Here is a 60,948-nt window from a genome sequence, read left to right as displayed (position 1 = left end):
ATTATTGAATCAATATTTGTTTAGTACTTACTATCTTTCAAGTACTATTATAACTGATTTGTAATATTATCTTTTTCCTCACTGATATCCACATGCAGTAGTTGCTATTATCCTCTTTTTATAGATGAGAAAGCTGAGGCACAGAGAAGCTGATCTAATTTTTCATTGTTATACTGTTAAGGGAATGGCAGCATGAAGGTTTGAGTCCACTTCCCGTAATTGTTAACCTCTGTACAATGTCCTGCATAATTTGGTTCACTCTCTTGGGATCTATACCCTTATCTGTAGAAGGTCAGGATATATTGGATATGTCTAAATATCTCATTGAATATTGAATATGTGCTGAGCACTTTCATATATTTATCTACTCCTAATCACAATAACTTGGACAAGAAATCATAGATTTTTTATTAGAACAAAGAAACACAGAAATTTTGCAACGTGCACAAGTTCATATAGCAACAACAAGAGTCAGAATGATTTGAACTAAGCTGGTTTGGTTCCACTCAGCCACTCTTCCTTGATACCTATCCTCAAAATATCTTCCAACTCCACATATTTTGGCTACAAGTTCACTGAGAACATCTGCTTGATCTGAGCTGAAAACCTCCATGTAAACCAGCTGGAAGAAAGCTGGAAAAAGCTACAGTGCATGCAGTTCCATGGGACAGAGAAAAATCACGAGTGAAGATACTCAACAGTGGACACTGCAAACTTCAAATTTGGCCAGCAGGCCAAATTAGCCAACAAGTGCAATAGTGGCACGTCTGTTATGGAGGAAACAAACCACTCTAATTAGACTGGAAGCCCACTCCATGGGAGGGAATACATCATTTATACTGAAAACCTACAACAGGGTAGTCATGAGCCCTAGGAGTATAACGTCTGTTTGTATCTGGATAAATGTATATACTATGTTCACCAAACTGCCTAGTAAGCACTTTTCTTAATGTTCATACCCATATATTAATGCTACTCTCACTTTTGTTAGAGAAGCTTCTCTTTTCAGATGGTACTGACCTTGGGATGATGCAGAAAGCATCATGGTGCTGGAAAGAAGTAACAGGAATGCTCAGTACTGCAATATCTGTATCACACCCTCCAAGGCTCAGGGTCTATTGCAGAAGAGATGTCGGAAAGAATGTAAGAGCCAAAGGAAGGGTAGGACTTCTTACAACGTGCTCCTCCAGACACAAAATGGCCTGGATATCCATGAACTCACAGTGCCTGACACTACCTACACAAGACCATCATAATAGGAGGAAGAGATGATGACATCAAAATAAGAGAGACTGATTAAAAGAGGGAGGGGATATGATAGAGAATTGAGTCTCAAAGGGGAAAGGGGGAGGAGGGAGGGAATTACCATGGATTATTGTCTACAATTAAAAAAGTTGTCAATAAAAAATAAATAAATTAAAAAAATTTCCAATGTTAATCTTACATAAAGTGATTAATTAATTAATTCATTCATCAACTATATGTTCTCACCCTCTGTGTATCAGGTCCTCTGGATGCTGAGGGGACAGAGGGTGATTTGGACATAAGGGCAGTGTTTGTTATCTGCACGTGTTTCTGCTCTCTTCATGATAGAGTGACATACAGGACAGAAGCATCTCTGAGCCGGACAGGCAGGGCTTTGGGCAAGTGTGATGGGGCTCCCAGGAAGGAAGAGTATCTGTCTGAGGGTTGTTCATGGAGGGCGTCACTGAGAATGTGGCACTCCCTGTAGCCCATGCCTGCCTTCCTCACTTGAGATGATACCTGCCCAGCATTTGTCCTTTGGTGTTCTTGTCAGGGTGGGGATGATGATGGAGCTCTTTGGAAAGAAGAGGCAGACCAATAGGTCTGCTCCTGATGCCAAAATGGCAAAGACCTCAACAGCCACCATTTCTGCCTCAGACACTCATGTGGGCAGGTATGAGGGAGGGACACCCAGACACAGGAGCAGACCAGCATGCCAACAGTGATGTATTTGGCTTCATTGAAGGTGTCAGGCATTTTGCAGACAGGAAAGGCCACCAGCAAGCTGACCAGACCTAGCAGAGCCCTGGCTCTGTGGAGTTCATGCCCGTAGGGGACATATGGTCACCCAGAGGATGCACAGGGCTGCCTGGACCAGGGAACAGACACTGGGGATGGTGCTGGGGTAGAGCAGCCCTGCCCACTTCCTGATGTGGGTGCCTGGCCTGGGGGTCCGAAATGCTGCCACCACCATGATGGCCATGGACAGCACAGTGGACACACACACTGAAGATGACCCCAAAGGCTGCCTGACGCACAGCACAGGTGATGGGGCCTGGGTGGCTGGTGACCAAGAAGGGGCAGAGGAAACAGAGTGCCAAGCACCTAACTAAGCTGGCAGTTATTGGCTCAGATTGTAGGGGTGTGGTGGTGCTGGATGAAGATGCCCAAGATGGCCAGGGCAAGCAGGAAGAGCAGAGCTGTGCAGATGTGCCAAGCTTTGTCCAGCGCTATGCAGGGGCTCGTGGTAGGACAGGATGTCAAGGGTTTTGGGGACACACTGGGTCTTCCTCATGTTGGGCCACTTGTCTCCAGGACACTTCTGACATGTTGTATTGTCTGCAGGGAGAAACTGGGTCAGAGAAGAGAGCAGGGAAGCTCTGGAGCCTTTCCCGGGGTTGAGCAGTTATAAGATGAGTGATGGCTTTTCCAGGCAGCTTGGGCTCACTGCAGCAGATCTTCCTGCTTGCCTGATGTCCTCAGGACCAGGTCCAAGGACACAGATGGCAGAATTCCCAATGGCAGCCCATTGCCATGCACTGGGTCATCATGAAATGACATTGAGCACCCTACCGAAGCTCTGACTCCTATGTGGGCCTCATCCCTTTGAACTGAGCAACCATTGTGGAAACGTCATCACAGACAGAGGCATTTAACTTGTACAGCTCTCAATCCACCACCCTGTTTAGTTTCATGAATGCTTGTGAAGTCTCTGTTTTTTTTTTTTTTTTTTTTTTTTTTTTTTTTTTTTTAGGTAGGGTCTCACTCTGGTCCAGGCTGACCTGGAATTCACTCTGCAGTCTCAGTGTGGTCTTGAACTCATGGTGATCCTCCTACCTCTGCGTCCCAAGTGCTGGTCTTAAAACTGTGCACCACTACACCTGGCCTGTAGTTTTCCTTTTTATTCAGCTTTGACATATAGCCCATGTATTGGAGCTGCCCACATTTATCAAGGATCTTCTCATCTCAATTAAACTAATTTAGGGCTGGAGAAATGGCTTAGTGGTTTAGGCATTTGCCTGAGAAGCCAAAGGACCCAGGCTCAATTCCCCAGGATCCACGTTAGCCAGATGTGCAAGGGGGCGCATGTATCTGGAGTTCATTTGCAGTGGCTAGAGGCCCTGGCCTGTCTATTCTCTCTCTGTCTGTCTCTCTTCTATCTGCCTCTCTGCTTGCAAATAAATAAAGAAAATTTCAATTATACTAATTTAGAAACTCCCTCAAAGACATGTTTGTTTCCATGGTGTTTCTAAATCCAATCAAGCTGATAAGCAGGATTAGCCATCATAGGAGACAAGAGCTATACTAGCAGTATAAGGAGAATATCATTGTTTTTCTTTAATCCATCATGGGCTGTAAGGGTCAAGGACTATGTACCCAAAACAGAGGGAGTGTATACAAGGTGCCAGTTAACATCAATGGAATGAATGACATCTTGGCAAAATACCAAATTAAGTCATTAAGGACATTTGTTCATCAAGACTTATGGGATGCTAGCCATGTACTGGATGTTAAACCAGGGACAAGACAAGTTCATGGTGAGTGGAAAAGAATGAGTGTCATGACCTCTTGCGGTTCCAGGGCAGCAGGTGAGAAGGCACATGGGCAGTTTTGTTCACATGTTCCCAAGAGTTTTTCTCAAGGTGAGCACATGCTTCATCTGAAGTACACCATGCTGCTGACTGACAACCCTCTGACCAAGTCATCCTTCCTCCTTACCTGGGGACATAGCAATTTCACCTCTGGGCCAGGGAGGGCCTTTGTAGTAACATTTAGATGTCTCATATATTTCCTGGTTCCCACAGAACATTTTTTTTTTTTTCATTGCAGATTGAGGAAGGAGCCTGTGCAGCAGAGGAGAGGGAACTGGGGAAACTTCAGGGGAGACTAAGCAGTGTCAATGGCCAGGTTTTGGGAATTAGGCCTATTATTCCCACTTATTGACTCCTTCCTCTTTTCTTCTTTGTTCATTCCTTCCTTTTAAAAAAAGTGAACACTTCCTTTCCCATTTCCACTCCCCTCCATTTCTTCTCCAAAACCTGTCAATGTGTTTTATGAATCATGTTATATACGGGGTATTAAGGGATACTCCAATAACCCCATGAAGAGGACCCTCAGTAGAATGGGGGCAGGGGAGAGGGGATATAAAAGTATAACTTTTTAAATTAAAAAAATCAGTCAATCTTTAACATTCATGGAGGGCTCAAAGTTTCTGGATTTAGTGACATTTATACTGTGATGCAACAATTGAGGGAGGATAACATTGTGGGTAACATTTATTTTCTTTCTTTCTTTTGTTTATTAGTTATGTACATAGTGTGTATACAGCCATGTTGGTACCATTGTTAACTTCCTCCCTGCCCTCCCCTCTCCAAAGGGACCCCCCATTCTTGTGGAATGTGGGTTGTGCATTTTGGGGTTAGCCAGAAATTATGGAGACCAGGAAATGTCTCTGTGCATAATGTCCCAACATGTGGCTCTGACAATCTTTCTGTCCCCTCTTCCGTGAATGTCTCTGAGCCATGTTGGGTTCGTTTTAGGTCTACTTCAGTTACTAGGTCTTGGGAGCTTCTATGTCTCTGGATATCTGGTTTGGTAGGAGTTGAGTGTTCTCTGTGTCTATGTCTTTCACCCTTGTGCTGGTATCAGGTTCACTAAGAAAGCAGAACTCTTGGTCATTTCCTCAGTTACTCTAAGGTTTCAGCTGGGGCCCTGGAGAGGTACAATAGGCTGATTCTCTCCTCATGTTGTGCATCCATATAAAAAAGATAAGTAAATTCTCCAATGGAGAGTGAAGTCAGCACCAGATAAATGGGATAACCATTATTATTTTGTAGAGAATTTAATAGGTGTAGGCCCTTTTGTAGCCCATGATTGGTGGGACGTTGATATTGAAGAACAGTTCTCATTTCAGAACTTCATGGTTCTGACTTGCTTCCCAGTTCCAGCTATGGGTTCCATTCCACTGACCATATCTGTTAGCCAAATCAAGAGCAGTTGGTTACACATCATGGCTGTGTGCCACTATTGTACTTGTGTGAGCATCACATTAATTTGTTTGCTGCTTAAATAATCACTCAACCATTGGGATCTCATGAAGCTGAAAAGTTTCTTCACAGAGAAAAAAACAAAACAAAACAAAACACAACAAAACAATAAGCAGAGCCAATAGATTATCCACAGAATGGGAGAAAATATTTGCTGGCTATACAACTGGCAGAGGCCTAATTTCTAGAATCTACAAAGAACTCAAAAACCTAAACAACAAAAAGCCAAACAACGCACTCACAAAATGTACAGGATTTTCTCAGAGGAAGAACTACAAATGGCAAACACACACTTAAGAAAATGTTCATCATCCCTAATCATCAGTAAAATGTAAATTAAAACAACTATGAGATTCCACTTTACCCCAGTAAGGATAGCAAACATTAAAAAATCTAATGAAAATAAATGCTGGTGAGGATGTGGAGAAATAGGAATCCTCATTCACTGTTGGTGGGAATGTAAGATGGTACACCAATATGGAAAGCAATATGGACACTCCTAAGAAGGTTGACTATAAAGTTACCAACAGACCCAGTTATTCCCTTACTGGGCATTTACCCTAAAAGCTCCATGCTTCAGTTCAGAGAGATCTGCTCAAGCATGTTTATAGCTGCTCAATTCATAATATCTCAGAGCTAGAATCAAACCAGATATCCATCATTAGATGAATGGATAACCAAGATGTGGTATATCTACATGGTAGAATTCTACACAGCAGTAAGGAAAGATGACACAATGAAATTTGAAGAGAAATGTTCATACCTGGGACAGATCATTCTCAGTGAACTCACCCAGTCACAGAAAGATAATCATCTCATGATCTCACAGATCAGTGGCTCCTAATCTGAATCTGCCTGAGATGCTGACATACCTAATAAGCATCTGGGTGGGAAGGGATGTCAATGGTGGGGAAGGGGGACATAAAATTGGACCCAAATGGCAATGGTACCATAAAATTCTATATCCTAACAGGCAGAGTAAAAGGTTGAACCTTCATCAGGTCCTTAGAAGGAACACCTGAATCACAGGGACCCTGGAGAGGGCATGATGAACACTAACCTTAATCTTCTCCTATTTCTCTGTCTCTGTCTGCCTCTTCTCTCTTTCTACTTTATATTATCTATTTTTTTCCTCCTTCCTTTTCCCTTGGTGCTGGCATGTAACTCCCAGTAACAGCATGTGGTTAACATCCACAATATGTTGTTGATCAGAGAGACCTACAATGTTTTCCAAAAGAAGACAGATTTCTGTCAGAGTATATGATGACCCACCAATGGGTAATGGTAAGACCCTACTTCTGAAGACACCATATGCTGTTGGTATGGAACATGTAGTGACCTGTCTAGAATCTGGAAGAGAGTCAGTCCCCAGACAGTTAGCTCATGTAGTGCCAGAAGGTGCTACATGAGCAACTGGGGGAAAATGACCAACATCTGTCCAAGCAACTCATGGTCTAAGCTACTCAGCAGCAAACATTCACTTTCTGGAGAACCTCAGGCTTATGTAAGTAAAAATCCATCCATCTGATCAAGTCACATCAACAAGCAGCTTGGGATATGTGAGGGGCTCTCAGAACTCATCTTTAGGCACAGACTCTGAGTATAGTCACTGCCTACTAAAGCAGAGATCCAGAGGCTCCTAAGAGCTCATCACTGAAGTAGACCTAAAACTCACCATGGCTCAGGGAATTTTGCAGAACAGGGAGCAGAAAGATTGTAAGAGTCACAGGTCAAGACATCAAACCCAGAGGCATTCTCCCCACCCTAAATAACTGACTGCTGCTCCCACATCATATAAACCACAACCCCATGGGGAATACCTGCAACCCCACTGAGAAGCGTCCCCAATTGAATGGGGGAAGGTACAAGGGAAAAGGAGGTACCATTACATAATGTATCCATATGAAACATATTGTTAATCATCATCATCATCATCATCATTAAAAAAAGAATAGGAGGAGGTTGGATAGGGTGATTTATTCACTTAATGACTATGCTATGTTTCAACTCTGGGCTATCAGAGAGTGTAAATAGAATTTGGGGCTTTGGTTAAAGGGAGGAGAAAAGGGGCATTCAGTTGGATAGTGTAGTAGTTTGAATCTTTGGCCCTTAACAGACTCAGGTGTTATTTAAATTTGGTTTGTAGCTTCTTCACCTAGCTGGCAAGCAGGCAGACTCCTACTGCAGGGAAGGAAAGGGTGGTTGTATCAGTGGGGTAGATATGAATTCCAGACTAGCCTGAGGTATGCAGAGTGAGTTCTGCTTTGGTTTCCTGCTATTCTGTTGGTTTTTTGCTTGTTTTTGGTGGTGCTCCTGGTGGTTTTTCCCTCTGTGTGGCTGTGAAAGGGAGCCAGCTTCTTCCATAATTATGGAACTTCCCCTGTATCTCTAATCCTGAAACAAATTCCATACCTCTCATAAACTGTCTGGTCTAGAGATTCATCTTAGCAGTGTGGAGCTGACTATGAAAGATAGATAACCGGATTTGAGTAATTTGTCCTATTGACCCTAGAAGAGAAATAGATGTCAAGAAGAGTGTAACTGTCTAGTCAAGGTGACATTTGAAGACAACAAGAATTAACTTTATCACAGTAGTGAGATTTCCAATGGTCATAAGCCCTATGTATATGGTTGTCCTAAAGAAAAGAATGGAAATAAAATCCAGAATTGAAGACTTTTGCTTTTCAGTGTGAGATGTTAGGTGAATACTTCAGCTGTTCTCTGCTATTCCTTACCCACCTCCCAGTTCCCCTGCTGCTGGCTTGGGGCTTCCTGGACCCTGAGAGCTGCCTGAAGAAGCAGGCACCTTGCTCCATTTTCCTAACTGAATGGCCTCTGGGTCTCCAAATCCCTACTCCAGCTCTGAAGGGTACACATGAGTGAATAAGCCAGAGATCCCAGTTCATTTCCCACCTCCAAGTTTCCTGGTACTGGTATCCCTGCTGATGGCTTAGGGCAACCTGGTCCATGTATGTATGCTGCAGAAGCAGGCCTTTTGCTTGGGTTTCCTGATTGACCAACCCATGGGTCTCCAAATCCCTAATTCTTTGAGGCAGAGGGTAGATGGACCACTGTGAGATCTGACTTCTTGCCCCTGGCTCTCCATTTTCCTGGATTCTGGGTCCTCAAACACTTGTCCCCTTGTGCTGAAGACTGTGCACAAGTGAGCATGAAAGAGCTCTCAGTTCCCTACCCCCAAGATCCCCAGCTACCTTTGAAGGGAAATTGGCAATCTTCACAATCTGTGCATCTGTGGTTATAACCCCACAATACACCAATCCAATTCACATTTAAAACAGAACACTCACTGAAGATCCTACAAGGTCAAATACTTGCTTTCTGCTCAATAAAATAAAGATGGGTAGACAACAATACAGTAAAATTAACAAAAGTCAGAAAACTAAGAGATCTCCACCAAGGATGACTAGTCCCACAATGGAAGCCTCCAATGAAGTCATAGAGAAAACAACAGAAATTGAATCCCAAAATGAAAGCAAAACAAGCTATGTGATCCTGATCAAAGAATTGTTGAGATGGAAGCAAACCATCAAAAAGCCAACAATCACATAAATGAAATTGAACAGAATTTTCTTTTATCACTAGGTTTAACATAATGGAAGAAAACAAGAGAAACCTCAAAATATATAAATGAATTGAAGATGAGTCAACAAATAGATAATCTCAATAATCAGCTGATTAGGTTTAATGAAGACATGGTCAAATGCAAGAATGAATCCCAGGAAGCATCAAGAAATTCTGATATTAAACTGAAATTGTACCTTAAAAAAGAGATGGACATGATGCAAAATAACACAACAGAAAACAAAAATCTAATGTAGCTTTTAAAAACCTCTCTAGAAAAAAAAAATAAAAAAAAACCTCTCTAGGGGCTGAAGGGATGGCCTAGCTGTGAAGGCATTTGCATGCAAAGCCAAAAGACCTGGGTTCCATTCCCCAGGACCCATGTTAGCCAGATGCATAAGGGGACACATGTGTCTGGAGTTCATTTGCAGTAGCTGGAAATCCTGTTGTGCCCATTCTCTCTCTCTGTCTTTTATGTCAAATAAATAAATAAATAAATAAATAAATAAATAAATAAGTAAGTAAATAAATAAATCCTCTCTAGAACCCCTCACTAACAGAGTAGAAGACAGAACCTCTGGCCTGAAAGACAAGACAGATGAAATTGATCAGGAGGTCAAAAACTTTGCTAAGTTCCAAATATCAAGTGAACAGATTATAAGAGAACTGTGGAATACCCTAAAGTGACCAAACATTTGGATTATGGCTATAGCAGGAGAGGAAATCCAGGCCAGAGGCATAGAGAACATATTCAACAAAATTATTGAAGATAATTTTCCTAATTTTTCACAAGGAGGCCCATCCAGGTACAAGAAGCCAACAGAATACCAAATAGACAGGACCAAAGAAGAAATGCTTCAAGGCACATTATAGCTAAAACTCTTAAACAATGAAAACAAAGACAGAGTGCTAAAAGTAGCAAGACAGAAACAACTTCCAACATACAAAGGCAATTCCATCAGAATTACCTCAGATTTCCCGAATGGAAACCCTGAAAGCCAGAAGGGCCTGGAACAGAATACTTCAAAGTAAAAAAAAACTATGGTTTCCAACCAAAGCTACTCTACCCATCAAAACTATCCCTCATAATAGATAGAAAAAAGAAAACTTTCCATGAAAAGTCAACTATATGATTGTATGAACAGAAATCCAAACATACAGAGAATACCTCAGGGAACAGTTCACACAGAAGAGTCAAACAACCAATCTCAAAAGCTAACAAGAAGAAAATAACAATAACCAAAACTATACCAGGCTCAAAAAAGTACAAAACACAAGAAAACACCAAATCCTCCCAAACCCTTCCTCATGGCAGACATTAAATCCAACCTCACAGTTACAATCTTAAATATTTATGGTCTTAACTCACCAATCAAAAGACACAACAGGATGGGTCAAAAAATGGACCCTTCTATCTGCTGTCTTCATTAATCCCACCTCACCACTAAAAGTAGACACCTACTTTTGAAAGGATTAAAAATGATATTCCAAGAAAATGGAAATAACAACCAAGTGGGTGTTGCTACATTCATATGTGATAAAATAGACTTCAAACCAAAGATAATCAAAAAGGACAAAGAAGGCCACTTCTTACTCATCAAGAGAATGATCCAACATGAGAATATCACAATCATAAATCTATATCCACCAAACATAGGTGCACCACAGTTTACAAAACAAAACTTATTTGAGAACAGAAATAAACACCAACCCCATCATAGTCAGAGACTTCAATACCCCACTATCATCAATAGACAGATCAACCAAACAGAATATCAACAGGGAAATAATGGAGCTCAACAACACCATTGATCAACTAGACCTAATGGACATTACAGAACTTTTCACCCCAACTCTACAGCAGCCCACGGAACCTTAACAAACCAGACCCTATATTAGGCCATAAAATATGTCTCCACAGGGCTGGAGAGATTGCTTAGTGGTTAAGCACTTGCCTGTGAAGCCTAAGGATCCTGGTTTGAGGCTCAATTCTCCAGGACCCATGTTAGCCAGATGCACAAGAGGGCGCATCTGGAGTTTGTTTGCAGTGGCTGGAGGTCCTGGTACACCCTTTCTCTCTCTCTCACTCTCTCTCAATCTCTCTCTCTCTCCCTCTTTCTCTCTCTCTCTGTCCATCACTTTCAAATAAATAAATAAAAAAGTATACAAAATATTAAAAAAGTATGTCTCCATAAATTTAGGAAAATTGAAATAACCTCCTGCATCATGTCAGATCACAATGCTTTAAAGCTAGAAATTAACAACAAGAGACACATCAAGAACCCCACAAGCTCCTGCAGACTGAACAACACACTTTTAAACAATGAATGGATTATGGAAGAAATCAAAAAATCAAAAAAGAAACTGTAAAATTCCTAGAATTGAATCATAATGAAAACACAAAAAAAGTTATGGAAAGCAATTAAGGCAGTCTTAAGGGGAAAATTCCTAGTGCTAAATACCTTTATAACAATACAGGGAGATCCCAAATTAATAACCTAACAGTTCACCTAACCATTATATAAATGCAAATTAAAGCAACTATGAGATTCCACCTTATTCCAGTAAGGATGTGAATTATTAAAAAAATCAAATGACAACAAATGTTGGCAAGGATGTGGGAAAAGAGGAACCCTCATTCAATGTAGGCAGGAATATAAACTTGTACAACCACTATGGCAATTAATACTGAGGTTCCTGAGAAAGATTAATATAGGGCTACCAACAGACCCAGTTATCCCTTATTGGACATTTTCCTAAATGCTCCATGCTTGACTACAGAGATATTTGTTCAATCATGTTTATAGCTGTTGAGTTCATAACACCAAGGACTGGAATCAACCCAGATGCCCATCATTGGATGAATGGATATTGAAGTTGTGGTACATATATACAATGAAATTCTATTCAGCAGTAAGAAAAAACAATACAATGAAATTTGTAGAAAAATGTACAGACTTGGAACAGATCATACTCAATGAACTCACACAATCAGAGAAAGACAAAGTCCATGTGGTCTCACTCATCTGCAGTTCATCACTTGAACCAGCTCGAGTTGTTGACATACCTGTTAGGCAACTGTAGACTCAGACAGTAGTGACGGGATGGGTTGGGGCTAGGGGGAGGGAATGGTGGTGGCAAACAAGCACAAAACTTAACCCAAAATGAACTAGTACCATAGGAACCTTTACCCTTGATGTTAGACTAAAACATATAACCTTCAAGAGGAGTATGGGGCAAGCACCTCTGGTTGTTTGATTCAGGTGTCCCCCATAAACTGAATATTAGGTTCCCAGCTGATGGTAATTTGGGAATTAAATCCTCCTGGGGGCAGTGTATTGTTGGGAGTGGGCTTATGAGTGTTATAGCCAACTTCCTCTTTCCAGTAGTGTTTGACACAACCTCTTGTTGATGTTGTCCACTTGATGTTGGCCAGGAGGCTCATACCATTTCCCCCTGCCATCATGGAACTTCCACTTGAGTCTGTAAGACAAAATAAACCCTTTCTCCCACAATATGCTCTTGGTTGGGTGTTTTCTGCCAGCAATGCAAACCTGACTGCAACTGTAATGTTGGGACTGATAAGTTGGACCATTGCTGCTAGCAACCTGATTCTATTGCTTTGGCCTCTTGGAACTGCTTTGCAGGAGGAATGTGGATGAATTTGACATCTTGTTCTAAGAGATTTCTTGCATTGTTGTAAGACCAGCTTGATGGACTATTGTGGTCAGAGATGAAATACCTGAATGCAGTAAGAACTATGGACTATGAAGTTTGGCTTATAAGGGTGAGAAAGATCTTTGCCTACACTGGGCTAGAAGCAGCTTGTGTGAGAGGTTTTCTGTTATGCCTGTGTCCTGAGAACTTGTGCAGGGTTGCATTGCATAGAAACGGACTGGAGTGAGCAGAGGGATATGACATAGAACTAAATCTTTGGGACAGTTGACCTGCAATGGGACAACAGGAAGGATACAAACTCTTTTGAAGGTGCCTGAATGCTGAAGGAGTATTCTGTTCTTCAAAGTCTGCTTTATGCCTTATTTCCCCCTGGAAACACATTGGTAGCCCACCTGGTATTATACAGTATAACAAATGCATGAAAGACAGGGTCATGGAATTTGGAACAGTTTTGTATTTTGGGCATGGCCATTATGGCTTCTTTTTGGTATTATAGTATTATTTCTTTGGTATTTTTATTTGGTATTACTATCCAATTAAGAGATCTTAGACTCCTGGACTATGGGGGTGTTTGAATATCATTGGAATTAATAAAAACTATGGGGACTTTTAAAGTTGGATGAGTGTATTGCATTTTACATCATGTGTGGTTATCAGTTTATGGGGACCAGGGATGGAATATAGTGGTTTGATTCAGGTGTCCTTCATAAACTTAGGTATTCTGAATGAGAGGTTACCAGTTGATGGTGATTTGGGAATTAGAGCCTCCTGGAGGCAGTGTATTGTCAGGGGTGGGCTTATGGGTATTATAGCCATCTTCCTCTTGCCAATGTTTGGCAAATTCCTGTTGCTGTTGTTCAGTTGCTGTTGGCCAGGAGGTGATGTCCACCCTCAATCCATGCCATTGTTTCCCCTGCTTTTATGGAGCTTCCACTTGAGCCAAAGTAAATCCTTTTTCTCACAAGTTGCTCTTGGTTGGGTATTTTATCCCAGCATTATGAACCTGACTGTGACAGCACCTGAAAAGAAGGGACCTTGAAGGGGGTGGGATGAAGCCTAACTTAAAAAAAAGTTTTTTGGGGCTGGAGAGATGGCTTAGCGGTTAAGCGCTTGCCTGTGAAGCCTAAGGACCCCGGTTCGAGGCTCGGTTCCCCAGGTCCCACGTTAGCCAGATGCACAAGGGGGCGCACGCGTCTGGAGTTCGTTTGCAGAGGCTGGAAGCCCTGGCGCGCCCATTCTCTCTCTCTCTCTCCCTCTATCTGTCTTTCTCTCTGTGTCTATCGCTCTCAAATAAATAAATAAAATTTAAAAAAAAAAAAAAGTTTTTTGTTTCTGGCCTGTAACTCCCAGTACCAGAAATTGGTTGTACAATGAGCTATTGACCAGAGAGACATACAAGGTCCCTAAAACAAGACAGGCTTCTGTCAAAGCAGAATTACCCATCTGAGGCAAAGGGTAAGGCCCTATTGCTGAAGGCACCATACAGTGCTGACACAGAGCACAGAAAGACCTGGCTGGAACCCAGAAGAGAGCCAGAACCCTGACAGTTAGCCTTTGTAGTGCTGGAAAGCACTACATGAGCTACTAGGGGAAAGTGGCCAGCAATGATCTGAGCAATCAGAGGTCTAAGCTACTCAGAAGAAAACACCCTAACAGGATGTATATACAAATGCAGCAGTGGCACACAGCCTTGGTGGGTTGCCAGCAGCTTTCTGATTGGCTAAGAGATCTGCCCAGTGGAAAGGACCTATATCTGGAATTGGAAACCAGGTCAGAATCCTATGGAGACAAAGATTATGTTCTCAAGTGTCAAGCTCTCACTAGTCTTTGGCTAAAAGAGGGGTTACATCCATCAAATTCTCCCTAAATTAATAAAGCTTGTCCCATTTAAACTATGCTGATATCATTCTCCATTGGAGAATCTGTTTTTCCTTTTCAGAAGGTAGTGAGACCCAAGGAGATAAACTACTTGTCACAGTTCAGTCAAGCCACAGCTGGAACCACAGAGGAACTGGGAAGATGAGCACGAGTGCTGCTTCCATGCTGAACCTGATAATCAGCACCAGGGTGTAGGAGACAGACGCTGAGGATACTCAACACCCACCAAAGCAGAGATCCAGAGGCTCCTAAGAGCTCATCACTGAAGTGACTTAAAATACACCCACGCCCACCATGGCTCAGGGAACTTTACAGAAGAGGGGGTGGAAAGATTGTAAGAGTCACAGGTTGAGATACCATACCCAGACACATTGCCTCCCCTAAAACTGATTGCTGCTCCCACAATGCATAACCGACAATCCCATGGGGAATATCTCCAACCCCAATGAGGAGGATCCCCAGCAGAATGAGGGCAGGGACAAGGGGAAAAAGGAACACATGATGTATCCATACGAAATATGTTGTTAGTAATAAATAAGTAAATAAAAAAGAATACAGGGGATGAAGGATGACTCAGTGGTTAAAGACACTTACACACAAAGCCTGATGTCCTGAGTTCAATTCCCTGGTGCCCATATAAAGCCAGATGCACAAAATGGCACATGCATCTGGAGTTTGTAGTGATAAGAGGCCCTGCTGTGCCCTTTCTCTTTCTGTCCCTCTTTCTAATAAATAAATGAGTAAAGTATATTAAAAAAGAATCCACTTAAACCTTGTATGTACACCTTCTACAATTGGACCTTAGCACAGTATTTCTGCAAATTCACTTGATTATTGTTAGAACCTTCTTTTATTATTTATTAACTTATTTATTTGAGAGAGAGACAGAAAGAGAGAGAGGAAGAGAGAGAGATGTAGATAGAGAATGGGTATGCCAGGGCTTTCATCCATTGCAAACAAACTCTGGATGCATGTGTATCTTGTGCATCTGGCTTATGTGGGTCCTGGGAAATCAAACCTGGGTCCTTTAGTTTTGCAGGCAAGCACCTTAACTGCTAAGACATCTCTCCATCCCTGATCCTTTTTAAGAACAAAATTCCTCATACTAGTAACACTGGCTAGGATAAAGGGTTTCTTTTTTACTAGAATATCCATCACCTAGTTCAGATGCACATCAGACCTTCTCCATATGACTTTGTAGGTTGCACCTGCCCAAGGCAGGGCCATCTACATAGGCTGCCGTGTGTGGTGCTTCCAGAGTTGTCTCATGCTGGGCCTTGTGTCAATCTTTTGTGTAATGGGGACTTTCTGGCTTTGGAACACTGCTTGGTGAGAATGCTAAGTTGCTCTTTCTGTACCTTCTACATATTGTTATTTTGCTTGGTTCTGTATAGCAAATAAAACTATTCTCTTCCAAGACAAAGATGATCAGTACTCACTTTCAATTCATCTCCTTTGTCATCAACTCAAATATATCCAGTATTTCAACAATTTTTATGAGTCCTTAAATAGTCTATTCTGTGATGCAGGTCATTATTTGCTTTGGATCTCTTTTCTTTAGGGCCCATGAGACAAAGTAATTTTTTTTGTGGAAATAATTAGATTTATGGTGCTCTTATTCTCTTAGGTATATTTTTACATTAGTAATTTCCCCTAATAATCCTTGAGTAGCCAGCATGGCTTTCATTCTTGAACTGTGCTTTTTGAAGTCCAGAAGGTTGAAATAACATGTCAAAGAATGAATTTCAAGTGCAGAATTTCTACCACAATGTCATACAAAGGCATAGTTTTATTATCTTCTAGTGGTTATTCTCAACTATAAGCCTTACCTTTAATTCTTCACCTCTAATCTAGTAGTTCATGGGAAGGGGAATAATGGTATTTAGTAGGGCCTGTTTTATGTAGAAATGAGGCTGATTTTTGCCCATGGAGTGAGTTCCTTTGTTCTCTCCAGAACACTCCTGGCTCTGGGGGGATGCCTCTGGGGAGTAGAGATAGAGGCTGCTCCTCCACACATTTTAATTCTTACTAGGAGACTGGTTGGGTTGTTTGTGAACTATGGAGTTTCTATTAGCTACAGAGTTCCTACAGAACCCTTTGAAGCTACTTGCCAATATTAATCTTAGGGATTCCATGGGTTATAAGGTAAAACCAAAATCTGGTGTTTTAGATGTAGAAAAAAAACCCTAAAATACTTTTATTAAGTTTCTTTTCTTCTCCTTTCTCTTTTGCATGAGTGTGTATGTGTGTTGATGTTTGTGTGTGTGTGCTGGTACATGTGTGTGTTTCTCTAACACAGAAAAATGATTTCAGAGTTGCTTAGTTTAACACTTTAAGAAAAGAAAAAAAGAATCTCCTATGATTAATTTCTCCTCCAGCTGCCTTTATTGACAGAGGTAGACAAAATTTTGAAGTTCAAATACATAACAAGCCCATTTATTAACTGTCTGTGGTGTCAAAAGGGACAGTCATATGACATAAATCAACTTTCATTCCTTTGGCCTGGGCTGTGGATTGGCCTTGTATCATGACATCTTACTTAGGCTTGGCCTTAGTGTGTCTATAATTAAATTTGGAATTTTTAAAAGTTTTCACTCAATTCTATTATTATATCTTAAATTTTTTTTGTTTATTTTTATGTATTTATTTGAGAGTGACAGAGAGAGAAAGAGGAAGAGAGAGACAGACAGAGAGAGAGAGAGAGAGAGGGAGGGAGAAAGAGAGAGGGAATGGGAGCACCAGGGCCTCCAGCAACTGCAAATGAACTCCAGATGCATGGGCCACCTTGTGCATCTGGCTTATGTGGGTCCTGGGGACTCAAGCCTTGAACTGGGGTCCTTAGGCTTCACAGGCAAGTGCTTAACCACCAAGCCATTTCTCTAGCCCATATTTATATCTTAGGAATTAAATAGAACTTTTTTTGAGACAGTTTTTTCTGTTCTTATTTATCATAGGTTTTCTTGGACTGGAGATTTAGAGATGTGGATTCCCACTTTAAGATATTAAACTCTTTGTTCTCCAAGGGTTATTTTTGCTATTGTTATCTCTGAATTATTATAAATACTAGTTTCTCTGAGTTTCTTAAAAGGGGTCTTTGAACATTTCAATATGTGTACTAAGTAATCAGAAAGTTCAATTTCAAAATGATCATAATCTTAAAAAACATTTAGCACTATCCCACTACCTCACAGTATTTATACTGACATTATTATCAACTATGGCACTTTTTGAAAAAGCCTTTTATTTTGTTTGTTTTTTAATATTTTTTTTATTAACAACTTCCATGATTGTAAACAATATACCATGGTAATGCCCTCCCTCCCCCCACTTTCCCCTTTGAAACTCCATTCTCCATCATATACCCTCCCCCTCTCAATCAATCTCTTTTTATTTTGATGTCATCATCTTTTCCTCCTATTATGATGGTCTTGTGTAGGTAGTGTCAGGCACTGTGAGGTCATGGACATCCAAGCCATTTTGTGTCTGGGGGAAGCACATTGTAAGGAGTCCTACCCTTCCTTTGGATCTTATGTTCTTTCGGCACCTCTTCTGCAATAGACCCTGGTGTGATAGAGATATTGCAGTGCTGAGCACTCCTGTCACTTCTTTCCAGCGCCATCATTCTTTTTTTTTTTTTTTTAATTTAATTTATTAGTTTTCTTTTCAGCAAATACAGGTGGTTTGGTACCATTGTTTAGGCTCATCTATGATCTACCCCCTCCCATTGGACACTCCTTGTTGATGTAAGTGGGTCGTGCATTGTGGAGTTAGCCCACAGTTATTGGTACGATAAATGTCTCTGCATATCATGACCCAACATGTGACTCTGACATTCTTCCCTCCCCCTCTTCCGCAAAATTTCCCTGAGCCATGTTGGGTTCATTTTTGGTTTGCTTCAGTGCTGAGGTGTTGGGGGGCCTCTGAGGCTCTGGCTCTCTGATTTGGTAGGAGTTGATTTTTCTCTGTGTTGATCTCCTTCTCCTTTGTGCTGGTATCTGGTTCATAGGAAAACATCACCCTTGCTTGTTTTGCCAATTGTCCTTAGTTTCAGTCGGGCCCCTTTTGAGGTATGTTGGGGCAGCTCTCTCCTTAGGATCTGCATGTATCTGAAAAAGAGAAGCAGATTCTCCAACGGAGAGTAAGTTAGCACCCGGAAAATTGAGATAACACTTACTTTTTTGATAGTTTGATAGGTGTAGGCCCTCTTGTACCCCATGAGTGATGGTAGCTTGATATTGGAGAGTGGGAGAGTGGGCTTATGCTTGGGTATGGTTCTGATTTGTTTCCCAGCTCCAGCTATGGGTCTTGTACCACTGAGGGGATCAGTTAGCCAAATCAAGAGCAGTTGGTTCCCCACCATGGCTGTGTGCCACTATTGCACTTGTGTGGGCATCACATCAGGTTATTTGTTGCTAATTAGGTTAGACATTGAGTTGCTTGGACAGATATTGGTCATTTCCCCCAGTCACCCATGTAGCACCTTCTGGCACTAGACACGCTGACTGTCTGGGGACTGACTCTCTCCTGGCTTCCAGCCATGCCATTCCATTTTACGTGTCAGCTGTGTATGGAGTCTTCAGCAATAGGGTCTTACCACTGGCCTTTGGTGGGTCATCAAGTACTCTGACAGAAGTCTGTCATTGTTTTGGGAAGCCTTGTAGGTTTCTCTGATCAAAAGCTCATTGTGGATGGTAGCCCGAAGCTGGAAGTGGGGGTTACAGGTCAGTGCCCACTAAGAAATTGAGGAAAAACATAACTAATATACAAGAGGTAGAGAGGAGAGAGATAGAGGGGAGAGGGGGAGAGGGAGGGAGGGAAGATGTAGAAGATTTAGGTTAGTCTTGATCCTACCCTCTCCAGTGTCATGTGGTTCAGGTGTTTCCTGTAAGGGTCTAGTGAAGGTTCAGCCATTTGGTCTGTCTTTTAGGAAGTAGAATATTATGGTACCATTGCCATTTGGGTCCAGATTACTGTTTTCCACCTTTCGATGCCCTCCCCGCCCTCCCCATCCATCCTATTGTCTAGTCCATGAGGTGCTTGCTGGGTATATAAGGTATCTTGGGTAGATTCAGGTTAGGTGTTGTAGATGAGTGAGACTATGTGTCGATTTTTTTTCCATTTCCTAATATCTTCTGCAATTTCTTGCTTGAGTGTTTTAAAATTTTCATTGTAGAGATCCTTCACTTCCTTGGTAAAGTTTATTCCAAGGTACTTAACTTTTTTTGATGCAATTGTGAATTGGAGTGATTTTCTGATTTCATCTTCTGTGTGTTTGTTGTTAGAATATAGGAAGGCTACTGATTTGTGTGTGTTTATTTTGTATTCTGCTACATGGCTGTAGGTGTTTATCAGCTCTAACAGTTTTCTGGTAGGGTCTTAGGGCCCTTTATGTGTAGAATCATGTCATCTGCAAATAATGATAACTTGATCTCTTCCTTTCCAATTTGTATCCCTTTTATGTGTGTCTCTTGCCTTATTGCTATGGCTAAGACTTCCAGAACTGTATTAAATAAAAGTGGGGTCAATGGACACCCTTGCCTTGTTCCTGATTTTAGTGGAAAAGCTTCCAGTTTTTTATGATTTAGTAATATTAGCACTTCCATATCAGTCCTATATACCATGCTTGTTTGGCAGGTACTGACCTGGTGTAATCCCAGTACCTTTTGGGATGATTTTGGTCTCAGTTATGCTGCGCTCCTGTTTACGTCCCTCTTTGGTGCACTGTGGGTTCAAGTAGGCTGCCTGGGTTGCTGGATCACTGCTCTGGTCTCTGGTGCTAGGTGCTATGAGCTCCCCTCCCCAGGTCTCTGCTGCTTGCTGGTGCTTATGCTGGTGGTTGGGGAGGAGAGGCTGTGGATTGTGGCTCTAGTTCTCCTGCTGGTCCATGTGATCCTCTACCTTCTGATCTTCTCCTCCATTGTTTGCTGTGACCCTACCTTCACGTTTCATATTTCTTGAGTTTGTGAGGAGATCCAGTGTGAGTGGAGAATCCCCTTACCCGGCTTTTTCTGAGGCTCAAGCCAAGCCTTTCTGCTGTGGCCCCATGGACCTGTGACCACCACGGACCTGGTGCCACCACTGTTGGAGCTGCTTCTGCTTGCATATGTGGGCTCTACATGGCCTGGATCTTTTCTACTTCTCTGCTGCCATTGGTAATTTCTTAAATACCTCACTTTTTAGTAAAAGAGCGTATTTTTTTTTTGTGGGTTTTTTCTCTCCTAGGCTGCTTTGGCATGGTTCCTATGCCACCATCTTAACTAGAAGTCTCAAACCACGGCATTTTTAAGACATTTCCTTCCAAGAGTGGCCATAATTTTTTAGTTTAGCCTTGGGCATAATCTGGTTAGATTTGCCCATACAATCCAAGAAGAGACACTGTCATGCTCGAATGGATGCCTTTTAACTGAACAGATACATTCATCTGGGAGCATCATCCTGGAGGGCAGTAGCTACAACTTGTATGAGTTCATGACAATGACTATTTTATGGGAAAACCTATCCAATAAGAACATTGCCTGAAATCCCATGCTTCTGTGCTAGTTTCTATGTCATGTCTGTCAATGCTTTACATTTGAATGTAGCATTATGTCAAGTGAGAATCTGCTGGTTTCTCTTCTCCAGTGTATAATGGCACTATGCACATGGCTGTTAGGATGGGCTCAGTGAGGCCTGAGAAACTGAGACTGGTGCAAGGCTCCACTATTAAAAAAGAGACAGTCTTGCATGTATCTGGTCACTACATTGTCTTTATTTAGCAGAAGAGAAAATTGAAACATAGAGGTATAACTTGTACTTAGTGTGTCAGAAAACATCCCCACTCAAATGTATCTCAATAAGGTTTTACCAGTACCATCATATTTAGGCCCTCTGGAAATGCCACAAAATGCTAAGAAAGCATAAACAAGAGAGCACATATTCAGGATGGAACCACAGGCATAGCAGGATTACTGAACCACAGGCATAGCAGGATTACTGTAGCATTTCTGGGACACCCATAGACCAGGAGACAGTGCTCAGATCATCACCTTTATCATTGTATTTCCTCTTCCTATAGCATTCATTACAAATACCTTTCTGTCTGACCTCACTGGCTAGGGAAAATCCTAAGAGAAGATGGGGACTGTTCTCTGTCCATGTTCTGAATACTTGTTATATTGTCAGGTCAATGATAATATCTCTATGTTATTTGTTGTTCCCTGCACTTGACATCTTTGTTATTGATTGCTGCCTCAGCAAAGTATGTACTCCTATTTCTGTTTAACAAAAGACAAAATTAAAAGCTTGGGAAGAAAGGCAATTTGTGTAAATATAGGTCTAAATTATGTTTAAGAATTTGGAGGATATATTCAGAAGTCTCTGGAATACATACACAATATAGTCACAGAACTTACATTACCTTGTAGTGAAAGGTCTGGTTTTTGTACTCTTTAAAGGAACTTCAGTTCCTTTAAAGCATTGTCATTGGAGCATTGTCAATATTTTACCTTGTTTTTGAACAAGTCCCTGGAGATTGGCGCTGTTGGGATCTAAAGCCCATAGAGGATGCAATTATATAATCTTTCTTGGGACACTGATATGAAACATCAGAGCTTGTGACTATATAGATCTGTTATGTGATTTTTTTCCCCCAGAGGAGATGTAAACAAATGTCTATTTACCGCCAATAGGGCACATGTACAATTCCACCCAAGTCTAGATCGGTAAACCAATGGGTTTATTGGGGTTACTTACGGAAGGATGGATGACTCAAAGTAGCTGTTTTGTTGAGAGGATCATTCTAGCATGGGTTTAACTCATGAAAGCTGCATCCTGGAGCTCCCCACACAAGTTGCAAGCAGCTCCATAAGAGTATCTTCCTCCTTAGCAACTGCTTACCACTTGTGTGTCCTTGGGGAGGGGCACTGTGAGTCTTACAACTCTCTGAACTTCCTAAGTTTTGTAAATTTAGTGATCTTCCTTAACCTAATGAACCTTATCCTTCCTCTAGGGGCCAACATTTCAATTTGGAGGAAGTAGATCCTCTCCATGTCCTACTGTGTTGACTTCCTGTTCAAGCAACCATTTTGTTTCTGAAACATGGAGCTTTCTGATCCAGTGAGTTCTTTGGTGTTTTTATCATCTTGTAGATATCATCTAAGATGATGCTTGTGTACAATGGTAAAAGACAGAGGCTCTACACAATCCTCCTTGATGATTTGTCTGCTTTCAGTAGGGGTGTGTGAGCCAATACATGTTCAAAATGCAAATTAATGAATGAAACAAAGCATTTCATTTGTAGAAGTCAGCTCCCTGTATTGACAGCTCTCCACATTGGGATTTTTTTCCTTTCTCTTCATTTAGGCAAGCACACAGTAAGTAGGAACAAACCCTGAGTGACCCATTTCCCTTGCTTTGTATGCTTTATCTGTGACAAAGAGTATTGTCACCTTCATGCCATTTTCTTCAGTGCTGAAAAGAAATGGAGAGAGAATTCAGACCTACTTTGACATGTTTATTGCCCCCCCTCAATCAGTTTCTGAGGGTTCATCTGACCTGGGCTTTGGACTTGGGAAGGAAACCAAGATTCTGCTCTTATGGATTTCATTTGGTGTAGGAGTTGCTACTCAGTAGATATTTGCTATAGAAGGTAATCTGTGGTTCAACTGCACCTCGACATAGGCTGCTTGGTGAGCACATCTCATAGGTAGGCAATAGGGTCAGGAGGAAAATCAATGCACTATGAGCTTTAGAAACTATTTTTAGCCCTTGTGGAGACTTTTCCATACTAGACGGTAGCTTATTTCATGTGGAAGATATAAGCACAACATGAGAGAAGGAACCAAAAAAGCTGTTGTCAAGCTGCAAGGCAATTTTCAAGTTCTCTTATTGTGGCCTAAGCATAATGGAAAAATGATAAAGGGGGAGGGACCTATGTTATACAATACTTCTTTAAATTTATTTAAATTTAAATTTTTTATTTTATTTAAATTTTTATTAAAAGGGAAATAAAAACAGCCAGTTAGTTAAATTTACAGGAATCCCCACATGTAATTTTTGAGATATAGTCATTGTAATGTTGAGAGTAGCAGAGACAAGTGGTAAGAATTGGGGTCAGGTGAAGTAACACAAAATCCTTTGGACCTTACATTCTGTAAGTGATGGCATCGGAAGATGGCTGAGTACCAGGAAATGAATTGAAAGTGAAAGACAGTGGTAAGAAGAAAGTCTTGTGGAATTGCTGGACAACACAATCATGTTTCTCCTTTACTGGTGGCACTTGTCTGCATTCTCTGTTTGTGGGAATTCGAGATTTGCAATGGCTGCATGTTAGCATACACTAGCAAGCCAACTAAGATGAGAGGTCCTCTGACTCAAGTCTATATGCCTTAGTACACCTGGAAGCTACCAGTGACCTTTCTGAAAGCAGCTTTCACATCCTTGTTTCTCAAGCTGTAGATCAGAGGGTTCAGCATGGGGATGACCACTGTGTAGACCACAGACACGACCTTGTCTTCCTCCAGGGATTTTCTGGAGCCACTCCGTATATACATGAAGATGAGAGTCCCAAAGAAAAGAGCCACAGCAGTGAGGTGGGAGGCACATGTAGAGAATGTTTTTGCCCTGCCACCTGGAGACTTCATCCTCAGAATAGCCTTGATGATGAGTAGGTAGGAAATGAGGATGACTAAGGCATTGGCCAAAATCACAAAGTTGCCAAAAAAGACAATGATAATCTCAGCATTTTCTGTGTCACTGCAGGCCAGCTTCAGCAGGGGTGGGAGGTCACAGAAGAAGAAATTGATCTGATTGTCCTCACAGAAGGAGAGGGAGAAGGTGCATGCAGTGCGGAGGATGGCCCCAGACACCCCACTCACATAGGCTCCCGCCACCAAACTCCAGCAGATTTTGGGGTTCATGGCCACAGTGTAGAGCAGTGGGTTGCTAATAGCAACATAGCGGTCATAGGCCATCACAGCCAACAGGAAACATTCTGTACCTGCACAGATGGTGAAGAAGAAGAACTGGGCAGCACAGTGTCCATAGGAGATGACCACTTTGCCTCTGGCCAGTGTGGCCAAGATCTGAGGGGTGATGACAGAGGTGTAGCAGGCATCCAGTGCAGAAAGGTGGCTCAGGAAGAAGTACATTGGGGTGTGGAGCTGGACATCCACTTGAACGAGAAAAATCATGCCCACATTTCCGAGAATGGTGACCAGGTAGAAGCCAAGAAACACCATAAAGAGTGGAACCTTCCACTGCGGATGGTCAGTAAAGCCCATGAGAATGAACTCTGTTACTGTGGTGAGGTTGTTCTTGGCCATGGGTTTAATGCAGACTGTTTGTTAGTCTGATAATGAACAAACAAAAATATCCAAGACTGAAAAACAAAATATTTTGCTTTGTGGTGGAAATTAAGTTATAATTCTGGTACTATTATTTGAAAGTTTGTTTTTTACCAATATCTTGCCTCTGGCTGGTTCTCCTTGGGTATATCCAAATTTTATGGAGGTGGTCTTGAGTTGGCACTTCTGTTTGGGATTAATTCTGCTTTATATCAGGCAATATCTATGAGGATAAGAATCATTGATGATCAGGCTTAGAAGGGACCAAAATGTCATCTTTTCAAACCCTGTTTGGCATGAGAGTCTCTACTGTACACCACTATGTGGTCACATTGTTTCTCTATGAGCCTCATCCAGAACAGTTCTACCTGATAGCGCTTCTTTTGCACCTGGATTCTGGCTGTCTCTCTGTACCTTTTATACACTGACCTTAGTTTTACCCCTTCTTTCCCCAAAACCTTTCAGAAGTAAGAAAATGATGAATCTGATAGTTGTATTGACTAACCTCTTATAGTACACATTTATCTATTTTTTTTATTACTATATGATTATTCAGACAACCATCCCAAGTTGTCTATTAGCACATAAAAAAGACAATAACTGAAGGCTTTTGTTTACATTTCAGTCTTTACCACTTAAGGTCAGAGGCCATCTTGAATACACTGTGTTTCAATGTGTTTTTTTTGCTGTTTATAACATAAATATATTTAAACACTTCTTCCTATGTTTCAATTCTTGGGATTTGGCAAGTTATTTAATCCCTCAGTTTTTAAAAAAATATTTCACTTATTATTTATGTTATTTATTTGAGATAGAAAGAGAAAGAGACAGATATATAGATAGAGCGAATGGGTGAACCAGGGCCTCCAGCCACTGCAAATGAACTCCAGACACATGCGCCATCTTGTGCATCTGGCTTAAGTGGGTCCTGGGGAATTAATCCTGGGTCTTTAGGCTTCACAGGCAAGCACCTTAACTACTAAGCCATCTCTACAGCCTCCCTCAATTTTTCCAAAAATATTTTATTTATTTATTGGGGGGGGCAGATAGAGCAAATGGGCATGCCAGGGTCTCTAGCCACTGTAAATGAACTCCAGACACATGCACCACCTGGTACATCTGGCTTATGTGGGTCTAGGAGCATCGAACCTGGGACCTTAAGCTTTATAGGCAAGTGCCTTAACCACTAAGCAATCTTTCTAGCCCATAATCCCTCAATTTTAAGTTAATTGTTGGCATAAAAATAACGGGTTTCATTATGATATTTTAATGCACATATCTCATTGTAGTATGTTATTATTCATATCTGCCAGTAGCCTCTATCTGTCCTTCCCATCTCTTTAATCCTTCAAAATATCTTCCTCTTGGCTTTCATGTCACACATATGCACAGACAGATATTCTTATATAGTTAAATCGAGATTACATATGTGAAAGAAAACAAAATATTTTGTTTATTTTCCATTACTACCCTCCCTTATTTCTCTCTCTCCTCCTCCTAGGTCTCTTCCCCCCATATTCCCTTTCCTACTCTCAGATAACCATGTGTATGATATACATGCATATTTTTATATCCATATAGATGAACATAAATACATATATTTACATATATTTAAACTTAGATTCCCATGCCTAAATTTCTTGTCCATAATCTGGAAAAGCACACTTTCATCAGTGGGCTATTTTGAATATTAAATCAATACCTACAAGAAGACTAGAGCAGTGTTTAGCACACAGAAAAAGATAAGTAATGTAAAGTATTATTATTTTGCCATTATTATTTTAGATAGTACCTATTGACTTCCTGTTCTGAAGATAATACATTTACCTCATGTAAAATTTGATATATTGTTCTTTGTATCTCTTTAAATAATACATTTATTTCTCTGTGTATCCTTCTCTCTCTCTCTCTGTCTCTCTCTCTATATATATCTGTTTGAATATTGATGAGTATATCTGTATTCTTATTAAATAAGATAAACAAATCTTTCTTTATTCTTTTATCTACTTTCTTTGTTTCAAGTAAAAAGTTTATTATTTTGGATTGTGTAGTAATAGAAAGTCTTTTTATGAGATTATTGATCTGATATGTAAATGATGAGAAGGAGCCAGCCATACAAAGATGTGAATTTACAAAGAATTTACTAGATAAAAAAACACAGGTACAACCAGGTATAAAGTTAATGAGGTAGAAAAGGGCTCAGGATGATAAGAACACAAAGTTTACTGTGTACTCAATTAAAACTGCTCACTCTATTCATGTACAGTGGTTACTATTCTAGTTAAAGCTTCTGTTCTTTTTCTATAGGATTTGTTATAAAAATAGTAAGTGGTGTTTCTCATTTATAACTGCAGATATGTCATACACTAAAAATATAAATTGCATAACTGGAGGTCTAGAGGAAAATATGTGACTAAACTGTAGCTTCTAGGGTAAGCTTCCAAGCATCAAGTGAAATGAATGCTCTTTTCATGTACCTTACCAACTGCTTAGAATAATTGTATTTAGTTTGCTTTACGTTGACTCATGGCATTGTTTTTCATTTCCTAAACTCTCTTGTTGCTGTATGGCATGAAACTGAGTCACCATCACACCACATGCTTGTTGCTGACCATTTTCCAAGTATCTGCAGGATCCTCATGAAAGAAATGCCTTGCATACAAGTGATCTTTGGGAACTTCTGCACGGAAGTGCTCATATCTCCTTTTAAAAAAGACACCTCTGCTATTCTAGAATCCTGTACTCATGGTATTTTATAGACCCTGGCACTAGCCATGTTATACAGGTGGCATTAGTTTTACCTGAGCAAAACAGACATGTAAAAGTATCTGTTGACCTCACCTTGGAGGAGCCAGGCTCCATAGAGTATGCTACACTGCTCACCTTGAACCTTTTTGCCTAGCCTCTTAACACCACATCTCAATGCCTTTCGGTTGGAATTTGGCAACTTGGAGTCATTGAATCTGAATCCAATCAACAATTATAAAAATTATATTATTAGTAAATTCTTTTTCATCAGTACATCTGGGAATTTTCTGAAAATTTTATTTGTTGTGGCAACATATCATCACAATTTAAACAATAATGTCCAGGGCTGAGGAAAGGGCTCAGTGCTTAAAAGTGCTTGCTTGCAAAGTCTACCAGCTGGGGTTCAATTCCCCAGAGCTCATGTAAAACCATATGCACAGCATGATGCGTGTAACTGGAGTTCATTTGCAGTGGCAAGAGGTCCTGGCATACCCATACTTACTATCTTTCAAATAAATAAATACATTAAAAATAAAGTCCATAGCAATCAACACTATTCATCCATTATGATAACCTTCCCTTTCCATATATTTGTATCTGCAAACATCTGTGCTTACGATCCTGCCCTGAGACATGATTTATAACACTGTTATTATTTTCATGATGAGATTTCTGACACCCAGAGAGGGTGATAATTATTACAAAGTCAAAGACTTAGATCTCTGAAGACCCAGGAATAGCCACAGGCCTTCTGGCTTTGATGATACCTTCTTTCCCATTTTAATATTTTATTTTTATTTGTTTACTTGAGAGAGAGAGAAAAAGAGGCATGTGTGTGTGTGTGTGTGTGTGTGTGTGTGTGTGTGTGTGTGTGTATGGAGAGAGAGAGAGAGGGAGAATGGGTGCACCAGGGCCTCCAGCCACTGAAAATAAACTTCAGACACATGTACCACCTTGTGCATCTGGTTTATATGGGTCTTGGGGAATCCAACCTGGATTCTTTGGCTTTGCAGGCAAGTGCCTTAACCATTAAGGCATCACTCGAATCCCACTTTCCCATTTTACACCCAAAGATCTAATTCCACTGGGACCTCTGAGCAATGGATTCTTATCATCATGAGGCTGCACACAAGCTTGGGCATCTATACGATCATTATGGGGGCTTCACTGATCACAAGAGCTGTGATACACATAGCACAAATCCTCAAGGAAAGGAAAGTGAAATAGCTCTCAAGTCCATAGCTTCCTCGGGCTCTAATCAGGGGTGTACAGCAAGAGGGAAGCATTTATATGTCACATAAAACACAGCTTCTGGGCTATACCCTACACCTCACTCTAGCAGCAGGTTTCAGGGATTCATTGGCTTCTTTGGAAGGTTCTTTTGGCATTTTCATGGTTGCCATCTGTAATGACAGGCACTAACTAGCTGAGTAAACTTGAGGGCTCACTTCTTAGGCGTCAGTTTCTATTTTGAAAGATGATGAAGCTAGGTTCCATGATCTATGACAGATAAATGTGATTTATCTCTTGTTTATAAAGACTGACTGAGGCTCTTGAAAGGCTTTCCCCAATATCTATACTGTTAGTGAGAAAGGGTCAGGTAGCTCTTTTAGGCAGGTAAGATGACTGGGCCCCTGAAAGAAAAAAAAAAAAAAAAAAGCAGAAATGTCTTTGGGCCTATCCTTAAGAGAGATTAAAGTATGATCTGACTTCCTATCTCTTTCCCAGATCTTTTTTTCCAAAAAACCTGGGCCCCTCCTGGGAGGGGGGTGGCCTTTTCTAGGATTTAAAGATTGTGGTTGGTCAAGTTCAGCCCCTGGAACTTCTTGTCATGACTAACCTCTTCAAAGGACAGCCCCAGCCCTAACCAATCAGCTGTCCCTCTGGCTCACCTGAGCCCATAGGTAGGGCCCACCACCATAAGGTTATAAGTAAGTTTCTGAGGGGAAGGCACACTCTCTGAGCTGGCTGACCACTTGGGAGCCTCCAGCTGTTGGTGAGCTTTCCTTTGCAGAGCCAAGGGGAGAGCCCCAGCCCTTACTCTCCACATGGGCTGTTTACCTCCTCCAGGTGCCCCATAGAAGGAGCTCTTTGAACTTCTTTTTCTGTCCTTTTCACGTTTTTTATAGCCCTCCATCTGGGCTCTCAAGCCATGTGGGTGCCTTTTCTTGGTTCTTTACTTCCCTCAATAAATACAATAACTTAATAATTATCATTCTCAGTCTTATTTTATTCAATTATTTCATTAAAAGTACACACAGACCTAGGGTTTAGGGTTCAAGGACTTTCCTGAATCCCTAGCACCCTGTTACACTGGAAAGCTTGCACACTTTTTATGTACTAGTTACTGAGCATATAATAAAACATGTAAGTATTCTCACTGATTATGATTATTTACATAATATATCACTGGCCTTTAGCTCCAATTGAATGACTTATACCCCACACTTACTGAGAGCAATTATCACTGATCAAGGCCAGGATCTTCTTAATTCTTCTGTATGATTTTCCCTGCTCTTTCCTTCCTACACTTCTACTTCTTACTCCTATTTCTTCCTTCCTTCTTTCCTTCCTTCTTTCCTTCCCTCCTTCCTTCCCTCCCTTCTTTCTTCCCTTCCCTTCCCTTTCCTTCCCTCCTTCCTTCCCTCCTTCCTTCCTTCTTTCTTTCCTTCCTTCCTTCCTCCCTCCCTCCCTTCCTTCCTTCCTTCCTTCCTTCCTTCCTTCCTTCCTTCCTTCCTTCCTTCCTTCCTTCCTTCTCTCTCTCTCTCTCTCTCTCTCTCTCTCTCTCTCTCAAATGGGCACACCAGAGCCTCTAGCCACTGAAAATGGATTCCAGACATGTGCATCAACTTGTGCATAAAGCTTTCGTGGGTCCTAGGAAGTTGAACCTGGGTCCTTTGTCTTTGCAGGCAAATGCCTTAACCACTAAGCAATCTCTCCAGCCCTGAGTGAATCTTTAAATGTACCCACATACCATTGTGACGTAGTTCCCATTCTATTTAATTATCCACTATATTTTTGTGTTTTGTCTATGTAGCGTTGAACAACTTTGCTGGGTTTTTTATAGTTTATTGTGATGTTTGTTATTCTTACAGCATATTTAACTTATCCATTCTGCTAGGAATTTTGAGTATTTTGCATTTGTTATTTTATTTAGTTCTGAACATAGCTCTGTAAACAGTTATTATTATCTGTTTTTTACCAAATAGGAATTTAAGTCCCTGGGAGATTAATGTGTAAGATTATCCTGTGGAAGTGGAAATATGTTCCAGTAAATGTCTGTCCTCACTGCTGTGAATTTGTCTTGCTGTCTCCTTGCATTTTACTACATGCTTGTATTTACAAAATCAAAAACTCCCTTACTCTTGATCAGACACTTCTTCCTTTCAAAAAAAAAAAGAATGGATTGGGCTAATTTCATCTGTTTTCTCAGCATCTCATTATTAAACAGTCAAGGTGCATTCTCTCTGCGGCCGGTCCTGGGTTCCTGTGAAGGACAGGACTGTTCAAGCAAGTGAGCATGAATGAGGTGGTAGCTGGTTGGGGCAGAGGGAGCCGCTCTGAGACTGTGCCACTCACACTGCAGGCCCCTCTCATCTCAGCTCCTGTTCTTGCCACACTCTCAATGATTGGGACTGGCAACGGTATTTTATGATGAACAAAGTGAAGCCCAGGTAAGTTAAGAGGTTTGCTCCACTTGCTGCTTTGATCCCAGGACTTTCTAGCTCCAAACTCTCCACTTTTTCTACCTCCTCATATTTCTCTGTGCAAAGGACAGAATAATCTTTTCTGTAGCTCCTAGTTCCAAATCTTTAAAATCAAAGTCCCTCTCTGAGATCATTAAGCAAATGACCCTTACAGGTGAAGATTATGGCTGACTTTAGACTTTTAAAAAAATTAAATTTGGGCTGGAGAGATGGCTTAGCGGTTAAGCGCTTGCCTGTGAAGCCTAAGGACCCCGGTTCGAGGCTCAGTTCCCCAGGTCCCACGTTAGCCAGATGCACAAGGGGGCGCACGCATCTGGAGTTCGTTTGCAGAGGCTGGAAGCCCTGGCGCGCCCATTCTCTCTCTCTCCCTCTATCTGTCTTTCTCTCTGTGTCTGTCGCTCTCAAATAAATAAATAAAAAATTAAAAAATATATTAAAAAAAAATTAAATTTATTTCCATCTTTTTTTACAAGGATGTAGTTTTATGTCCCCTCTACCCTCGTAAATTTAGACTTTTTGTGGTACATGTTTTTATTCTTTATTTTTTATGGGCTAACACAGACATGATTGTGCCACATCTTTCTTTGATATGCTTTTGGGACAATTCTCTAGCCAGTAAGAACCTCAACTTTCCAAAGAAGTAGTTGAAAACTTAATAATTTTTTGGAAAACTTAGAATGGGTTTTTATCTATTATAGTAGAGTTAGCTTATTTTACAGAAGTGCAATTTCCCACAGAATTAAACATTTCAGGATCAGCCTGGTGAAATCCTATTTTCTACCATATTTTCTTAAGAAGTGGTTTGAGGCTAACAGCTTGAATTGAGGCCAGAGGAGAGGGAAGCTCCCTAAACCCAGAACAGCCAATAAAAGAGAAAGAAAATGTCTATGGCCAGTGAACATTTTAATAAGGGCTAGGACACTTAGGGGTTAGCATTATTCCCTCTAAGATGTTTTGATTATACCATGCAGCACTGAGCTCTCTGGGGAGATGAGGAATGACAGATAAGCTATTCAAGAAGAAACCTTAGAGGATATACCCAAATCGTGTATAAAGTAAGTAAGGGTTAAAGTGAAACTTTCAACCTTGACTTAAATTCTTCATTGTCTTTCTTCCTAAATTAAATACTTTGGGGGATAATGAAGTAACTATGATATGAAGCCATCTATGTTAACTTGCCTCATCTTGCTGGAATTATTATTTCAAAGTACTATCATACATGTAGTGAGATCTTGCTTTGAATCAGATATATGCTAAACACTTTAAAAGTTGATAATAACATTATGTGATATAAATATTTTTAATTTAAAGATTTGAAAACTGAGGTTTAGAAATGTTAAGTGTTTTGCCTGACGTTTCACAGATAGACATCAAACATATTTTTATTCTACCTTGTTCTTCTGACTCATTTAACTAATAGGCCCTATTGCTTTTCCAAACACTCACACTTGTTCATTGCATACATTCTCTGAGCCCTTCATGATAATTCATGTTCTGAATCCATCATCTCATATGATCATTTTTATTCTATGAAATATATATTATTTTGTCCTTGAAGAGACTTTGTCTCTGAATCATTAAACAAGAGGTTCAAGGTTACATCACGAGTAAGTAAGAATTCCAATGTCTTACTCAGGTGCGTCCTATTCTAATGAAAGCACTCTAATACATATGGCTAGCTCCCTTTTCAGCATAAATCCAGCAAGCACAGTAAATTATAGGAAAATCTCGTACCTAACCTGAAGTCTAGTATTAGCCTCCACCCATGTGAACTTTTAATTTCTAAAGTTTACCTACTGATACATAAACACAAGGAAAATGAAGCTGGAGGTTTCAACAAAAGGGACCCAGTCTTGCCTAGATATTCCACCAAAGAGCTTTACTCTGAGCATAGACATGGTGTCATGATGGAAAAGACCAGAGCCTGTGCCAACTTTACCTTTTCTAGTTTGTGTGGACCTCACCTTAGAGCCAGTAGCTTCCCAGCCTTTCCAGGGTGATTGTTCTGTTGTCATTACCTGGTGGAATAATCCAGTTGAATTTTTTGAGCTTGTTTTCAAACTAATTTCACTTAATCATTTTGTAGAAACAGCTAAGATTGGTAAGAGAATTCCACGTAACTATGACTTTAGATTTTCTTCTTACTAAGCAAGCACTGGTATATAAAATGTTTTGGGAGATAGGTCTTTGGGAGGAATGCAGTGGAAAGGCTTTCCCTGTATCATAATCTGCTCCAGGGACAGCCAACAAGGCTCCTGGGAAAAGCCAGCTGTTTAGGGAGAATGCTTTTCAGAAGAGCATCATTATCTCATCTTCTTCACACATCTTAAAGGATCACAGCCAACCTCTGGGATTACATGGAAGCACCTAAACCTGATTAATCTCATCTCAGTATCAGCTCCTGTGGGGAACGAACTTTTTCCTTGTGTCACTGGCCCTTATGTTCCACTATCATGAAGCAGGTCAGGGGTGGTGGTGAGATAGGAGCTCATGTGAGGATTATGGAAGACATCCCTTTATTCCACACCCATTCTTAGTTCTTCTATGTATTGAATTCCAGGGTCCAAACCTCAATTGCATTATTGTTCAGTTTCCTAAGAAAGTGTGACTGGCTCAGGAGCACACGATTCATTCACTTCTGCACTAAGTTTTTGTTAGCGTGCCTTCCCTACCAGTCATTTTCCTGGTTATCTATAGTTACCTTTCTCTATGACAGCTATTATCTCTCTCTCATCCCTGATAACCACAATTTAGCCCTAAATTACACTAGTCTTACAATGTTTGTAATTATTCTTTAGTGATTAGCTTAATTTCTTCAGTTCTGCAGTATCCTTCTTGTCCTTGTTTCTCTCTCTCTCTCTCTCTCTCTTCTGTTTTTTCAAGGTAGGGTCTCCCTCTAGTCCAGGCTGACCTGGAACTCACTATGTAGTCTCAGAGTGGCCTTGAACTCACGGTGATCCACCTACCTCTTCCTCCCAAGTGCTGGGATTAAAGGTGTGCACCACCATGCCCGGCCTCTCTCTTTTTTAAATAGATTGTCAATTTTACCAAAAACAGATTTCAAAGTTATCTTTCTTTTTTTCATTCCCACAAAAGGTGGAAATATTCCTGAACATTTGTTATTATCCTACTTCTTTTATTTTAAAGAATTTATTTTTATTGGCTGCTTTTATATATGCATGTAATGTATTTTGATAATAATCCTATCCTTCTCTTGTTATTTCCCTTCTTGTACCCTGCTTCAGTAGATATACCCTCTGTCTGGTTTGTGTTTATCCATTCAGTATTGTAGGGTCCGAGCTCTTCTAGCTGAAGTGATGTGAAAGAAGACATTAGCCATGTAAGTTTAAGTAATTTACTTAGTGTGGCTGGGCTGAACCCTTTGAAAATTAGCAGATAGTCAGCCTAGCCAGGGGAGTTTTACAGTTGCAGGTACCAGGAGATGGAAGGATGTATTACAAAGAAGGGAAAAGCAACTAAGATCAGAAGTCCTGACTAGGACTGTGAGGGCCACCTGCCAGTGTATTTTGGCAATATTTGTTACCATTTCTTGAAATGTAGTATATTTTGAAATGATTGTATAGTAAGAGTATGTGTACTGTCTTTCCCCTCCAAATATTTCCTGGAGTCTGGAATTGTGTCAGAGTGGAGGAAGAAGAGGGATGATATGCAATACATTGATTCAATATCACCAGGAGAACTTGAGAAACAGGTGACTGTGTAATACCTATTATTATTCATCCATTCTGAATGAATGGGACAGTTTGAGCACTTTGTCATATTACGTAATTATTCCTGCTCCTTTTACTAAAATAATACATCATGCTAGATCTTGTGTTTAACTTTTAAGGCAAAGCTGAATCTTAGGTTAGGCTCCCTTAAAAAAGACCTGGAGCAGGGTTTGTGGACAAGTGTGTCACTGAAAAGAAGCCTTTGAAGGACTAAGCGAAGCAGGAAATGGCTGAACAAGTTGTCTTTTCATCCAGAGTCTGTTAGTGGCCTGATCCAGGGCCTCTTGAATAAGAAGCATAGCATGCATTTTCTACCTCCCAGCAAGAAATCAAGCTTTTAACAGCACTTGTCAACTATTGTAAGCAATTCTGGGATGAATAGGTTCCTTAGCTGAGAATAGTTCTCCAGGGAAGGATATAGTTATGACCTGTTAGGAGTCAATACAGTGGCTAGAAAATTATGGAATAACCGGGATACTTAAATACTTGGACAAACCTTGGCTATTTACATCCTGGGCTTGTGATGGCACCTTGTATTGCAGTTACCTCTTGTTGCTGGCACAAGCACCAAACCAAAAGCACCTGGTGGGAGGAAAAGGTTTATTTTGGCTTAGGGACCTGAAGGGAGGCTCCTTGAGGGTGGGGAAAACATGGCATGTGTAGAGGCTGGACATCACTCCTGGCCAACATTGAGTGGACAACAGCAGCAGGAGAGTGCACTTAACACTGACAAGAAAGGACTGGCTACAAGTAAGCCCGCCCCCAACAAACACCTCTGCCAGTAAGTCTCTAATTCTGGAGTTACCATCAATTGGGGATCAAGCATTCAGAGCCTAAGAGTTTATGGGAGGCACCCAATGCAAACCATCACACTAATTTATTACAAATAAAGTGGGCAGGAAGTTTAGCGATGTGGGCAGGCGAGGGCATTTGGATTCTTGGAGCACAGACATGCCTGAAACCATCTTGATCAAATGTTTTTAGCTTTATGAGTTGTTGAGTTTCAGATTTTATTTTGTGAGTCAAAGTTGTTGGGTTTTCTAACCATCTTAGGTGAAAACATTTGATACCAAGTGGGGGGGTATTTATTGTCTTATATACTTGTTTAGTGATGAACACTTAATAATCACTTGTTCTCAACACTTTGATGAGCTTTGAGTTTGCCTAATAGTCATCACCAACTGCAAAAAAGGTGTAATTTGATGGGTACAACATATGCATTTAACCAAATAATAGTAGTAGCTTCCCTCTAGGACCCATGACATCCCAGCCATAGGCTTCTGACTAGTTTTCAGTAGCAGGCATGAATTTTTTTCCCATGGAATAGGCATCAAGTCCAATCAGAGAACAGCTGGTTATACCCATTACAGCTGTATAACTATTTCGCAATTAAGTACGTCTTGCCTGACTGGTTGGTTCTACAGCTTGTAGGGTCTATTGCTGGTTAAGACTGTTGATGACTTTCTCATCCAGAAGCCTGCATAGCACTTTCCATCACTCTGATAGCTAGTCAGCAGAGAGGAGACCTCTAGCTCAGTTCCAGTTTGATTTCTCACTGTGTTGTAGCTAATTCTGATTTTCAACTTAATGGTTGAGATGAACCTCTAGGCATGTCTGTGAGGGTGTTTCAAGAGAGGATTAAATGAGGAAGAAAGACTCACCCTGAGTGTGGGAGACACCATTCTATGAGCGTGGGTCCTTGGCTGAAAAAGAAGGAGAAAGCAGAGGCACCGGTCCTCCTCTCTCTGAGTTCAGACTGCAGGCACAATGTGACCAGCTGCCTCGTGCTCCTGCCTCTATAGCTAGAGCTATGCTGGATGCCATGCCTGTGTGACATGATGGACTGAGCTATGAACTAGGAAACAAAGTAAACCCTTCCTTCCTTAAATATCCTTTGTCAGGAATTGTGTCACAACAGTGATCAAAGCAGCTAATTCATGCACCAGTAGAACAAGTTGCAAAGTCTGGAAACGTATCCATATATACACGAGGAGCTAGTCCATATGAAGGAGGAATGAGTCACGGCAGTTGAAGGAAGAAGCACTTATGTAGTCTCTAAAATGAAGTGAATAGTGGACAACTTGGAAAGAGAAATTTGAGCTATATCTCACTGCTTACATAAAGGCCTATGTAGTAAGTGTATCTGTCCCTTTCTGACCTCTTTCGCCATCTCTGATGAGCTTGCTGTTTCTTCCTTGAGAGCTCATCTTCTCCATAGACATTCAATGTATAAAATAATAAAAGCAAATCTTTGTCTTTCTGTCATATCTTTGTGAGAATGTATTTTTAGACCTAAAATACAGGAAGTAATGATAAGAAGTGTATGCATATCTATGTAAAATGTTAAAAATTTCATGTGCCAAAATAGCATGTGAAATATAAAAGATAATAAAATATGAAAAGCCATTTCTCATATACCAAAAGTATTTTGTGTTGAATTTAGCTCCCAGGATCCTGATTCTTTTATTTTCATTTTATTTCATTTTATTTTCCCAGGGCCCTAGCTTTATTACTTTGGTGATCATAGATTATGCTACATATGTAAATCATATGAAACCTTACTGGCTTCAAACAACAGAGACTTAATTCTTGTTTTTGGTACATTCTTTTCATGGGTCTGCTTGTTAGAGTATCTCAGAGGCCCAGATGGATACAGTGGTGCTGGTTATTAAAGTTCTTCACCCAAACAAACACAGGGGCCAGACAATGTAGCTCTCTCTCTAATCTGTCTTGATGTCTCTCATCTTGGTTCTTCCTCCCTGCTCCCAGTTTTCTATGGCTTCTCTGAATTTACTCTTGGCTTCTTGATAGCTATTTTTTAAAATAGAATATGTGTAAGATGCTACAACCTTATTGCACCTGATTTTCTACTGAAGCCTATGAGGCTGTACGTGATCTGTTGACTACCTCTTTGTTAATATTTTATTAGCTTGCTTTCTGAAAAGATATGTGAAAGTGTAAAAGTGCACACGTGTGGGTGTGTGGGTGTGCTTGCCTGTACAGGCCAGGGGGCAGCCTTGAGTGTTGTACCTGTCAGGTGTCATTCACCTTTTCTTCTTTTTAATTTTTTTGGACAGGTTCTTTTATTTGTCTGGAAAACATCAATTAGGCTACACTGATTGACCAGCAAATTACATTTGTCTGTACCTCAGCTTTGGGATTACAACTGGATACCACCATGTCTGGCTTCTGTTTAAAACAAAACATTATTTATTTCAGAGACGGAGAGAAAAGAGATGGGGGCGGGAGAGAGAGAGAGAGAGAGAGAGAGAGAGAGAGAGAGAGAGAGAGAGAGGGAGAAAGAGAGAGAAAAGAGGTGTGCCAAGGCTTCTTGCCACTGCAAACAAACCCATGTGCCATTTTGTGCATCTGGCTTTATGTGGTATGGTAATTTGAATTATATCCCTTAATAGACTCAAATATGGTTTTTAAAAAACTTGTCTCCAGGGGCTGGATGGATGGTTTAGTGGAGAAGGCATTTACCTGAAAAGCCAAAGGACCCAGGTTTGATTCTCCAGGATCCACGTCCTCTTTCTCTGTCAATTAAATAAATAAATAAGTGCTAAAAAAAAAAAAAAAAAGAAAAAGAAAAAAAAAAGCTTGTCTCCAGCCAGATGGGAGGTATCACTGTGGGTGGATCTGATTTCTAACCTGAAGATATGCAGAGTGCTTCAGCTCTGTCTGGGGTTCCCTGCTGTTTGTGGCTCTGTTGCAAAAATTCTCTGGAAAGATCACTTCAAAGCCAGTATGAGTGAAAGTAGGGGAGTTTATTTATATGGGGGCCAGAAAGCTGGGATAGCTCCCAACAGAAGCTGTGAACCCGGAGATGAGATTTTATTTTCATTTGATAGTTTTCATAGCCAAGGGGAAGGGTAAGTGAGTAAGTAAGATGTGACAATTTGCATATCAATTATTCCTGTATTCAGCCATCCTAACCATGAACTCTTTTATTTTCTTTTAGCATACACTCTTTCCTTCTTATTGCTCCTCTGGGCCCTTTCTGGACAGTTCTCTCTTTGGGGTTTTTCCATCTGCTGACAAAGATAAGTTTAGCTCCTGAACAGTTAACTCTTATTGTAACGCAGTGAATCAGTTCAACTTTTAGCTTCTTTTCTACCACAGCCCGTATGTACTAGATTGCTTTGTGATGCTGGCTGGCTGCTGGTGGTTTTTTTCCCTCTCTGATGGATCTGTGCAAAGGGAGCCAGCTTCTTCTGCCATTATGGAACTTCTCCTGGACTTATAAGCCTGAAATAAAACCCTTCCTACCACAAACTGTTTCTAGTTTGGAAGATCATTTCAGTACTCGGGAATTGAACTCAGGCTGTCAGGCATTGCAAGCAAGTGCCTTTAAACACCACTGAGCAACCTCTCCAGCTCCCTGGCTTATTATTATTATTATTTTTTACATGGGTTCTAGGGATTGAATTTATGATTTTACTAACTGAGAAATCTCCTTTTCCCTTCTTATTAGCTTTCTGTTTGGTCCTGGAGAGCTCATCTTACTCCTGCCTTGGGCTATTGTTGCTCCATTTATGTGCATTGTTCTTACACAAGAAGGCACTTCTTTCCTTGCTGGCCTCAGTGTAAATATGTTAGAGAGATACTCTTTGATCTTCTAAAGGTCTTTTCTATTACACATACTTCTCTATTTCTTCATACTGTTACTTTCTGTTTCTACCTGGTAGAGTGTAAATTCTATGAGAATGGGGATTTTACTTTTCATGTTTACTGCTATATCTTTAGTACCTGGCATTTACTATCTACTCAATAAAGCAGGGAAGTCAAAATGTTAATAGAGAGGGTAGATGAGACTTCTGGGTAAAATGACTACAAAGGAGTCACACTAATCCAGCCTAGGGAGGAATTTGAGCAAAACCACAACCTGAAAAGTGAGGGTAAATAGGTTTTTATCTGCCACAGTGGAGAATCAGAAGACACTAAGATTTATTAGGGAGGAGGAAATCAGCCAGAATTCCACTGAGGAGCTTGTGGAAATGGACCCAGACCTGAGCCGTGGGACCCATGCAGATCTGCTCACCCACTCAGCGCCCAGCTGCAGGAGCAGAGACCAGAGACAGAGGATTAATATCTAGGATACACAAAGAACTCAAAACATTAAATAATAAGAAATCAAACAACCCAATTAAAAAATGGGCTATGGAACTAAATAGAGAGTTCTCATCAGAAGAAATACAGATGACATATAAACATCTAAAAATGTGTGCTGCATTCTTAGCCATTAGGGAAATGCAAATTAAAACTACTTTGAGATTCTATCTATCTCCCGTCAGAATGGCTACCATCAAGCAAACAAATGACAATAAATGTTGGTGAGGATGTGGAAAAAGGGGAACCCTTCTACACTGTTGGTGGGAATGTAATCTGGTACAGCCATTGTGGAAATCAGTGTGGAGGTTCCTGAGACAGCTGAAAATAGACTTACCATATAGCACTCCTAGCCATATATACTAATGACTCTTCTCACTACCTTAGAGATACTTGCACAACCGTGTTTATTGCTGCTCTATTCACAATAGCTAGGAAATGGAATCAGCCTAGATGTCCCTCCTCAGATGAATGAATAATAGATGTGGTACATTTACACAAGGGAGTATTATTCAGCGGTAAAGAAAAATGAAATTATGAAGTTTGTGAGAAATGCATGGATCTGGAAAGGATTATACTATGTGAGGTAACTCAGGCCTAGAAAGCCATATGTCACATGTTCTCTCTCATATGCAGATCCTGGCTACAAGTGTATAGACTTGTGCGTGAGCTGGAACCAAAAATAGGTAGCAGTAAGCTAGAAAGAGGCTATAAAGGAGGGAGGAGAGGGAAGGGGGAAGGACTTAAGGGGATGGTATTGTATATATGTAAGTAGAAAAACAGATTACAGGGAGGGGAAAGGCCTAAGTGAGGCCAGGGGAAGAGATTGTGTAAAAATGGGTGGGGGGGGGAGGTCAATCAAAATTCAAGATATTCTGAATAAGATATAATACATTTTTGAATAATGGCACATCCAGAAGCCATAGAGCATTATGAGAAAATTTTCAGTGCTAGGTGATGTGATACCTTCCAGTGAGTTGTTGGCCAGGATGGTTGCCTCCAAAACATTACAGGCCATTTCCAAGCCTCTTGGTTTCCCTTGATAAACAGATAGCAAGACTCAATTGCTAAAGACTTCACATGCCTGAGCAGTAAAGTCATTGAGAAATCAAGCTGATGCTGAGCAGAAAACCTTCTCCCTTTAGACCAGCCAGCTGAAAGCTGGAAAAAGCTGCACTGCATGCAGCCCTATGGGAGATAGAAGTCATCATCAGTGAAAATAGTGGACATTGGAAGCCTCAAGTTTGGCCAGACAGATCAAATGACTGAATGGGTGCAATGGTGACATGCCTGCTCTGGGAGAAACCAACTATTCTCTAATTGGACTGAAGGCCTGCTCTATGGGAGGGAATACATGCCTAGTACTGAAAACCTAACCAAAAGACTATGGCAGGGGAGGTCATGACCCTTAGGGATAAGAAGCCTGATCTTGTCTGGATAAATGTATATATTATTCTCACCAAACTGCCCTGAAAGCACTACACTTAATGTTCATACTCATATACTAATGCTATTCTCACTTTTGGTTAGAGAAGCTTCTCTTTTCTGATGGTGATGACCACTGGGATGACCCAAAAGTCAAGATAGTGCTGAGAAGAAGGGACAGGAGCATTCAGCACTGAAACAACTCTATCACACCCTCCAAGACTCAGGCTACATTGCAGACGAGGTGGCGGAAAGAATGTAAGAACCAGAGGAAGTATATCACTCCTTACAACTGTTCAGACAGAAATTAGCCTCAATTTCCATGACAGTGCCTAGAAATACCTTCAGAAGACCCTCATAATAGGAGAAAAAGATGATGACATCAAAATAAAAGAGGGACTAATGGAGAGAGGGAGAGGATATGATGGAGAGTGCAGGTGTGAAGGGGAAAGTGGGGAAGGGGAGGGAATTATCATGGTTTATTGTCTGTAAGTATAGATGTTGTCAGTTATTCATATATATATATATATATATATATATATATATATATATATATATATATACACACACATACATACATACATATATCTAAACATAAAAATAAAAAAATCTCATACTGTATCCATAAATATGAGAATTTATGTCAATCAAAATAAATACAGGGACTGGGGAGATGGCTCAGTGGGTAAAATACTTGCTGTACAAGAGTGTGGATCAGAGCTCAGATCTCCAGACAGAACCCATGCAAAGCTAAAGTATCACACATCTATAATGCCACTACTTCTATGATGATATGGGAGGCAGAGAAAGGAGAATCCCCAGAAGCCTGTGGGGCATCTATCTTGGTATACATAGTAGTGAACAACAAGAAACCCTGTCTCAAAAGGGTAGAAGGAGAGGACTGACAGCTAAGGTTGTCTTGTGACCTCCATATGCACCTGCACTCACACCAAATACCCACCCATATAAAAAGCAAGAAATGAATAAAGAAAAGTAAAAAGAAAATGGGCAAACATTATAAATGCAGAATTTACAGAAGGAGCAATAAATTGGCTAAATATGTGAAAAATTTTGACATCATAAAAACTAAGAACTGTACATTTATGGATCCATGTGGCATCTATTTATACTCTGAAATCATCACATATTTACATGACACTTACATAAAAATAATTAATGGGGTGCTGGAAAGCAGGTTCCCTCGTATAATGAAAGATGCTGCAGTATATCTTTTTAATGTTTATTATTATTATTAACAAGATGTTTTGTGTGGATACATCATGTGTTGGTACCCTCTTTTCCCTTGCACCCATTCCATTGGGGATACTCCTCAGTGGGGTTGCAGGCATTCCTCATGGGGTTGTGGTTTATGCATTGTTGGAGTAGTAGTCAGTTATGTTTTGGGGGAGGGAATACTTCTGGACATCACCAACCTGTGACTCTTACAATCTTTCTGCCCCCTCTTCTGCAATATTCCATGAGCCACAGTGGGTGAGTTTTAAGTCTACTTTAGTGCTGAGCTCTTAGGAACCTCTGGATCTCTGCTTTGGTATGTGTTGAGTATCTTCAGGGTCTGTCTCCTTCACCCTGGCGCTGATTATCAGGAACAGCATGGAACCAGGACCCTTGCTTGTCTCTGCAATTCCTCTGTGGATTCAGCTGTGGCTTGGCTGAAGTGCCCAGGTAGTTTATCTCCTCTGGTCTCACTACCTCCTGAAAAAGAAGAACAGATTCTTAGAGAGTGAAGTCAGCATAGTTTAAATGGGGTAAGCATTATTAATTTAGGGAGATATTTTTAGGGGAGAATTTGATGTATGTAACCCCTATTTTAACCAAAGACTAGTGAGAGCTTCACACTGGAGAGCATAATATTTTTCTCCATAGGATTGTGATCTGGTTTCCAATTCCAGATATGTGTTCCTTTACACTGAGAGGATCTCTTAGCCAATGAGAAAGCTATTGGTTACCCAGTGAGGTTGTTTTCCCCTATTACATTGGCATTTACATCTTGTCAGGGTGTTTGCTTCTGGGTAGCTTAGATCTCTGGTTGCTCAGGCTGTTGTTAGCCATTTCCCCCCAGTAGCTCATGGAGGCTTTCCAGCACTAGACAGGCTAACTGTCTGGGGACTGGCTTTCTTCTGAATTCCAGGCAGGCTTCTCTGTCCTCCGTGTTAGCAGCATATGGTGTCTTCAGCAATGGAGTCTTAGCTTTTTCCTCAGACAGGTAATTAAATGGTTTGACAGAAAGCTGTAAAGTTGAGATGGGCCATGGATATACATAGGAAGCTGGCAAATTTCCTCTGAGATAAAGGATTTAAAGTTAGCTTTCCACAGAGATTCAGAGGTGGAAAGGACTCTGCAGTTCTGGATCAGGAGTGAGCCCATGGAAACCCACTGTAAGGAAGGAGAGATTTCTTGTGGGAAAGTCTGTGTTGTCAGTGGTGGGTGTTGGTTTTAAAGGTAACAAAATAGCAGATGGAGAGATAAAATTTGGTAGATATAAATGTTCTACATCCCATGTGAAACTGAGTAATATATAAATCTTTATTAATAACTGCTCTAACTTAAGTATATCATAATTTCCAATCTGAAAAGGTTATTTGTATCTAATCTATATGTCATCATCATTCTCTCTCTCTCTCTCTGTATACACACACACACACACACACACACACACAGAGTCATCCCTGGGATTCTTAAGGGGATTGGTTCTAGAGCCCACTCAACACATGCTCAAGTCTCTTGTAAAATAGCATGGTTTCTATATATAACTTACATTCTCCTATATACTGTGAGTCATCTGTAGATCACAGAATATAAGGGTCATGTAAATAGTTGTTATATGGTAGTTTTAGGAAATTGTGGCAAGAAAAGCCTGTGTTTATTCAGTAAAGATACAATTTTCTTTATATATGTGGTATTTGCATATAAGCTTTTGTGTGTGAGTGTGTGTGTGTGTGTGTGTACACTGGTATGTGCAGATGCATATGCACATGTGTGTTCATGCACCTGGAGGCCAAAGGTTGACATTGCATATCCTCTTCTCTTAATTGTTTTTTAAAATATTTTATTTATTAGAGATAGAATGATAAAGAGAAAGAGATAGATAGAGAGAGAGGGAGAGAGGGAGAGGATGGGCACACTAGGGCCTCTGTCCACTGCAAACAAACTCCAGACACATGCACCACCTTGTGCATCTGCCTTAAGTGGGTACTGGAGAATCAAACCTGGGTCCTCAGGCTTCATAGGCAAGTGCCTTAACTACAAAGCCATCTCTCCAGTCCCCACTTCGTTGTTTTGAGTCACGGTTTTTGACTGAACCAGGGCTCATTGGTTTGAGTAAACTAGACAGGCAGTATTTCTTGGGGAGCATTTTGTCTCTCTCTTCCCATTGTTGGTATTACAGATGTTTGCCATCACACCTAACATTTTTGTAGGTGCTGGGAATCCTAACTCAGTTCTTAATGCTTTTACATCCAGCAGTTTATCCACTGAGTTATATCCCCTGCTTCGTATACAATTAGTTTTGGATATTTTTCTATCCCAAGTTGGTTGAACCCATGAATGTGGAATGCCAGCTGTATGTATGTATATATGTGTGTGTACATGTGTATATATGTATGTATGTGTATACATATGCATGGCATATATAGTATAATGTATGGTATTTGCATGTCCATATTAATGTATATATAAACTAAAAATTGTAATATATTATAATGCTCTATGTAATACTGTTTTCCAGCAGTATTAATAGTGTTCTCTAGTAACTTTTTGTGGAATCTTTACCCAGAACATTGAATCTGATTTCAAAAAAATTGGGAGTAGTCTTTTACCATTAAGGTATCATGACTTCCTTTGAGCTTGTTCAAGTAAGATGCTCCTTTAAAAGAAGGAATTTTAGGGCTGGAGAGATGGCTTAGTGGTTAAGCGCTTGCCTGTGAAGCCTAAGGACCCTGGTTCGAGGCTCGGTTCCCCAGGTCCCACGTTAGCCAGATGCACAAGGGGGCGCACGCGTCTGGAGTTCGTTTGCAGTGGCTGGAAGCCCTGGCGCACCCATCGTCTCTCTCTCCCTCTATCTGTCTTTCTCCCTGTGTCTGTCACTCAAATAAATAAATAAAAAAAATGAACAACAAAAAAAAATATTTAAAAAAAATAAAAAAAAGCAAGAAGAAATTTTATTGACTTAGTGACAGTCTTGCAAGGTAGTTCTTTTTTTTTTTCTTCTTTCTACCATTGCCTAAATTCCTAGGATATTGAATTCTGGAGTATGGTGTCCAATAGTCCAACATTTGTGAGCTGACCACTCCAAGAGGTTTAGCCATTTCTCAAGGTGTTGAAGTGGAACAATATAAAGTGGCATATGAAATTCAATTTCAAGTTTAAAAAATTGTGTGAATTTCTATAGAAAAAAGGCCTGGATCAGTATTAATGATACCAGGCCTTTTCTGAGGGTTTAATATGTGCTATTGTATTTAATTTCCTTTCTTCCAAATCAATATCCAAATTTAATTCCATGGGCCAACTCTTTCTTTTCTCACTATCAATCCTGTAAGGAAGATTTTTAGATCCTCTGATCCTAATCATCACTACAACTTTTTTTTTTTCTTTTGAGAGAGAGAAAGAGAGAGAGAATTGGCATGCCAAGGCTTCAGCCACTGAGATCAAACTCCAGGTGCTTGTGACACCTAGTGGGCATGTGTGACCTTGTGCTTTGCCTCACCTTTGTGCGTCTGGCTTAGGTGGGACCTGGAGAGTCAAACATGGGTCCTTAGGCTTCGCAGGTGAGTACCTTAACTGCTAATCCATCTCTCTAGTCCCATCAATACAATTTTAATATGACAGATATAATGCATATTAACTTCTGTATTGTGTGCATACTAATATTTGATAAACAAAACTTTAAAGTATTATTACCTTCAAGAACAAATTTTCACAAAGAACACTGTTTCACACACAGTGAAAAGCTTATGGCACTAAATCATTTGCTTTTATTTGAAGTTGGAAGGAAAATAAATATACTTGAACATTCAGGTATATATATTATTTTTGAAGTAGTTTAACCATGACCTTGTCTGTTGTTCAGTTTTCCCTGAAATAGTCCCTGCTCCTAGCTAATGGCAGTGCATATGGGTCCACAGAACAAGCCATGAAAAGCAATCTTAATAATTAATGAAGAAGCTTGTGATTGCTTCAGGATATCAAAAATACCTCAAAATATTAAAAGCTTGTAAAGTTCTAAATGTACAAGAAAATGAAAATTTATTTGAAAATTTGAGTGCTTTATTTTATTATTAAAAATCAATGAAGAGGTCTGGGTCTCAAGATGGCTCAGTGGTTAAAGGCTCTTGCTTACAAAGCTAATGGCCTGGGTTCAATTCCTTAGTATCCATGTAAAGCCAGATGCACAAAGTGGTGCAAGCATTTGGAGTTCATTTGCAGTGGCAGGAGGCTCTGGCATGTCCACATACTTTCTCTCTGTCTGCCTCTTTTTCTCTGTCGCTCTCTCTTAAATAATAAATAAATAAGTAAGTAAATAAATAAATGTCAAGAATGGCTTGAACAGGGCTTGCCTTTTGCATTAAATGATGTATGTAATACTTTTCATACTCCTTAAAGTTGGTAACACCTTTCAACATTTCAATGTTGTGAGGTATTTCTAAGTTTATAACAAATATCCTGTAATGTGAAGACTTTACTGCCCATTTTTTCCTGAGGAACTTGCATCCTTTTCCTCATACTTCCTCACTGATGTTGGTAAGGTCTGGCAGCATAGCTAGTCTTTGCAACAGCAACAATATTACCATGCCCCTCCCCACCCCTGTGACTTCTCCTGTAACTCCACGTATGATTGATCCAAATTTCACTTTCAGAATTATCACTGCTCATTTCTTTGTTGTGCTTTCATCTCTGTTGGCCAGTTCCTGAATGATGACTTCTGTAAAATGTCATATGGATGACAAGGAGATTATATAATCACATGTTTTGTTGTAAGTGAATGAAATAACAGGTACATAGAGAGTCATCATGAAATTGAAAGCTGTTATTATGATTGGTCACTTAGCATGATGTAATCTGATGTTTACATATTGATCTGTGCACTGGTCTATGAATTAGTACTTCATGCAATTAATAGTTACACTGTGGCAAACATCTTTAAATTATCTGCTATAAGGCTGATATTTTTCAACTAAGTCATGGAGAGTGAAACTTGTGAATATGGAAAACATGGAAATTTGAGACTGTCTGTACTTGTTAGATTGGCCTGCACAGGCTCAAATCTGACTCCTGAGAAGTAACTCATTCAAGTTTATCACCAATAATGAATCTTAAAGCATGTGAAATGTAAAATTCGTGCATACTGAGGAGTTTCCAAGTCAGTTGATGTAGTTGGACAATATCAATTACCCACCATGATTATTATGGATTATTCATCGTCCTTCCATATCTTCCTGTTCATAACTACTTATGGTCACAGTGGCATGCAGCTCTGCACCTGTGTCCCACAGGCAGGACAAGTAATCTTCACGGAAGTCACAGAGGTCCATTCCACTGAAAACTAGGATATCCTGGCTGCCACAGATTTTACTCTTCATAGTATAACTTGTCTATGTGAATCAGTGTTTGAATTTTTTCCTGTTACCCTACTTTTTTCTCTTTTACCAATTTCTGGATCAAATTCAGTTTTCCTGGGTTTGTAAATTGCAGCGATTTCAAAGTGTTAGCTGCTCTTCCATCTGATTCAGGTCCTCCCCACCTCTGGCCATCTTCTGCATCAGCACTCACATTTCCATTGGTGATCTTGGTACATTTGGACAAAGCTTATACTCAGCTAAAAGCTGCCTTCTAAATTCTGCACTTGGAAAAAGTGGCATCATCTAAGTCAATTACATACACATTTTCTTGGCTAGCTTTTTATATATGTTAAACCGGTCACAATATGGCTTCCATAGACCCTCCAATCTGTCAATGTAGATTTTATGATGGAAGCACATTTTATTTTCCTAAGCTGAAGTAAAAGCATATCATTTGATGAGAAATTTTTCACTGTCTCAAAACATGTATGATGAGCATGGAAAGTTTGAGGCACTCATTTGTGATATAAAGCTGGACTACAAGTGAACATGGATCCATGGTTCTTCAGTGTAGCAACTTTCTCTGCTTTCTTTTCTCTAACCATCTGGTTAGTCGGCCATGTGATGACCTTTCTTTGCTGTGATCTTCTTTACCACATCCGCACTGGCCAGAGTGTGCTTTGCTCTCCAGCCTGTCTCCACGCTGACACTCTTAATTTCTATGACCAGCACAGGAAGTGAATATATAGAAGTGGTTGAACTCATTTAAGTAAACAAAGTAAAGGGAGATTTTAAGAGGGATGGTTAAGTTTTATAATGTTAAACAAGCTGCATTTGTATCAGAAGGATGCCATCAGGCAGTGTATTTAAGTCAGGCATCAGACTTCCGGCCAGGATGGTGACTGCCTAGCTGCGCTGCAAATAGCGGGGAAAGAAAGGCAAGATATTAAGGGTTCACTAGAAAGGCAAGACATTAAGGGTTCACTAGGTCTTTTAGGGGAGAGCAATCTTTTTTTTTTTTTCAAGATAGGGTCTCACTCTGGTCCAGGCTGACCTGGAATTAACTCTGTAGTTTCAGGGTGGCCTCGAACTCATGGCGATCCTACCTCTGCCTCCCAAGTGCTGGGATTAAAGGCGTGCGCCACCACCCCCGGCTTCAATCTTCAATAGATTGTCAGTGGGAGGGCAGAGGGGGAGAAAGCAGCTACTTGCTCATCCCCTCCCCCCCAAACAGCTGCCATATCCACGGCACCACCAAACACTGATAGATCCCTGCCTGTGGAAGCATAGACTGCTCCGTCCACTCGTCCTCTTACTGCTCTGGCCACCGCGTGCATGCAGCGAGTCTTGGCAATAACAGGGAATCATGGATTCCCTCATGGGCAGGTAGCGCACCCCTTCCCCCTAGTAGCTGCTGTACCCACAGAGCCAGGAGCCACCAGGCGCCAATCCCTGCGTGCAGAAGATTAGACTGCTCTGCTCACTCGCCCTCTTACTGCTCCAGCCACTGCACTTTCAGTGAGTCCTGGCAATAACAGGGAAGCCCTGATTCCCTCAGGAGTGGGTAGCTCCCCCCTCTCCCCAAATAGCCACCTATCCACAGCGCAGGCATGCCGATCAATCCCTGCATGTGGAAGCTTAGACTGCTCTGACCCCTTGCTCACTTACTGCTCCTGCCACTGCACTTCAGCGAGCCCAGTCCCACAGCAACTGCCACACTAGCTCAGACTGTGTCTCTTGCTTGCGCCAGCTCAGGTGCCATCTCCTACATGTCTGCCATGCAGGCCATCTGCCATTATCCTGTGGCCTGGGAGTGCAGACTGCTTCCGGGAGCCAGTGTTTCCAGCCAGAGTTTGGGTTGCTTCAGTGCTTGGAGTCTCTGTGTCCCTCCTGGCTTGAACACAGGCAGCTTTGGTGCATTACCATTTGAGAATTCAGGCAACTTTGGTGCCGCTGCCAGGCAGCAAATCAGGTGGCTTTGACAAGTGAGAGCCAGAGCCCAGGCTGCCTGGCAACTGCCCCAGGCTACCTCAGATTCCCACTGTGCTTGAGCCCAGGATGATCCACCCACCAGTGTGCCCATACACTGTCATGGGCAGACCACAGCACAAAAGAAATAACATGAAAAATCAAATGCAAGAAAATCCAGTTAGAGCACCCAGTCCTACAATGAATATATCTAACCAAAACATAGAAGAGTCATTAGGACCAGAACATCAAATTGAAGCTATGAGCAATGCAACCCTGACCAACCTACTGGTAGAACTTGCAGGAAAACAACAAAGGACTGATAATCATGTGGAAGCTGCCATCACTAAATAGAACTAGTAGGTAAGAAATTAGAAGGTATTCAAAGAGAGTTAAGAGTTTGAGAGAGTGAAAAAAAAGAAGACCTCAAAAATCAGCTGGCCATGCTAAATGAAGACATAAAGAAATGCAAGGATGAATTCCAAGAATCATCAAAAAAATCAGAAAATGATATGAAAAGGGAGCTTGACAGAGGGATGGAAATTGTACATAGAAAAGTAGTAGAAAATGCAAACTTAATTGAATAAGTCCAAAACTCTCTAGAAGCTCTCAAGAATAGAGTCAGACAAGCAGAGGATAGAAACTGTGATCTGGAAGACAAGATGGAAGAAACAGTTTGAGAGCTCAAAAATTATAGTAAGTTCAAAAGTTCCTGTGAATAGAACATGAGGGAATTGTGGGATACACTTAAACGTCCTAATATCAGGATCACTAGACTACCCGAAAGAGAAGAAATTCAGACCAAAGGCATGGGGAACTTATTTAACAAAATAATTGAAGAAAGATTTCCCAGTCTCTTAAAAGAAAGGCCCACCAAGATACAAGAAGCCAACAGAACTCCAAACAGACAGGACCAAAGGAGAAACTCTCCAAGACATATTGTCATTAAGACTCTAAACATTGACACCAAAGAGAAAATCCTGAAAGCAGCTAGGGAAAAACAGCACACCACTTTCAAAGGTAACCACATAAGAATTACTTCAGACATCTCAATGGAAACCCTGAAAGCTAGAAGGGCCTGGAATGAAACACTGCAAAGTCTAAGAACCTATGGATCCAACCCAAACTACTCTACCCAGCAAAAGTATCCCTCATAATAGATGGTGACAGAAAATCTTTCCATGACAAAACTCAGCTTCACAATCATATCAACACAAAACCAAACCTACAGAGAGTATTTCAGGAAATTCTCCACAGAGAAGGAACAAATAATCTCAAATGCCTACAAGAAGCAGATCACACCAACCAAACTCAATGTAGGCACAAAAATCTTCAAATTCCATGAAAACACCCACTCACGTTTACCATCACAATATGGCAGGGATCAAATAAAATCTCACAGTCATTATCCTAAATACTAATGACCTTAATTCACCCATCAAGAGACATAAGCTAACAGGATAGATCAAAAAATTAGTGGGCTGGAGAGATGGCTTAGTGGTTAAGCACTTGCCTGTGAAGCCTAAGGACCCCGGTTCGAGGCTCGGTTCCCCAGGTCCCACGTTAGCCAGATGCACAAGGGGGCGCATGTGTCTGGAGTTCGTTTGCAGAGGCTGGAAGCCCTGGCGCACCCATTCTCTCTCTCTCCCTCTATCTGTCTTTCTCTGTGCGTCTGTTGCTCTCAAATAAATAAATTAAAAAAAAATTAGAGCCCTCAATCTGTTGCCTTCAAGAAACCCACCTCACCACTAAAGACAGACACCTTCTCTGGGTGATAGGGTGGAAAACAATATTCCAAGCAAATGGGAATAAGAAGCAAGCAGGCATAGCTATATTAATATCAGATAAAATAGACTTCAAACCAAAAATAATCAAAAAGACAAAGAAGGCCACTTCCTACTTATCAAGGGAATGATCCACCAAAAGGATATTACAATCATAAATCTGTGATCTGGAAGACAAGATGGAAGAAAGGGGCACCACAGTTCAGAAACCAAAACCTACTTGACAATAAAACAGAAATAACCACCAACACCATCATAGCTGGGGACTTCAATACACCATTATCATTAATAGACAGATCATCCAAACAGACACTCAATAGGGAAGTAAGAGAGCTCAACGAAACCATAGATCACTTAGACATAATGGACATCTACAGAACTTTCCAACCCAAATCTAAAGACCACACATTCTTCTCAGCAGCCCATGGAACATTCTCTAAAATAGACCATATACTGGGTCACAAAGACTGCCTCTACATATTTAGGAAGATTGACATAATTCCCTGCATGATATCAGATCACAATGCTATATTGCTAGAAATCAACAACAAAAGACACACCAAGAACCCCAATGGCACCTGGAAACTGAACATCACACTTTTAAAAAATAAATGGATAGTGGATGAAATAAAAATTGAAATTGCAAAATTTCTGGAATTGAATGATAATGAGAACATATTGTACCAAAACTTATGGGACACAATGAATGTGGTCCTCAGGGAAAAATTCATAGCACTCAATGCCTTCATAAAAAAGACAGAAAGATCCCAAATCAATAACCTAACATTCCACCTAAAGGCACTGGAAAAACAAGAAAAATTCAACCCAAAGAGCTCAAGAAAGAAAACAATAACTAAAATCAGAGCAGAAATTAATGAATTGGAAACCAAGAAAACAATTAAGACAATTGACAAAACAAAGAGCTGGTTCTTTAAAAAAAAAAAAAAAAACACAAAACAAGATTGACAAACCCCTGGCCAATTTGATCAAGAAAAAAAAAAAAAAAAAAAAAGGGAGCATCAAATTAACAAAATTCAAAATATAAAAGGAGAGATCAGAACAGACATAAGTGAAATTAGGAGAATGATCAGGACTTATTTCAAAAACCTCTACTCCACAAAACTGGATTACATGGAGATGGATAAATTCCTGAATGCATACCATCTATCAAAGCTAAACTCAGAGCAGATTAATCACCTCAATGAACCCATCACACTCATGGAGATTGAAAAAGTAATAAAAAAAACCTCCCCCAAAAGAAGAGTCCAGGACCAGATGGCTTCTCAGCTGAATTCTATCAAACCTTCATGGAAGAACTCAAACCAATCTTCCTCAAAACTGTGCCACACAATTGGAGAACAGGGAAAGCTACCCAACTCCTTTTATGAAGCTAGCTTCAACCTAATTCCAAAACCAGTCAGAGATGCCACAAGAAAAGAAAACTACCAGCCTATTTCCCTGATGAACTAGATGCAAAGATCATGAACAAAATCCTTGCAAACCGAATCCAACAGCACATCAAAAGCATTATCCACCTTGACCAAGTGGAATTCATCCCAGGAACACAAGGGTGGTTCAACATATGGAAATCTGTCAATGTAATACATCACATAAACAAGCTTAAACATAAAAACCACATGATCATTTCGATAGATGCAGAAAAGGCCTTTGGCAAGATACAACATCACTTCATGATCAAAAATTGGAGAGAATTGGCTTGGCTGGTTCATATCTTAACATAATAAAGGCAATACATAAAGCTATGAAGGTTCAAATAATACTTAATGGAAAGAGATGGGAGGAATTCCCATTAAGATCAGGAGCAAGATAGGGTTGTCCACTCTCACCTCTGCTTTTCAATATAGTACTGGAAGTCCTAGCTCAAGCAATAAAATAGGAGAAGGAGATAAAAGGGATACAATTTGGAAAGGAAGAAGTAAAGTTAGCTCTATTTGCTGATGATATGATTGTATATGTAAGAGACCTGAGAGACTCCATCCCAAAACTCCTGCAGGTGATTAACTCCTATAGCAAAGTAGAAGGATACAAATCAATGAACAAAAATCAGTAGCCCTTCTATATGCAAATGACAAAGATACAGAGAAAGAAATAAGGGCCATAGTCCCATTTTCAATAGCAACAAAATCAATAAAATACCTTGGAATAATGTTAACCAATGAAGTGAAAAATCTATAAAACAAAAACATAAAAAACACTCAAAAAAGAAATTGAGGAGGACTTCAGAAAATGAAAAGACCTCCCACGCTCCTGGATAGGCAGAATTAACATTGTGAAGATGACAATCCTACCAAAGGCAATATACAGATTTAATGCAATACCAATTAAAATTCTTACAGTGTTCTTCACAGAGATCGAAAAAATGTTCTCAAATTTCATGTGGAAAGGCAGAAGGCTTCGCATATCCATACATACCCTCAGCAAAAGAAATACCTCTGGAGGCTTCACCATTCCTGATCTAAAGCTATATTACAAAGCCATAGTAATAAAAACAGCATGGTACTGGCATAAAAACAGGAGTATAGGCCAATGGAATAGACTTGAGGACCAGAATTTGGGTCAAGCAACTATAGCTACCTGATATTCGACAAAGGCCCGAACAATATAGGCTGGAAAAAAGACAGCATCTTCAACAAATGGTGCTGGACAAACTGGATAACCACATGCAGGAAACTGAAACTTGATCCACACATTTCACCATGCACTACACTCAAGTCCAAATGTATCAAAGACCTCAATATAAGACCAGAAACTTGAATACTAGTGGAAGAAAATTTAGGACTTACTTTCCATGATATAGGAATGGAAAAAGACTTACTGAACAAAAATGTAAGGGTTATCTCATTTGTCCTGGTGCTAACTTACTCTCCATTGGAGAAGTTGCTTCTCTTTTTCAGATAGATGCAGATCCTAAGGAGAGAGCCACCCCATCATACCTCCAAAGGGCCCCGGCTGAAACTAAGGAAAACTGGCGAAACAAGCAAGGGTGCTCTTTTCCTGATGAACCGGATACCAGCACAAGGGGGAAGGAGACCAACACAGAGAATAATCAACTCGTACAAAATCAGAGAGCCAGAGCCTCAGAAGCCCCCAATACCTCATCACTGAAGCAGACCACAAATGAACCCAACATGGCTCAGGGAAATTTTGCAGAAGAGGGGGTGGAAAGAATGTCAGAGCCACATGTTGGGTCTTGATATGCAGAGACATTTATCTTACCCATAACTGTGGGCTAACTCCACAATGCATGACCCATATACCTCAACAAGGAGGGGCCATGGGGAGGGGCTAGGTCACGGATGAGCCTAATAATGGTACCAAACTGACTGTATTTGCTGAATACAAAACTAATTAATAAAAAAAATAATAAGAGAAAATAAGTCAGTCATCTAGTGCCAGGCTATCCTGGGTCAACTGGTTCCAGTCTCCACTCATCATTTTCCTACATAAGTGACTATTTCGCCTCCATGACTTTCAATTTATTTTCTGGTTGACAATAAATAGTAGTAGCTGCCACATAAGATTTTGGTCAGGACTAAGTACATAAAAGTAATATGGGATATCAGGCACTGCCTGAGTACTTTACATGTAGCTAACTAAATATTAGTTGAATAAGTTAGTAAGTCAGCTACTGGGATTTCACAGAGTCAGCTAATTCCACTTGTAACTCATAAATTAGATTGACCAGAAAGGGTCATCTTGAACTGATTACAACTCCTCAGGAGGCAGAACACAGAAGTATCTCCCTCATCCCCGAGATGAAGTTGCGTCATGAAGATGGCAGGCAAGTTTAATGAAGGTTGAGTGGGGGGAGCAGAAAGCTAACAGTGCATGGGGCTGGGGAGTTTTCTGAAGGTTTCTTTTCTCTGAAGGTTGGGGAATCCTAATTAGAAGCATAGGGCCTGATTAGAAACTCCAGTAAGTGGTAATCCCCTTGACTCAGTCTTCTAATTGTCTTACTGGGATGAAGGATCCTGACCAAGGCAGAGCAGAGATCCCACTTCTATTAGCAGGTGTTCCTGTGGATGATGCTGGTGTTCAACATGTCAATGATGCCTATTTCTTTGATTCCCCAGAGCAGCAGATAAACACCTCCTTCTTCCCATACTCATCCAGTCTTCTGTACTGGGGACAGACCTCTTGTTCCTGCTGAAGGTTAGTGTGGCTGTAGTTGATCAGAGAGAAAATAAACCATAGTCCAGATTGTAAATGTGCTTGTCAGCTTGAATCTTGCTTTCTTCTCATCTAAAACATGCTTTTATTTTTCTTTTGGTAAAGTAGCATCAAAGATGAAGTGTGACTTCCTTGGTAGCACACTATCTGGGACCTCTTACTTTCACTTTTCCTTTGCAATGATGCAAGACACTTAGCTTCTTCAGGCATGTTTGACATCATAGATAATCTATGACACTCCTCAGACCTGCTTTAGGTTATTGTTATTAGCACTAGAAGAGACAGGTAGGTGAGATCACATGGGAAGGTCTGGGGGCTGTTAGGGATTGTTTTTGTGAGAATCTGGAATTATTTAGCATAATGGCATCGAAATTACTAAGAGAGCTGGAAGCTGTAGGCAGACTAAGAAGCAGAACAAATTCTGTCATGAGAAGACAATTTCTTCATCCTTGAAATTTCTAAGACCCCATAATTTTGATTTGTCAGAAAGGATCACTGTCAGTTCAGAAATCAGCTGCCAGAGAGGCTACAGGGGATTTGCACTCTGCTTGGCAGGTAAATTTAGATCCCTGTAGCTTATGAAGTTTCTCTGTCTGCTTGTCCAGACCACTTAGTCTAAGGTATGGAAAACTAAGGTCCATCATACAGGAACTGGTCAGCTGGGTGGACTCTGGCAGAACCTAGGTCTAAGAAGAGTAGGGGTTAGAGAGGCCAAACTCGAGGTTGCATGTCCACATCATGCTTTGTTCAGGCTGCTCTGTTCACCATCAGTAAACCCTTTCTTCCCAATCACCCTAGGAAGCAGGACAGTTAGTCTGTTCCTGTCACTCTTTTTTTTTAATTTTATTTTATTTTTAATTTTTTACTTATTTATTTGAGAGCGACAGACAGAGAGAGAAAGACAGATAGAGGGAGAGAGAGAATGGGTGCGCCAGGGCTTCCAGCCTCTGCAAACGAACTCCAGACGCGTGTGCCCCCTTGTGCATCTGGCCAACGTGGGACCTGGGGAACCGAGCCTTGAACCGGGGTCCTTAGGCTTCACAGGCAAGCACTTAACCGCTAAGCCATCTCTCCAGCCCCCTGTCACTCTTTGACAGGTGGAGAACTTGATAGCTTTGAGATCAGAGAAGCCGTGCTAAGACTGAGAATGGAAGCACAGGACGGGTAGTGGAAAGAGTGTCTCTGACTGCAGAAGACCTGAGCTGTAGTCACCCCAATCATTCCTGTTGATGAATTGTAGCAGAGTAAGACCTTTCCTCTTGTAGGGCCTCTCTTTCCGCATCTCCAGGGAAAGGCTGCCTTATCTGTCTGAAAGCAGGAGGGTGGAACTGTCGCCTTTGGAGACTTCTCAAGTTCGAAATTTCTATAGCACATATAGTCTGCAAAACAGGTGGGTCCAAGTGAGCAGGAAGTGGGCAAGAAGAATCAAAAGGTATTTGAGTTTAGCATTTGGGAAGACTGTACATGATATTCCAGTGCTTACTGTAGGATCAGAAAATTAGGGAGGACCTCAAGATTTCATTTTTCTTGTTGCCCTGCTATCTCAGACATGGCATACAAATCTTTATAGTATGTTGGGGAGTAGTTTCTTGGATCTGGGTTCCACTTCTGGCTGTTTTTCTTCTTGTTTTTTTTGTTTATTTTCATTTATTTATTTGAGAACGACAGATAGAGAAAGAGGGAGAGAAAGAAAGAGAGGGAGAATGGGTGCGCCAGGGCCTCCAGCCACTGCAAAACAAACTCCAGACGCATGCGTCCCCTTGTGCATCTGGCTAACATGGGTCCTGGGAAATCAAGCCTTGAACCGGGGTCCTTGGGCTTCACAGGCAAGCCCTTAACCACTAAACCATCTCTCCAGCCCTGTTTTTCTTCTTAGTTGTGTGACTTTGGGGCATTCCTGCTAACCTCTCTGTGTCCTACTTTCTTCAAGTGAACATGGATTATGTGAAGGTCAGGTGAGGTAAAGGGTGTCCAATGTTCTAAAGTGAGGGATTGTGAATAACTTGTAGTGTGTATGCATGAGAGGGGAATGCCTTTGTGTGTGACAGGTCCAACTTTTGTTGAACACATAATAAGTTATTTTATGCTCACAGCATTTAAAAATATTTTTTATTTTTTATTAGCAACTTCCATGATTGTAAACAATATTCCATGGTAATGCCCTCCCTCCCCCAACTTTCCCCTTTGAAACACCATTTTCCATCATATCCCCTCCCCTTCTCAATCAGTCTCTCTTTTATTTTGATGTCATCATCTTTTCCTCCTATTATGATGATGATCTTGTGTAGGTAGTGTCAGGCACTGTGAGGTCATGGATATGCAGGCCATTATGTGTTTGAGGGGAGCATGTTGTAAGGAGTCCTACCCTTCCTTTGGCTCTTACATTCTTTCCACCGATTCTTCTGCAATGGACCCTGAGCTTTGGAAGGTGTGATAGAGATATTGCAGTGCTGAGCACTCCTCTGTCACTTCTTCCTCACAGCATTTTTTGTAGGTAAATCAGCATTATAAATGTCTTGTAGAAAAAATATAGCTGACATGCAGGGAGTTGAAACAGCTGGCGGGGATTTGACTCCAGTGTGAGAAGTTCAAAGCATTATGGCTCTTTTGACACCATGCTGGCAACGCTTCTCTACTATTTTCAATGCAAATCAATTTGCCAGATAGTGTTGTAAGATATCTTTATCAGTTTTTATTCAACTAGAAATGACTAAATTTCTGAGGAAATGTAAGAAGTTCTCAAATAGAGATTGTTTTCTTCCTGAAATTGAGCCATTTCAAGTAGTTGCTATATATCTTCACCACTTAAAACCTCTAGGACACATGTCTTCCCTGACAAACTAGGGGGAAGCCAAAGCATGATGGTCCTCACTATGTTCTGCTCTCCATATTTAAGCCAGCAAGGGCGGATGATGCCGGCTTGATGACAGACAGATGGACCACCAGCCACACCCACTCAGTGCTGTGTCTTCATCACTCCTCCCCTGCATCCAGCATGCTGTCTGGCAGAGTAAATAAGCAGAGCATTGCTAAATTTTTTTTGTTGCATAATTCCAGCTGAGAGCACTGGCTACATAACTTTGGGCACATCACAAAGCCTTTATGCCTCACCATTTAAAAATAACTTTAAACCTGACTTGGAGGATCTAAGTGGATTAGTTTTACTAAGCTATATAAATAAATCTTCACAACTGTGGCTATATCCTGCAGTAAGTATTATTATAAAGCTGATCTCAGGGCACATTCAAAAATCCCTTGAAGAGCAAGTGCAAACTTTTTATTTTTAGAATCATCTTCCTCTTCATTTTCTTGTTTGATCCATTATAGCCTCTTAGTTCTTAGTCCAGAGCTTCTTCTGCTCCAAGGTGACAGAAGGAGTGATTTACAGCTTGCTCATCTTTTCCTCTTCTGGAAACCCTTATTAGTTTTCTGAGGGTTAGTAGAGGTTTTGGGGGAGCATGGATAATGTCAAAGAGAAGATAGCCTTGTGGCATTTTTATTTTAGTTTTAGAATGTGTGATGATTACATATCATAGGTGTGTATACCATTGTTTGACATAAAAATGAGGCCATTAGTCTTGGGCATACATACCTAATGTGGAGTTACCAAGGTCTGCCATGGGAAGGCCAAAAAGTGTTTGTCCATGTGAAGAACAGAAGGCAGAGGTAGAGGTTTGATTCAGGTGTCCCCCATAAACTTAGGTGTTCTGAATGCTAGGTTCCTAGCTGATGGAGATTTGGGAATTAACACCTCCTAGAGGCAGTGTATTGTTGGGGCCAGCTTATGGGTGTTATAGCCAGTTTCCCCTTGCCAGTATTTTTCCTGTTGTATGTTGCCTAGCAGGTTATGTGCATCCTCTGTTCATGCCATCACTTTCCTCTGCCATCATGAAGATTCCCCTCAAGTCTGTAAGCCAAAATAAACCTTTTCCCTCAAGCTGCTCTTGGCCCAGTGATTTCTGCCAGCAGCGTGAACCTGACTGCAACAGCAGAGGGTGGTGAATGCTGATGCCGCTCAGCTGGAGGAAGGTGATGATTCAGGATGGTGTTCAGGAATGCTTGCTTCTGCCACAACCCTGCCAACCACCAACCCCAGCATGTCTGTGCACTTTACAAACAGGAAACATTCTTCAGTGTTCTGTTTATACACTTCTGGCAACCAGGTTTATCTGAATTGCCAAAAGTTTTCCTCTGAGGCCATTCATATTCATGGTTTTTCTTATCACCTAGAGATACTGTAAAGTTACTGTTTGTTTTTCCTACTATTAACTATTAGGATATAATGGCTCTTCTGTTTAGAATTATAAATGCTTCTAGACTGGTTTATGAATTTATACAATAAATCACTACTATTAATATTATCACTATTATTATTACCATTATTACTATCACTATTATTGTCAGGGCAAAGTAGTGGTTCTTTTCTCTTTTAAGGTGGTGGTTCTTAACACCACACTTTGTAGTTCTGATGTTCAGCAACCACTGAGAAAACATGGTTTTCTTTGAAACTTTGCTTATTGAAAAATGGACATAATTGATGTCCATAACAATCATATTCAAGTGGGTGTGTGTGAGTTAGGAGCCTATCTCTCCATAATTCCTCAGAGCTTCTTCATGGTGTCCTGTCTCTTAAAATGAAGGGCTGGGTTATTTTGGTTTAGGATGTCAGAAGCTGCTGGAGGAAGCACAGACCTAGAGACATCCTCAAGTGTTTCCATTGTCTCCCTTGAACATCTTTTTTCTATAATCCATACATATATCAGCCTGACCTAGGTTGAGCCAAGGTTTGCATTATATCTTTCCAGAACCCATTTGGCAAAGTCCTCTGGCAGCACTATTATTGGTTTGATGCTGATGGGGCTAATTATTCTGATTATCCTGGCATGCATCAAATGGACACTTTTATTTTGCATTTATTTATTCATCAAGATTTCCTTCTGAAAGAGATTTAAAGTGGTT

At 40.7% G+C, this 60,948-nt stretch overlaps 1 protein-coding gene and 1 pseudogene across 1 annotated transcript; both read right to left on the bottom strand.

The window, feature by feature from the left end:
• Window positions 1-23,794: 23,794 nt before the first annotated feature.
• Window positions 23,795-24,730, bottom strand: LOC101600868 (olfactory receptor 9I1). Its single transcript, XM_004667600.2, has one exon. The coding sequence runs from the start codon at window positions 24,728-24,730 to the stop codon at window positions 23,795-23,797; it is 936 nt and encodes a 311-aa protein (XP_004667657.2).
• Window positions 24,731-47,902: 23,172 nt separating this feature from the next.
• On the bottom strand, window positions 47,903-48,605 carry LOC101600574 (annotated as a pseudogene).
• Window positions 48,606-60,948: the final 12,343 nt, after the last annotated feature.

The sequence above is a fragment of the Jaculus jaculus genome, chromosome 1, assembly GCF_020740685.1.
Source record: "Jaculus jaculus isolate mJacJac1 chromosome 1, mJacJac1.mat.Y.cur, whole genome shotgun sequence".
NCBI lineage: Eukaryota > Metazoa > Chordata > Mammalia > Rodentia > Dipodidae > Jaculus > Jaculus jaculus.
Note: the sequence above shows the minus strand (reverse complement) of the source record. Positions and strands in the feature narration are given on the sequence as shown.

Excerpts from the sequence above, each read along its gene's own strand:
- LOC101600868 (XM_004667600.2), bottom strand. The coding sequence starts at position 24,730 with ATGGCCAAGAACAACCTCACCACAGTAACAGAGTTCATTCTCATGGGC.